This window comes from Jaculus jaculus, chromosome 8 (assembly GCF_020740685.1).
Source record: "Jaculus jaculus isolate mJacJac1 chromosome 8, mJacJac1.mat.Y.cur, whole genome shotgun sequence".
Classification (NCBI taxonomy): Eukaryota; Metazoa; Chordata; class Mammalia; order Rodentia; family Dipodidae; genus Jaculus; species Jaculus jaculus.
The window spans coordinates 129,408,813-129,478,918 of NC_059109.1; the positions used below are offsets into that span (position 1 = coordinate 129,408,813).

The 70,106-nt window shown below is 51.4% G+C and overlaps 2 protein-coding genes across 2 annotated transcripts; one reads left to right on the forward strand and one right to left on the reverse strand.

Moving 5' to 3' along the window:
* Window positions 1-5,439: 5,439 nt before the first annotated feature.
* Peds1 (plasmanylethanolamine desaturase 1) lies at window positions 5,440-33,618 on the reverse strand. The gene is made up of 6 exons (XM_004663867.2): window positions 33,459-33,618; window positions 24,604-24,723; window positions 11,376-11,467; window positions 10,438-10,582; window positions 8,644-8,856; window positions 5,440-6,896 (listed from the first exon to the last, which is right to left on the reverse strand). The coding sequence occupies exons 1-6, from the start codon at window positions 33,580-33,582 to the stop codon at window positions 6,775-6,777; spliced, it is 816 nt and encodes a 271-aa protein (XP_004663924.2). The 5' UTR covers window positions 33,583-33,618; the 3' UTR covers window positions 5,440-6,774.
* Window positions 33,619-63,124: 29,506 nt separating this feature from the next.
* Window positions 63,125-64,775, forward strand: Cebpb (CCAAT enhancer binding protein beta). The gene has a single exon (XM_045157201.1). It carries the CDS (start codon window positions 63,368-63,370, stop codon window positions 64,433-64,435), a length of 1,068 nt encoding a protein of 355 aa, XP_045013136.1. The 5' UTR covers window positions 63,125-63,367; the 3' UTR covers window positions 64,436-64,775.
* The last annotated feature ends 5,331 nt before the right edge of the window (window positions 64,776-70,106 follow it).

Below are 70,106 nucleotides of genomic sequence, written 5' to 3' on the forward strand. Positions count from 1 at the left end.
AAAAAAAAAAAAAAAAATCTGTGGCGGCACACTATCTTGTTCCTGTTGTTCACCTTAGGTGGGCCAGGGGGTGATGTCCACCCTCTGCTCATGCCATCCTGGAGCTTCCCCTCCAGCCTGTAAGCCAAAATAGACCTCTTTTTCCCACAATCGGCTCTGGGTTGGGTGATTTCTACCAGCAATGCGAACCTGACTGCAACAGTAAAGTGGTACTGAGGAGTGGGATTGCTGCTAGACCCCTGTGTGGCTTTGGGCTTTTAGAGCTGATTTTCAAGAGGAATGTGGAAGGATTTGAAACCTTGGCCTAAGAGATGCCTTGCAGTGCTGTAAATACAGATTGACAGACTATTCTGGTCAGAGCTGCAAGACCTGAATGCAGTAAGAACTATGGACTGCGAGAGTTGGCTTATGAGGGTGAGAAAGAGCTTTGCTTGGACTGGGCTAGAAGCAATTCGAGAGGTTTGCTGTTATGCCCGTGTCCTGAGAAGCTGTGCAGGGTTGCATTGTGTAGAAATAGGCTGGTGTGAGCAGAGGGATATGGCACAGGCGGCCTAACCTGCTGTCCATTCACCTGCAAATTGTTTGAGAGATTACAACCATTGAGATTGGGCCAGTTAACCTGCACTGGGGCAGCAGGAAGAATGTAGACTCTTTTGAAGGGGCCTGAGTGCTCAAGGAGTGTTCTGTTCTGCAAAGTCGGCTTTATTCCCCCTGGCTTAACAAATTGGCACCCTACCTTGTACTGTGGAGTAGAAGAAATGCAGAGAGGGTCATTGGGTTTGCAATGTCTTGTCTTGTGTTTTGGATTGCTGAAGCCTGCATGGAGACCCCATGGGGCCATGAGGATGGACCATGGTTTGCAATAGAGACCCAGTGGAGATGTCAGGACCATGAGATGGCTGCCAAGGAGAGCTTCCAGCCCCAGAAGCTTGACGCTACTTAGAATCATTGGATTTGGAGACTTGTCACTGGCTACAGTTGTTGGACTTGGAGCTACAATTTGATGTTTGCCCTGTTTTAAATCTTGTATTGGCTGAATATTTCTTTCTATGCCCAATGCCATCTTTTGCAGTGTGTTTTTCTGTGCCATTATGGTGATTTTTTTTTTTTTTTTTTTTGGTATTATGGCTCAGTTAAAAGATCTTGGACTATGGGGATGTATGAACATCATTGGAATTGATAAAAACTATGGGGACTTAAAAAAATTTATTAGCATTTTCCATGATTATAAAAAAAAACATCCTATGGGGACTTTTAAAGTTGGATGAATGCATTGCATTTTACATCATGTATGGTTACCAATTTATGGGGGCTGGGGCTGGAATGTGGTGGCTTGATTCAGGTGTCCCCCATAAACTTAGGTGTTCTGAATGCTAGGTTCACAGATGATGATTTGGGAATACCTTCTGGATGGAGTGTTTTGTTGGGGGAGGGCTTATGGGTGTTGCAGCCAGTTTCCCTTTGCCAGTGTTTGGCACTCTCTTGTTCCTGTTAACCACCTTATGTGGGCCAGGGAGTGACGTCCACCCTCGGCTCATGCTGTCATTTTACCCTGCCATGATGGAGCTTCCCCTTGAGCCTGTATGCCAAAATAAACCTCTTTTTCCCAAAAAAAAGAAAAAAAAAAAAAGGAAGAAAGAAGGAAGAAGAAGAGAGAAGAAGGGAGGAGAGGAGGAGGAAGGAAGAGGAAGAAGGCGCCCGCTGCCTTCAGGCCTGGTGGTGCACACCTTTAATCCCAGCACTGGGGAGGCAGAGGTAAGAGGATCACCATGAATTTGAGGCCACTCTGAGACTACATAATGAATTCTAGGTCAGCCTGAGCTAGAGTGAAATCCTACCTTGAAAAACCAAAAAAAGAAAAAAAAAATAAGAAAGAAAGAAAATCTGTAGGCTGGAGAGATGGATTAGCAATTAAGACCCTTGCTTACCAAGGCTAAGGACCTGGGCTTGCTTTTCCAGGACCCATGTAAGCCAGATGCACAAGGTGGCACATGCATCTGGAGTTCATTTGCAGTGGCTGGAGGCCCTGGTGTGCCCATTCTTTCTCCTCTATTTGCTTCTTTCTCTCTCTCTCAAATAAATAATATTCTTTTTTTTGAAACAGTGTCTCATTCTAGCCCAGGCTGACCTGGAATTCAGTATGTATCTCAAGCTGGCCTCAAATTCAGCAATCCTCCTACCTCTGCCTCCCAAGTGCTGGCATTAAAGGTACATGCCACTATGCCCAGACTAAAATAAATAAATAAATAAATAAATAAATAAATAAATAAATAAATAAAAAATTCTTTTTTGGCTTTTCGAGGTAGGGTTTCACTCTAGCTCAGGCTGACTTGGAATTGATTATGTAATCTCAGGGTGGCCTCGAATTCATGGTGATCCTCCTATCTCTGCCTCCCAAGTGCTGGGATTAAAGGTGTGCTGGCTCAATTTTTTTTTTTTAATTCTGGATTTTTATGTCTTTTAAAATTTTATTTGAGGGCTGGAGAGATGGCTTAGCGGTTAAGCGCTTGCCTGTGAAGCCTAAGGACTCCGGTTCGAGGCTCGGTTCCCCAGGTCCCACGTTAGCCAGATGCACAAGGGGGAGCACGCATCTGGAGTTCGTTTGCAGAGGCTGGAAGCCCTGGCATGCCCATTCTCTCTCTCTCCCTCTATCTGTCTTTCTCTTTGTGTCTATCGCTCTCAAATAAATAAATAATTTAAAAAAATAAAAATAAAAAAATAAAATTTTATTTGAGAGGAGAGAGAAAGAGACAGAGAATGGGTGCACTAGGGCTGTTGCCACTGCAAACAAAATCCAGACACACGCACCACCTTGTGCATCTGGCTTATGTGGGTACTGGGGAATCAAACCTGGATCCTTAGGCTTCATAGGCAAGCACTTTCACCATTAAGCCATCTCTCCAGCCCCGGATCTCTGGTTGTCTTGTTTTGTTGTGGTGCTGGGTGCAGCACACTAGGCAAGCGTTCCACTAGTGTTCCATGCCCTTAGCCTTCCCAGCTCCACTTTAACCCAGCTAACTAAGTAACAGGGGCTGAAGAGATGGCTTAGCAGTTAGGGTGTTTGCCTGCAAAGCCAAAGGACCTCTGTTCAATTCCCCAGAACCCAAGTAAGCCAGATAGATACACAAGGGGGCGCATATGTATGGAATTCATTTGCAGAGGCTGGAGGCCCTGGCATGCCCATTCTCTCTCCCGCAAATAAATAAATAAAAATAAAAGTTTAAAGTAACAGCTAGACTGTGGTCTGTGCCAGTGGTCTTTCCTCAAGGAGCTCACGCCTGGTCTCCAGCCTTACCTTCCTCCTTCTGCTGGGGTGGCCACGATGGGACATGAACTTAGATCCTGGTTCAGTGACTGCTGACTTATCACATGACTCTGGTGCCTCAGTTTCCCTACCTGCAAATGGTGCTGTGTATATCCATTCTCAAGGCCAGAGGGGATGCTTGATGGGCCCGAGCCAGAACTCTCTGTAGCCTTGTCCATGCGAGGTAGCAGCACCCTCCCCCTATCAGGCCCTCCTACACACTTGCTCTGGAGCCCCTACCTCACAAGTGACCCCAGTGGCCCCGGATCCAGCGCAAATCATACCTTCCTCATACGCTTTTTCCAGCCTGTGCAACTCAGAGGCAATGGGACGGTCTGGCTCTGAGGCTTCCAGCAAATCACCGGCTTCAAACTGCCTCTCCACCCAGGCTGCAGGTAAGGCCTGGGACCAAGCAGCCCAGCTCCTGTCCTGTCTGTAGGCTGCCCCATCTGGCTGAGACTTTTTTGTACTAACAAACACCTTACCTTTTACCTGGGAAGTCCCGCCTTTCCTCCTTGGCTTGGAAGGGTTGACTCCACCCCTGCAAGTCAGTTAAGTCATGACCCAATTCAGGCCCATGACAGCCAAAACCCTGACTTCGCTGGCCACCACCAGAGGCTGACTTTCCAGACACAGAGCTGAGCCAAATCACAAAGCCCAGGTCCTGGGGAGTCACATAAGCCCCTGGTTCTGCAGTCCTAGGGGAAGAACCAACCCTGGCACTTGGTTATTTTACATATTAATTTCTGTTTTTTTTTTCTCTCTCTCTCAAATCCAGGGCCTTGCATGCTAAGTACACAATCTAACCCAGTTTTTGCTTTATTTCTATTACTTTTTTTTTCAAGGTAATGTCTCAGTCTAGCACATGCTGATCTGGAATTCACTATGTAGTCTCAGGGTGGCCTCAAACTTATGGTGATCCTCCTACCTCTGCCTCCAAGTGCTGAGATTAAAGGCATGCGCCACGATGCCCTGCTTTTTGTTGGTTTCAAGATAGGGTCTTGGGAGTGAAACCCTACCTCAAAAAGCCAAAAAAACCAAAACAATAGCCCCTGCAAAAAAAAAAAAAAAAAAAAAAAGATAGGGTCTTACTCTAGTCCAGGCTGACAGAGAACTCATTCTGCAGTTCCAGGCTGGCCTCGAACTCACAGTATGGGTCACCATCCCTGGCTACATTGACACAATTCTAATACCCCTTCCTCTAGTGGCCCTTCAGTGTAGTCACACATCCATCTAACAGTGGACAAACTTAAAAAAAAAAAAATGAAGTTATGGCTCACATGTAAAAATGGCGTATGATCAATTTTCCAGTTTTGTCATTTCTTTGCCCTCAATAGTTCTTTTCCCTTTGTTAATATTGCAGAAACTAGCCTAGATTTCTTCTTTCTTTCTTTTTCAAGGCAGGATCTGGCCTAGGCTGTCCTTCAACTACCTATATAGCCAACAATGAGCTTGGACTTCTGATCCTCTTGCCTTCACTTCCCAGGTGTTGGGAGTGCAGACATGTACCGTTTAAGTAGTGCTGAGGGTTGAGCCCTGTGTATGCCAGGTAAGCCCTCCACCAGCTGAATTCCATCCCCAGCTGACCGGCCACTGGTTGTCACGTAGGCTCTCTACTGAACCACAGTACCTAGAATGAGAAGAGCCTGGAAATGACTTGTCCAGAGAGTAAACAAGTTGCTGCATCTGGACGTTCAGTGGCACTCCCCTACTTCGGTCTGCGAGGCTGACAGCGTTGGTTCTCAAGCGGCACCTTTTACTTCCCCTTTGCTCAGTCCACAGCTCACCCACTGGCTGCCTCAGTGTCTCGTCACTATCATTTGGGGTGTGACATACGTTCACAGATGTGAGTGCAGCTGCATGTACGCCACAGCACCTGTGTGGAGGTCAGAGGACCACTGAGCACCTCCTAGCCCCGGCCTCAACATCTCTTTAACTGCAAACTTGCTCTGGCCTCAGGTCCCTTGGGCCCTGCTGTTCCCTGAATTGGCCCCCTTTCCATTCTCAGCCTGGCTGGCACTGCCTCCGCCTCCAGCTCGCAAAGGGCTTTTCTTCAGAGCCCCCTTCCTCCTGCACCAGTGACCTCCCCCCTGCTTTTCTAAGGTGCGCTCAGCCTATTTCCACAAATCACCACGTGAAATGCCACGTGCCTTTATTTAGGTTTATTGTGCCTTTCCCCAGAGGTCAGCTCCACCCGCCAGATCCTTGCTGGTCTGTTCATGGCTGCACCCGGGATCCAGGCCAGAGCGTAGCACACAGGGGGAACCCCTTCATCTTCTGAAGAAACTCTCCAACAGCCAGCTACCACTGTTCTATCATGATCTGTGCAAAAGACCACAAGGTCACGGCCACTTGATCCAGGTCCCCTGCCCAAGTGTGCACAAGTCATCCTTAGTTCACTGTAGGCTGGCTGTGGCTTGGCAGGTCTGTAACCCCAGCACTTTGGGGATGAAAGCAGGAGGACCAGAAGTTCAAGGCCAGCAGTTTGCTACATATGGAGTTTGTGAGGACAAGCCTGGGCTACGTGAGACCTTGTCTCGAAAGAAATTCACCACCTTGGGGAAACAAAGTCCCAGCCGGAGGCCAGGACTGGGAAGCTGGGAAGGGGTATGGCTCCATCCCAGGCTCTTTCCTCACCCTAGCCAGCCAGGAAACACGAGGCAGCCAGGATTAAGTATATTCTTGCTGCTTTGTTATAAATATATTATGTACATCCAAAACATGACATTAAAATATTACTCCATGTTACAGAAAAGATATTAAGGCTTTCTATTATTTACATTAACAAGCAAGCACCTTTAAAAAAAAAAATCCCCAAAATAAAAAAAAGCCCTACTCTTCCTTCTCTGACACACACTGGCCAGAAGGGACACAGTGACTTTCCCAGATGACCAAGCCCCTTCACAAGGGTATGCCCTGCAAAGTCATCCTTATACTGGAAACATCACATCCAGCTGGGCATGTGGGCAGAAGGAAGTGGAGGTGAGGGGAAGAGGGTGTCCAGATGTGGCCAAGGGATTCTGGTCTCTCCCTGTCGACACCCTTGGACCTTTGCCAAGCTCTGCTGTCCGCCCACCCAGGCCTCTGGGGTCAGTTTGCAGGGCCAAGACTAGGCAACGACTGGGGGGGCACTTGAGTGTCCTGGGGGGGGGATCCCTGGATCGCTGCAGGCCCCCATGCTGGCCGCCGTGAATGGCTGCAGCCGGTGGGGCTGGCCTAGACTGGCTTTTCTGCAGTCAGGCTTGGCATCCGGAGCAGCTCAGGTGGCTGGGAGGAGCAAGGAAGAAAATGAGATTTGAAAACTCAAGTGGCTCAAGTATTCTGTCACAGGGGTAGGCTGGGGGTGCTGGGGCCTGGGCCCGGCCCAGGAGACTCCTCTCTCTCAGGAGGGGCAGCTTGAGGAGCATGAGTTTGGCAGATGGCTTTGCTTCGCTGAGAACGGTTGGCAACCAGACAGCAGGCTGGAGAAGCTACTGGATCTTCTGGGCCCACTTCATGTCATCCGCCCGAGGCTTCTCGCCCGTCAGGCCCTGGATGAGGTCCTCCAGGCGCCGCCAGAAGCCTATCTTCTCCAAGGGGTAGTTGAGCCAGCCTGTGGCAGACATGGCCCAGGGGTGAGTGAGAGAAAAGCTAACTGGCCTGGGGTGGGGGCTACTGGGGAGACAGGCTACAGAAGGCAGGCCATGGGGAAAGACACAGACCGGGGACTCCCTCCCCATTCCTGTCTTCTGATGGAGCACACTTACTATGCTAGGCACAGTGGAGCCTAATCACCCAGCTTCCACGCCTTCTGCTGGGAAGCCCTTCCCTCATCACCTGCTAAAGCGGCACCCCAGACTTGGCACACAGCCCACATTTATGTCTTTACAACCCAAGATAACCTGTAACCATTTTTACACCATTGTTTTCTAGTATTTTTAAAAAAATGCATGCGTGTGCATTTTAAAAATGCGTGTGTGGAGGCCAGAGGATAAACTCAGGTGTTATTCTCAAGACCACCACCGAATTTCTTTTTTTTTTTTTTTTTGAGACAGGGTCTCTCATTGGCCTGGAGCTTGCCAGTCAGGCCACCCCTGGCCAGTAAGCCCACAGACCTGCCTGTCTCCACCTCTCTAGCACTGGGGTTACAGGTGCACACCACCACACCTGACGCTTTCACATGAGTTTTAGGGATCAAACTCAGGTGTTTAAGGCAAGCACTTTAATGAGCTAGCTCCTCAGACTCCCCTTTTTCTTTTCTTGTTTTCCCCTCTCCTCTCCTTCCTTATCTCTCTCTCTCTCTCTCTCTCTCTCTTCTTTTGAGGTAGGGTCTCACTCTAGCCTAGGCTGACCTGGAATTCACTCTGTAGCCTCAGGGTGGCCTCGAACTCATGACGATCCTACCTCTGCCACCCGAGTGCTGGGACTGAAGTTGTGCACCACCATGCCCAACTTATTTATTTGAGAGAGACAGAGAAAGAGAAAGAGAGAGGACGGGCATGCCAGGGCCTTCAGCCACTATGAATGAACTCTAGACACAAGCACCACCTTGTGCATCTGGCTTATGTGGGTCTTTGGGAATGGAACCTGGATTGTTTGGCTTGTCAGGCAAATGCCTTAACTACTAAGCCATTTTTCCAGCCCAGACTCCCCTGTTTTCATCAGACAGGGTTTCATGTATCCCAGGCTGACCTTGATAACCAAGTATAACCTTCTTTTCTTTTTCTTTTTTTCTAAGGTAGGGTCTTGCTCTAGCTCAGACTGACCTGGAGCTCAATCTGTAGTCCTAGGCTGGCCTCAAACTCACAGCCATCCTTCTACATCTGCCTCCTGAGTGCTGACACTAAAAGCGTGCGCCACCACGCCCAGCTTCTTTTTTGTTAAAGTATAGCCTCGAATTCCTGATTCTCTTACCTCTATTCCCCTAGTGCTGAAATTACAGGCGTGTACCACCTGCAGTTTTATGCAGTGCTGGGGACTGAACCCAGGTCCAACTGCATGCTAAGAACCCCCCCCCCCATGCAAGCACACCACCCACCGAAGCCTACCCCATCCCCAGCTCCCCCCACCCCCCACTGTGCATTTTATTCATTCTCTCCTCGACACGTGTGAGGGCCGCGGGGGGGGGGGGGCAGGCAAGGATCGTCTTCCTCATTGCTGGATCCTGAGCCCGGAGCAATACCAAGCACCCAGGAGGTACACAGGCTGCTGGCTGGGTGTTTGGAGTCCCCGCTGTCTGAAGTGGGGGCGGGGCTTTGTGTGTCTTCTCCCCAGCCCTGCTCTACCTGGCGGGGCACCTGCGGGGTGCCAGGTGCACCGGGGCTGCGGGCGAACCTGCGCCCTCCTGGCTGAGGACACACCTGTGGTGATGCAGAAGTAGGTCTCGTGCGGGGCCACGTGGTGGATGCGGTGGTGCTTCCGCGGCAGGATCACGTGCCAGTCCTGCAGCAGCGTGACCCAGCGCGGCAGCCCGAAGTACGTGTGCGACCACTTGTGAATCTGGTTGGTGAAGGTGCCGAAGATGGTGAGGCAGAAGACGAAGCAATCCCAGGGGTACTCCTGCTCCACGGTTTCTGCGAGGGTGGGTGGGGGGTTGCGGTTGTGGGCCCCGACCCCCAGTCACCCTCCCAGGGCGGCTCCTGTGTCACATGGCACCCTGGTCCCCCTCAGGCTCCTCGGGACGTTTTCAGAGGACAGAGGCATGCTGGGCTCTGCAGCCAGACAGGGCTGGGTCGGCGGCACTGACCCCTGCGACACTTCCGGGTTGAATGGGCCCTGGGTCCTGTTTCTCTAAGCAGGGTCTGAGGCAGCTGTTGTGGGGGGACGGGGGTCTCAGTCTAGGAAAGACATCTAGTGAGTCAGGGAGGCAAGGCAAAGCCTGAGATGGGGTTAGGATTTTTTTTCTTTTTTGGGTTTTCAAGGTTGGGTCTTGCTCTGGCTCAGGCTGACCTGGAATTCACTATGTAGTCTCAGGGTGGCCTCGAACTCATGGTGATCTTCCTACCTCTGCCTCCTGAGCGGAGGGATTAAAGGCCTGCACCACATCTGCCTCTTATTTTTTAAATTTAATTTCTATTTATTTGAAAGAGAGAGAGAGAGAGGGAGAGAGAGAGAGAAAATGGGCATGCCAGGTCCTTCGGGCACTGCAAATGAACTCCAGACACATGTTTCACCTTGTGCATCTGGCTTACATGGGCCCTGAGGAACTAAACCTGCTGGATTCTTTGGCTTTTCAGGCAAGTGTCTTAATGGCTAAGCCATCTCTCCAGCCTGGGGTTAAGAGTTTTGTCTCTGCTGGGCCTTGCATATTTCTAGGCTGTTACTGTGCTGTAAGGCAAAGGCAGGGGCTTCTGGTTTCTGTGGGAGAGGTGGGATGCCCCGCAGGTCTCTAGTGGGGCCACTGGTAGCTGGGCCCAGGGGCAGTAGGGGTGTGGGTGGGTGTGTCTGTCTGTGGGCTTCCAGGTGACACTCTAGAAACCTACTTCAGCCAGGCATGGTGGTGCACACCTTTAATACCAACACCCAGGAATCAGAGGTAGGAGGATCGCTGAGTTCCAAGCCACCCTGAGACCACACAGTAAATTCTAGGTCAGCCTGGGCTAGAGTGAAGCCCTACTTAGAAAAAAAAAAAAAAAAAAAGCCGGGCATGGTGGTGCATGGCTTTAATCCCAGCACTCGGGAGGCAGAGGTTGGAGAATCACTGTGAGTTTGAGGCCACTCTGAGACTACCTAGTGAATTCCAGGTCAGCCTGAGCTAGAGCGAGACCCTACCTTGGGAAAAAAAAAAAAAAAAAAAAAGAGAGAGAACAAAGTGACTTCAAGCAGGCAAATAGGCAGCTGACAGTGTACGATGTTCCGTGCTGGGATGAGACCTGGAAGCTGCACAGGGCTTCCCCCACTCCTCCCAAAGCTCTTGGGGCCTGGCACAGGAGGCAAAGAAACAAGGATGTCAGCGATGAAAGGAACCTTGCCCGATTGTAGCAGCCGAGGGGGCGGGAAGTAGGAAGGAAGACGATGGAGCCTGGACCCAGTCTTTACATCAGATGCCCGTTGTCCGTGGACCCCGCCAAGGGACAGGGCTTAAGCAGCACGAGGAACCGACCACACACGCAGGGAGACTCTCCGGGTTCAGTCCCGGGCCGCACCTCGCTCACCTGGGTTCTGCGTGCGGAACTTGTAGGCCATGTTCAGCAGAGGCAGCAGCGTCACCAGGCAGTTGTCACCATTGGTCTCGATGAAGTCATGCCTCGTGATGGCTGTGGGGTCAATGTGATGTTCCCGGAAGGGCCTGATGAAAGCCTGGGCAGGGGTGGGGGGCATCGCCTGCTAGTCAGCCAGCCCACGCCCTGGGGACCCCAAAACCCTGCCACCAGCATAGGTGCCCACCCGAGGCACAGGTCTGGCTGGATTCAAAAGACCTGGCAGGGGACGTTCCCCATTCCCTCTGGGCCTCGGTCTCCTCACCTGGGCTGTGAGGGACTCAGAGACCCCCTCCGGGCTGCTTCCCTGGCATTTTCGGGGCGCTAAGGACCCCTGGCTTTGGGAACAGCCTCCCTCCTTCCTTAAAAACATACAGCACCAATGAAATGGGCCCGCCCACATGAACACGTGACCTAGGCCTGGCCAACCAGAGCGCACACACATCCCTCTGGCCAGTGATTGGCTGCAGGACGAAAGTGGCTCGCAGGTAATTAACAAGTTCTCCAGAATGTTGGAACATCCAGGAGCCCCCATCGAACTCTGCAGGGGAAAACTGGAGTCTGAAGATTTTTTTTCTTTCTCTCTCTGTTCACGGGTGTCTTAACTTGTTGATCCTGAAATGTCAGGCCCATGGGCCAGAACGCTTGTCTAATAAAGCCAGGTTGGATTTGGGTTTCTGCCCGAAGCAAAAGCCTGAGCAACACAGGATCAAATCCCACTCAATCAAGAAGTGGAACCAAACAGGGAGGAATAATCCGGGGGGCACCTGGCGCAAGAGTGGGCACGCGTAAGGCTCCCATTAACCCTCAGAGGGTTCCTGGTGTGAAGATGGGTGCTGGTGATGGTTATGGAGGCTGCAAGAGACCAAGGCCATCCAGTCTGACATACGTACCTTCCCCACGATGGGCAGCTCCACGGAGCCCCATGTGTCTGCACCCCAGTGCACCAGGCCAGACAAGAAGTCAGCAATGAGAGCCCCTGCAACTGTGGGCAAGAAGAGAGTGAGCCTGGGCAGAGGGGGCATCCCTTGTCCCTCTCCTCCATGGGGGGGGGGTGTCACTGGCCCACTCTCAGACACACTCATTCACTCAGTAGTTAGGGGTGGGGTGTACACATCCCTGCCCTGAGGACAGTCTTGATGTGGCACGTGAAGCCCTGGTTTGTTTTGCCCAGGGCGGAGACCAGGACTGGAGAGAGAATGAGCCAGACATGCCCAGGGCAGCGGCCATTCCCTTCTCTTCATACTTCTGCTGTCCACACAGGGAGGTCAGGACAGGAAAAATGTCTTTCTGGATGTGATGTCATGAAGTATCTGAGCCGGGGAGGGGATATGATGGAGAGTGGAGTTTCAAAGGGGAAAATGGGGGGAGGAAGGGAATTACCATGGGATATTGTTTACAATCATGGAAGTTATTATATTAAAAAAAAAAAAGTACCTCAGCTGGGTGTGATAGTTCATGCCTTTAATCCCAGCCCTTGGGAGGCAGAGGTAGAAGGACTGCTGTGAGTTCAAGGCCACCCTGGGTTTACATAGTGAATTCCGGGTCAACCTGGGCTAGAGTGAGACCCTACCTCAAAAAACAAAAAAAAAAAAAGTACTCAGCTGAATGTGACATGGTGGTGCACGCCTTTAATTACAGCACTTGGGAGGCAGAGGTAGGAGGATTGCTGTGAGTTTGAGGCCACCCTGAGACTACATAGTGAATACCAAGTCAGCCTGAACTAGCGTGAGACCCTACCTTGAAAAAAAAAAAAAAAGGCCGTATTATACCACCCCATTAGCAAATATGTCCCCCCTCCTCTCCTGTGAGAGAGAGTGTATGTTGTTAACTTGAAGACCTAGAATCACCTAGAACACTAGTCTCTAGGCATGTGGGAAGACCCACCCCTAACTGTGGGAGCACCACTCCTCGGGCTGGGGTCCTGGACTTATGAAAGTTGGCAGCTGGCTGAGTAGTCACATGGCCCCCTGCTCCTCCCTCACGGGGACTGAATGTGATCAGGCACCTTAAGCTGTAAACTCCTGCCCCCACGCCTTCCCTAAGGATGGATTGTAACCTGAAACCAAACCTTCCCTCCTTAACCGGCCCATTAGCTAGTCTGTCACAGTATGGAGAAACTAACAACTATATCATCTAAGCATTTATCAGTGATAAACATTGTCATTTGGCCTTTTGCTTGTCCACTAGGAGTGGGACTAGGGAAAGACTAACACCATTCACTTTGAGACTCGTTAGCACAGAGGAAAAGCTATTCTATCTGGATTAAATTTTTTTTTTTTTTTTTTTGGAGGTAGGGTCTCACTGTAGCTCAGACTGACCTGGGATTCACCATGTAGTCTCACGGTAGCCTCGGGAAAAAAATATTTTTTTAATTAAAAAATATTTATTTACAGGGGGAGAGTATGGGTGCATCAGGGCCTTTTGGCACTGCAAACAAACTCCATATGCATGCACCACTTTGTGCATCTGGCTTTACATGGGTACTGGGGAATCAAACCTGGGTCGTTTGGTTTTGCAGGCCAGTGTCTTAACTGCTGAGACATCTCTCCAGCCCTCCACACAAATCTTTTTTTAAAAAATTATTTCACAGAGAAAGAGGGAGAGAGGGAGACACCAGATACGTGCACCCCCTTGTGCATCTGTCTAATGTGGGTCCTGGAGAGCCGAACCTGGGTCCTAGGGCTTTGCGGGCAAATGCCTTAACCGCTAAGCCATCCCTCCATTCAAATCTCAACACAGCAGGATGTGTATGCACAGGGAAACCAAGGCAGAGTGGTTATCGGTGCAGCTAATACCTCGGTGTCTCCGCCACTGTTCCCTCATTGGCTGCTCCCTCACCACTTGGGGTCTTCATTTGATGTCCACCCTGACCCCTGTCCTACCTGGGGCCATCCTCCCTCCCAGCTTATTGACTTGTACAATGAGGGCAGCAGGTCTCTGGAAGCCTGCCACCATAGCTGTGACTAAGGCAGCTGTAAACACCACCTTTGTAAGAAGCAGAAGACAGCCTGCATGCACGAGGGGAGGGGCAAGGTGGGAACCCCGCGACCAGGCTTCCTGTTCTGTATACTAGGTGCTGGGGAGCCCTGAGGCAAGTTCCTTCCTTGTCCCAATTGTGGTTCATATTAGGTCCCAATTGTGCCTAACCTGTACATGGCGATGGTACAGGCTGTTTAGCTGAGGCCGTACCTGTGCGACCACACCAGGTTGGTCACGATGTGGGCTCTACATCCGATGTGGGAACTAACGGGCAAGAAACATGCCAGGCTCTGTTGCCGTGACTCAGCCCGCCGTCACTGTGGGGCAATCCGTCAGCACTCGGGGGCGTGGGGGAGAAAGGTGGCAGTAATCCCATGACACTTTTTTGTCTTTTCTTTTTCAGTCTAGCTCAGGTTGACCTGGAATTCACTGTGTGTCATCTCGGGGTGGTGATCCTCCTACCTCTGCCTCCCGGGCGTTGGGATTAAAGGTGTGCGCCACCACCTCCAGCTTTCCCATAACACCTTGTTTACTAGTAGATTTTGGTTTTCAGACCCTAGTGTGTTGACTCTGGATCATCTACAGCTCCCCCAGTAGGCTCCCCTGCGCCTCTCATCTCCTTCCCCGCCCTGTTCTCCATAATCAGACCTCACTCGCCAGTTCTAGAATGTCACAGGGACGGCCCACAGGACGCGTGCTCCCCTGTCGTGCTTCCTTCACTGGCATCGCTCATCTGGGCAGAGGAGAGTGACCTCCGTTTGGCTACTGCTCGATTGCAGCTTTCGTGGACATCTGCGGGCAAGCCCCTCTGGCCAGAGAAGTGAGATGCCCTCCCCTCTCTAGGTAGAGAGGGCAGAAGCAGAAGTCTCTTCAAAGGGGAAAGTGGGGGAGGGGGGGAGGGAATTACCATGGGATATTTTTTTATAATCATGGAAAATGCTAATAAAAAACTTAAAAAGTAACATATGCAAAGAGGAAAAAAAAAAAAAAAGAAGTCTCTTGTCTCTCCTTGAGAGCCAATCATTGAACCAGAAGCTGTTGTTTTCTGGGAAACTGGCTGGTCAGTGAGACTCTCATGTCAGGACTCCCGTCAGGACAGGGGTTACAGGTACATGTGGCCCAACCTAGCTGTTTATGTGGGTGCTGGGGAACTGAACTCACGTTGTGCTTGGATGAGGAGTGTTCCTTTTTTGTTTTGCACTTTTTTTTTTTTTTTTTTTTTGAGGTAGGGTCTCACTCCAGCTCAGGCTGACCTCAAACTCATGGCAATCCTCCTACCTCTGAGGCCTCCCCAGTGGTGGGATTAAAGGCGTATACCACCGGCTTTTAAAATTTTTATTTTTATTTATTTATTTTATTTATTTATTTGAGAGTGACAGAGAGAAAGGGAGAGAAAGAGACAGATAGAGAGAGAACGGGCGCGCCAGGGCCTCCAGCCACTGCAAACGAACTCCAGACGCATGCGCCCCCTTGTGCATCTGGCTAACGTGGGACCTGGGGAACCGAACCTCGAACCAGGGTTCTTAGGCTTCACAGGCAAGCGCTTAACCGCTAAGCCATCCCTCCAGCCCTTTTTTAAAAAAAATGTGAGAGAGAGAAATGGCACGCCAGGGCCCCAGCTACTTCAACTGAACTCTAGACACGTGCGCCCCCCTGTGCGCATGTGCATCCTTGTGCTTGTGTCACCTTGTGTGTCTGGCTTATGTGGGACCTGCAGAGTCAAACATAGTAGGTCTTTAGGCTCTGCAGGCCTTAACCACTAAACCATCTCTCCAGCCCTTGTTTTGTTTATTTGAGGAAGGGTGTCATTTTAGCCCAAGCTTACCAGGAACTCCCTCTGTAGTCCCAGGCTGGCCTCATATTCCCAGTGATCCTTCTGCCTCTACCTCTTGCATGCTGGGACTAAGGATGTGTGGCCACCAGGCCCAGCCTGTGTTCTTACCAGCAGAGCCATCTCCCTAGCCCCTGCCTTTTGTCCCTTTTAATCCCTAACCTTTAGCACTAAGACCAGGACTATGAGTTACCATCTTATCTCCTTGACAGTCCTAAGCAGTTAATCCTCACATAAGCGGATATGGAAGACTGCGTTAGAGAACCAGCAGCGTTAGTGGCTAACTTTTCTCGAGTGTTTGTTTCTTAGCCCCAGCGCTTGGTCAAGGGCACTACGAAGGACGTCGTCGCAGGGACTGACCTCTCACTGCTCACGTGTAGTACGTGGCACTTCACAGGGAGCCGCCCCACAGACACTCCCTGTCTGAAAGCAAAGTGACCTTACGGTGGCAAGCAGCTCTGACACACCCCTGATAGTAGGAAAATGTCTCCGAACCTCCGAGAGCCCCTGACCTCCAGGCCCCTGGGTTAGTCATGGAAGAGTCCTAGTCCAGCCAGCTCTCGTCAAAACTGTCAAAACCAGGCTGGGATGTAGCGACAGTGGTACAGCACTTGCCCAGCACGCGAGAAGCCCTGGGTTCCATGCCCAGTAGGGCATGATAAACAGGGCTTGGTGACAGATACACTTTGTTTGTTTGTTTTTCAAGGCAGGGTCTTGTTCTAGCCCAGGCTGGCCTGGAATTCACTATGTAGTCATCTCACGCTGGCCTTAAATTCACAATGATCTGCCTACCTCTGACTCCCCAAGTGCTGAGATTAAAGGCATGCACCACCACAAGCATCCTTTTTTCTTTTTTTTTTAAATTATTTATTTCTTTGAGAGCGACAGACACAGAGAGAAAGACAGATAGAGGGAGAGAGAGAGAATGGGCGTGCCAGGGCTTCCAGCCTCTGCAAACGAACTCCAGACGCGTGTGCCCCCTTGTGCATCTGGCTAACGTGGGACCTGGGGAACCGAGCCTCGAACCAGGGTCCTTAGGCTTTACAGGCAAGCGCTTAACCGCTAAGCCATCTCTTCAGCCCCCCCTTTTTTATAATGGGGGGAGGATTGGCACTCCAGGACCTCCAGCCACTGCAACTGAACTCCAAACACATGTGCCACTTGTGCACATCTTGTGCGTCTGGCTCACATGGGATCTGGGGAGTCAGACCATAGGTCCTTTGGCTTCGCAGGCAAGTGCCTTAACCACTAAGCCATCTCTCCAGCCCCGAGAGACACCTTTTAATCTCATTACTTGGGAGGTGGAAGCAGAAGGATCAGGAATTCAAGGTCATCCTTAGTTCCTTTGTGAGTTCCAGGCCACCTTGACAAAACAAGATGAGCCAGCTTGGTGGTTAGCCTGGGTGATGCTCACCTGTACTCCTGGCATTCACTGGGGAGCTGAGGTAGGTGGATCTCCATGACTTCAAGGCCAACCTTGCTGTCTCAAGCAAACAAGCCCAAAAAACAAAACCACAAACCAAAAAAATCATGCCAATGTCATTGGAAATTAGCAAAATTGCAAGTCTGAGGGCTAGGGTGGAGTTGTGGGAGTTAGAGCACTTGCTGAGCCCTTCAAGGTGCAGGGTTCCAGCACCTCCTAAAAGGAGAAAGAAAAAGGGAAAGGAAAAGAAAAAACTGAGAAACTCACATCTCAAAGACCCTACATTAAGACCCCGCACAGTTCACAGAACTGTAACTTCGTCTTCTAGCTGGGACACTGGGACAGGAGGTGATGTCAGCAGGGAAGCTAAGGAAGAGGAAGAAAAAGTCTGTGCTTTCACAGTGTGCCCGGGGGCGGCAGGAGTGAAAAGCAGAAAGAAACTCAGAACTTGGGAGTGTGGGTGTGTGGTCATCATGTGAGAACAGTCCTCAGGCCATGCCATTGTCCATAAAAGGCCCTACCACAGAGGGGAAGAATCTCTCAGGTCACCAGGGCCAGGGGCAAGAGGCCACTTACAATGAACACCACCCAGTCTCGCTCCTGGTCTGGGAAATGTGGGTCATACAGGACTTGCTCTCTTAACTAGCAGTAACCAAACCAATGGCCCTGTGGTAGTTTGAATGTATGCCCCCATGGACATGGTTTTGTTGTTGTTTGTTTTTAGGTAGGGTTTCACTGTAGCCCAGGCTGACCTGGAATTCACTATGTAGTCTCAGGGTGGCCTTGAACTCATGGCGATCCTCCTACCTCTGCCTCCCAAATGCTGGGATTAAAGGCGTACGCCAACATGCCCAGCTCAGGCTCAGGCTCAAGGATTTTTTTTTTTTTTTTTTTTGAAGGTAGGGTCTCATTCTGGTCCAGGCTGACCTGGAATTAACTATGTAGTCTCAGGGTGGCCTCGAACTCACCACCTAGACTCAGGTTTTTATTAAAGCTTATAACCCTGGTCTCCAGCTGCCTGGCTGGAGGTGCCACTGGGGTGGATCCTGGAGTCCAGACCTAAGGTGTAAGTAGTCTGAGCTCTGATGAAGTTGCTACTGTTTGCCATCCATTTATGCTCAATACTTTTTTTTTTTTTTTTTAATTATGTGCTGGAAGAACAAAATGTACAGACTTGGTACTTTGGACTGCTGAGGCCGGAGAGAACAGTAAGCCAAAACTTACGGGCTATCTTGGTGACAGCTTGAAAATGCTAAGTGCACAGAGAATTGTATTTGGAGGCTTTGCTTATGAATTTTCAAAGGGGAAAGAAAGACCACAGAGAACTCTGCTGAACCTGGGCTACTGGCATAAAGGCTGGCTGTGCTCTGCTGCCAATGCCCAGAGAGGCTGATCAGGGTTGAATGTGAAAGTAATGGACTGACAGAAGATAAAGAACTCAGAGATACAAGATTTAAAGTTGGAAAATTTTAAGGAAGTTTAAGGTTACTAGCACAGAGACTGGTTCCTAAAATTGCTATTGTTAAAGATGGCCAACTGCAGCCGGGCGTGGTGGCACATGCCTTTAGCCAGCACTAGAGGCAGAGGCAGGTGGATCACTGTGAGTTTGAGGCCACCCTGAGACTACATAGCAAATTCCAGGTCAGCCTGGGCTACAGTGAGACCCGACCTTGAAAACCAAAAACAAATAAATGGCCAACTGTTTTACACTGAAACAACAGATAGGTGCCTAGGTCATTTCGCCCAGGAAAGACTGACTGGTAGAAGTGCAAACTTTTTTTTTTTCTGTAAAGGCATTTTTATTCTTATTCATTTATTTGAGACAGAGAGAGGAAGACATAGTGAGTGAGAATGGGCATGCTAGGTTCTCTAGCCACTGCAAACAAACTCCAGATGCATGCACACCTGGCTTACCTGGGACCTGAGAAATCGCTTCACAGGCAAATGCCTTAAGTGCTAAGCCATCTCTCCAGCCCACAAACTCTTTTTTTTTTTTTTTGCTTCTTTTTCAAGGTAGGATCTCACTCTAGTCCAGGCTGAGCTGGAATTCATTATGTATTCTCAGGGTGGCCTTGAACTCATGGTAATCCTCCTACCTCTGCCTCCCGAGTGCTGGGATTAAAGGCATGCGCCACCATGCCTGGCTCTGCAAACTCTTTTTTAAAAGGAGATGACGGAAAGGAAGGAAGCTGTTCTTCCAGGTCATGGTTTATTTTGTCCTTGGATTAACAATACGGTTGTGTCCTGCACACCTGGTACTGTTTTTGGAAGCATGAAAAATGCATGGAAGGGAGTCATGAAGTGCACATGGTTCCACAAGCCACTGCTGAGACGTGGCAAATGAAATAGGCCGTGATGTCCCTGGTCACTTGCAAGATGGACTCTTATTTATTTATTGGTTTTTCAAGGTAGGGTCTCACTCTAGTTCCGGCTGACCCGGAATTCACTATGTAGTCTCGGCGTGGCCTTCAACTCACGGTGATCCTCCTACCTCTGCCTCCCGATTGCTGGTATTAAAGGCGTGCGCCACCATGCCCGACTGGACTGCGGTTTATAATGGAGACCTGAAGATGTTTTAACTCTACCAGGACTGTGTGGAAGCTAATGTAGAGTGCTGTTGGCTCAGGATAGATGTTTTCCCCAACTGCTCAGCCCAGAGAGGGGACAGAATTGGAAATCTAGACTGCTGTCCCTGGTTATGGATATCAAACTTACGCTGCAGATGTTTTGCCAGGTGTTGGTGGTGCACGTCTTTAATCCCAGCACTCGGGAGGCCGAGGTAAAATGGCTATGAGCTTAACGCTACCCTGACACTACATACCGAACTCCAGGTCAGCCTGGGATAGACAGAGACCCTACCTTAAAGAAGTAAAAAAACATAAAAACAACCACTGCCAATATTTGATGTTTACCTGATGATTATTGACTTTGCATTGGTCCAGTCTCTCCTTCTTATGCCTTATAGCAGTGGAAATGTCTACTCTGTGCCATTATATGTCAGAAATATGTAACTTGTTTTGATTTTACAGAACTCAGTTAAGAGATAGTCTTGGATCTCAAATGAGACTCAGGACTTTGGAACAACCTTAGCATATATCTTCCAATGTGAGATGGTCATGAGTCTATCAGGAGCTGGGGGGGAGGGAGACGACAGAATGTGTTAGATGCACGCACCACCTTATGCATCTGCCTTATGTGGGTCCTGGGGAATCGAACCGAGGTCCTTTGGCTTTGCAGGCAATTGCCTTAACCGCTAAGCCATCTCTCCAGTCCCTCATGTGTGTTATTAAAGCTTGTAATTCTGGTCTCAAGCTGCCTGGCTAGAGGAGGTATCACTGGGGGGGGGGGGGAGGGGTAGATCCTGAAGTCCCACCCTAAGGTGTAAGAGAGTAGTCTGGAGCAGGGCGTGGTGATGCACCCCTATAATCCCAGAACTTGGGAGGCAGAGGTAGGAGGATCGCCGTGAGTTCAAGGCCACCTTGAGACTCCATAGTGAATTCCAGGTCAGCCTGAGCTAGAGTGAGACCCGATCCTACCTCAAAAACAAAACAAAACAAAAGAGTAATCTGAGCTCTGCTGAGGTCCCTGCTGCGGCTGTCCACTCCTGCTTGCTGCTTTTGGTCTTTGCAGCTGTTTGTGGTTTTTTCTCTCTGCGTGGATATATGGAAGCAGCTTCTCCTGCCGTTGATGAAAGTTTCCCTGAATCTGTGGGCTTAAAATAAATCCCTTCCTCCCATAAACTGGGCCTGGTTTGGACACTCACCCCAGCAACGTGGAGCTGACTACAACACACCCTAAAGACACAGTTCCCCAAGTGGCCCAAAAGCCTGAGTCTTACCACCTGTCAAATGGCTGGCACCTGCTCTTCAAGCTGTGAGGGTTGGTGGGGGCTGAGTGGTGTCCAGAGGAGCCTCCATTCTCTCCTAGCAGAAACACATGATTCTGCAATCCTGGTGGCTGTTTCTAGGGCACCAACTCCAGGCCTCCTGCTGCTTGGGAGGCCTCTTAGGGGTGGGGGCATAGGCACACAGAAGCCTCTTTGTCCCCAGCCATGGCAGTGGCTGGTTCACCCTGGGAGCAGCTTGGGCCTGGTCACCATCCTTCTCTGCAGACACCCTCAAGGACGGGCCAGGGAAGGGACTGAGAGGCACAGGTGGTCACAGGACCAGAGCCTCTGCCCTCCTCTCAGCTTAGTCAGATCCCAGCAACCTCCTGTCCTCACGCTGACCTCTGCATTTCCTACGTCCTCTCTCAGCAGGGGAACCAGACACCCATACAGTTCACAGGTTCACCCAGTCACCACACAGTGACCTTTGCCACTCACGGTACTTAGTGACCAGTCCTTTTCATTGTCTCTGGACTGACTTCACCCACCTCCCACTCCACTCCCAGCCAGGGTCTCCTTCAGGGTGCTCTCTCTCTATCCTCTGCTAGTCCCTCCTGCAATCCATGACTGACCCTGGAGTCACCCCAATCCTGTGCCTCAACCCCAGCAGCCTGGCTGTGGGCAAGTGGCTCATCCAGGTCGCCACCACCTCTGTCCTTTGACTCACAGGACCACCACCTCTCTGACCTTCCCCACAGCATCAGAAGTCACTTCCCCATGTCCAGGATAAACCAGCAGTCTGAGCACAGGCACTCAAGGACCTGTACCACCTGTCCCAACCACCTCCATGAGCTGCCAACCCCTTTCCCTTCGACCGATTCTCTGCGGCCACACTGGCCCCATGGGGCCTTTGCATTGCTGTCCTATCGGACAGGCCCCTCCTGAAGCTGCCCGCCTGGCCTCCTCTTCCCTCAGGTTACAGGAAAAAATTTATCTTGATTAGCTGCAGGCACTACCTGGCTTTACCAATCAGACACCTTTCGTGTTTCCGGGCAGCCCAGGGCACCGGGAACTTCTGTGGAGATAGGGACTAGGCTGGGCTGGCATGTTGCCCGCCTGCGTGTTAACACACAAATCAGAGCAGTTATTTAAATCGATTGAAGATTGTGCAAACACCACTATCAGGGATTGTCTGTCCTTATCAGTCCAGAAGTGGGGTGCCATGGGGGAGCTGGCCACAATGGGCTTTGTCTTTGCAGCTCTCAGCTGGGGAAGAGATATAGTGACCTGCCTACAAGTCACACAGCTGGGCCCACTGCAGGGTGCCTGCCCCAGCTGAGGGATGGACTGGGGAGGGCCAGGGGGCAGAGGACGCTGCCTGAACCCTTTGCACTTAGGTTACCACCAAGAATGAGAAAGCCGGGCTTGGCGGCGCGCTCCTGTAATCCCAGCACTTAAGAGGCAGAGGTAGGAGGATCGCCATGAGTTTGAGGCCTGAGACTACATAGTGAGTTCCAGGTCAGCCTGGACGAGAGTGAGACCCTACCTCAAAAAAAAAAAAAAAAAAAAAAAAAGAGTGGAGCCCAATTCAGGCTCATAGGACATTCAGTGCTAAACTGTGCAGGGTCTGAGGAGCCCACCGTGGTTGGCTCAAGCAGTGTTCCCTCCTCACTTCTTCCGGCCACTGCCCCCTCAGGGCTCAGCACACTGGAGCTTGCTCTCACCTTGGATGGGATGTCATGCCACCACAGCCTCCACTGCCAGCATGCACGATGCATGCATGCGAGTAAGGCCCGAATATGTGGGCCACCTGCCAGCTGCTAAAGCCATCCAAGTGTGCGCGTGCCAGGAATCACCTCTGCCTGCACTGAGCCTGTAGGTCTGGTTGAGATGGGGTTCTACAGCAGGAAGGGGGGTCCTCCCACAGACTATCTCAAGGCACCTCAGCACCAGACAAATGCATTAACCACGTGCCAATACCAGCTCTTGCCCCAGCCTGAGTACTACTGGCTACAAAGCCCGATACTTTTCCATCTGGCTTACACAGGTACTGGGGAATCGAACCAGGGTTCTTAGGCTTCGTAGGCAAGTGCCTTAACTGCTAAGCCATCTCTCCAGCCCATGGACAGATACTTTTTAAAGTATTTTATTTGTCATTTATTTAAGAGGCAGAGAAGGAAAGAGGCAGATAGAGAATAAGAATGGATGTGCCAGGGCTTCCAGCCACTGACAATGAAGTTCAGATGCATGAACCACTATGTGCATGTGGCTTATGTGGGTACTGGGGAATCAAACCTGGATCCTTAGGCTTTGCAGACCAGCATCTTAACCACTAAGCCATCTCTCCAGCCCCATGGCCAGATACTTTTAAACAGGTCTGTGGAAACAGAACACCCAAGGGAGGGCCAGACAAGTTCAAGGGCACCACAGCCACTGGGTGTACTGGAAAGCCCAAGTCAGGGAGGCGAGAGCCTGAACCAGATGGTGGAAGCCTGGAGAGGAGGGAAACTGAGTCACCTGGGGCTTGGCATACACTCAGGGTGTTATGGCCCATGTGGTGCACTGGCTGTGGGGACTCTGAACCTGGATGGTGTCAGACTAGGCATCTAGTGGTCAGGCAGTGGTTGATAAGGCCTGGTCAGGGGGAAACACCCAGATTCTGAAACACTGAGTACCTATCATCCCAATGTGTACTTGGGGCTGGGGACAGGGCAACGAAGTGAATAAGAGACAAAAGCCTCTGGCTGGGGAGATGGTTCAGCAGTTAAAGCACTTGCTTGCAAAGTCTGCCAGCCCAGGTTTAAATCCCCAGCACCCATGCGAAGCCAGGTGCACAAAGTAGTACATGTTTCTGGAGTTAGTTTGCAATGGCAAGAGGCCCTGGCACATCTATACTCTCTACATCTCTTCCTCTCTCCTTGCAAATAAAATATTTAAAAGAACAAAAATCTCTACATCTAAGCCGGGGGAAGACAGAGCAGGGTGCAAGGGCAGCATATGACAGGGTCATTTTTGAGGTTCTAACAGAGAAGGCATGCCTGAGCACGTGACGTCTCAGGAGACCTTTGGAGATGAGTCCTGGGGTGCTCTGAAAAGACTTGAGACCCAGGGAACAGCCCGTGCAAAGGCCCTGAGGCAGGAGTGCACCTGACGGAGAACGGCCAGAGGGACAGCCACAAACGGAGGCTGTCAAAGCATGTGTGTGAGGGGGACGGCGCAGAGTGGAGCTGTCGCCGTGTCAGCACATGGGACAGGGTCGTGGCTGGCCTCTAAGAGAGCCTCCAGGGTGAAGATGGGGGGCAGGAACAACAGCTCGGACAGGAGAATGGGGGACGGTGGCAGGATTCTGGAAGCATCTTAAAAATAGAATACTGAGGGCTGGAGAGATGGCTTAGCGGTTAAGTGCTTGCCTGTGAAGCCTAAGGACCCCGGTTCGAGGCTCGGTTCCCCAGGTCCCACGTTAGCCAGATGCACAAGGGGCCGCACGCGTCTGGAGTTGGTTCGCAGAGGCTGGAAGCCCTGGCGCGCCCATTCTCCCTCTCTCCCTCTATCTGTCTTTCTCTCTGTGTCTGTCGCTCTCAAATAAATAAATAAACAAACAAATAAATAAATAAAAATTAAAAAAAAATAGAATACTGAATGGGCTGGAGAGATGGCTTAGTGGTTAAGCGCTTGCCTGTGAAGCCTAAGGACCCCGGTTCGAGGCTCGGTTCCCCAGGTCCCACATTAGCCAGATGCACAAGGGGGCACACGCGTCTGGAGTTCGTTTGCAGAGGCTGGAGACCCTGATGCACCCATTCTCTCTCTCCCTCTCTCTGCCTCATTCTCGCTCTCTGTCTGTCGCTCTCAAATAAATAAAAATTTAAAAAAATAGAATACTGTAGATTTTGGATATAGAATATGACAGAGAAGAACCAGAGATGACATTATAGTGCCGGGCCTGAGTGACAGGGTAGATGGGCCACTAAAAGAGGGGGTGGGGCTCACACACACACACACACACACACACACCATGCATACACAACACACTAACACAGGTCCAGGGGCCCAGGCACTCACCAACACCTAGGACGACGAGGGGCGTGTGCTCCCAACGGGCCAGCAGCAGGAGGTGGACCAGGTTGTGGGCAATGAGGGTGAAGCACAGGGTCACGGAACACCACTCCTGAAGGCGCTTGCCTGCGGAGAGAGGAGTGAGGCTGGGTGCGGGCCCGAGACGTGGGCTCCTCCACTGTGTAGGAGCGTACCCCGCCGAGCACTCCCAAATACCCATCTCATGCAAGCAGACCCAGGCTGCAAGCCTATATGAGGCTGGCTCTGAAAGTATAAACTCCTTGGCAGAAGGGCTCTGACGCTGACTCCCTTGGGACCCTCAAGAGACCGTGAATGACCACTTTCTGTCCTAACTAGAAGGTTTCTGGTCCACCTGTTCCTAGGATAGGTCACTAGTTGGAGGCAGAGGCACCAGCCAGCCTCGGATCTGCTTCCCAAAGCTTGGAGCCTGCCCACCCTCCCCCAGGATTTCAAAGTGACCTAGGACCTTGCAGACAATGAGCCTCCTAGGGTTGTCTATGACCTGGCTGTCTGCAGTCAGGCAGGCAGCAGTGTGGGCCTAAGGGCTGCAGCAGGTGGCTGACCAGGCGCCAGACCTCGGGACCCGGGTGTGTATGTCCCACTTTAAACGTTGCCACAGTTCACAGACACAAGCTTGGGACAAGCCAGTCGCTCCCTGTGGCTTTAACAGAGGTATCAAAACTCTGGAAGCCATCCGAGTGTCCATCGTGAAGACACTGCCTATGGACTCTACAGCCAGGAAAGCGCCTCTGAAAGCATTGGCATGTGGGCACTTGCAGCCTGGGAGACAGCAAGTGCAGAGACAAGGTGCTGCCAGGCAGCCAACGGGCCAGAAATGGGGCTGGGTGCAGTGCGGCTCGGGGGCACAGCCCTCACTTGCGAGCATGTGCGAGGCCCCAGCCAGGGCCAACGGACTTCATTTACTCCCTTTAAACAGACTCTATTGACAGGTTCTTAAAAAATATTCATTTGAAAGGAGAGAGAATGGGTGTAACCGGGGCCTCCAGCCACTGCAAACTCCAGACACATGTATCACCTTGTGCATCTGGCTTTACGTGGGTACTGGGGAAATGAACCCGGGTCCTTTGGCTTTGCCGGCACGCATCATCCCTCTAGCCCATCCACTTTTTTGCTTTGTTTTTCAAGGTAGGGTCTCACTCTAGCCCAGGCTGACCTGGAATTCACTATGTAGTCTCAGGGTGGCCTCGAGCTCCTGGCAATCCTCCTACCTCTGCCTCTTTGAGTGCTGGGATTAAAGGCGTGTGCCACCACGCCCGGTTGACAACTTTTTTTTTTTAAATATTTTTACTCATTTATTTGAAAGCAGAGAGAGAATAGGCACACCTCTGCAAGTGAATGGCAGACATTAGTGCCATTCTGTGCATCTGTGCCACCTCCCCGGCCCTTGTTCATTTATTTATTGTTGGTTTTTCCAAATTCTGGGATTAAAAGCATGCATCACCATGCCAAATCTTAATTCTCTCTCTCTCTCTCTCTTTTTTTTTTCGAGGTAAGGTCTTAACTCTAGCTCAGGCTGACCTGGAATTCACCACGTAGCCTCAAACTCATGGTGATCCTACTACCTCTGCCTCTCGAGTGCTGGGACTAAAGGTGTGCACCACCCCACCCGACTCCAGGTTTAATTGCCCAGTATACACTTAAATCCAGATGCCTAAAGGGGCACACATGTATCAGCAGGGCCTGGTGCACCCATTCTCTTTCTCTTAACCACTAAACCATCTCTCCAGCCTGTCTCAAATAAGTAAAAAAGCTTTTATTTGTTCACTTTTTGAGGTAGAGTCTCATTCATTTTAGTTTTTCGAGGTAAGGTCTCATTCTAACCCAGGCTGACCTGGAATTCACTCTGCAGTTCCAGGCTGACCTTGAGCTCACAGTGATCCTCCTATCTCTGCCTCCCAGGTGCAGGGATTAAAAGCGTAAGCCAACACACACGACAAAAACAAATTAAAAAATAAGTCATTTTATTTTATTTTTTGAAGTAGGGTCTTACTCTAGCCCAGGCTGACTTGGAATTCACTATGTAGTCTCAGGGTGGCCTTGAACTCATGGTAATCCTCCTACCTCTGCCTCCCAAGTGCTGGGACTAAAGGTATGTGCCACCATGCCTGGTGAAAAATAAAATTTTGAGGAAATAAATGCACTACGTGGCTGAGAGAACCTGTGCTAATCTCCTAGAAAGCTGGTCCCAAAAGCTTAAGACCCTTAATGGTACCAATTCCATCACCAGCCACTGTCCCTTTGCCACACTGCCCTTGGCTGATCCAACCCTGGCCCTGTAGATCCCAGCCTGGAAACCACCTCTAGGAAGAGCACACCTCCTCCCTCCTCTGCGCTCCCCAACATGGGGCTCACCCTCCAGGACTGCATGGCGCTCTCACCAGGGGCCTGGCACTTTGTTGGGAACGAGCAACCTTTCCAAAGGATCAAAATCTTTCAGAAAAACCCTATGTCCATCCCCCCTCCCTCAGAGAGGTGGGAGGGTCCTGACCCACCCCAGACCTGAACCAGGCAGCTGTCCCTAAAAAGGCTGAGGCAGGGGGAGGGACACTGTGAGGTCACACACCTCTGACTCTCAGTACAGGGGAGGGCATGGAGGCAGAGAAAGGCAAGACTCCCAGAAGGGTAACAGCAGCAGCAGGCCTGGCCCAGCTCAGGCTACCATTTCTGGCTGTTCCACACGGGTCTCCAGACCTCCTGACCCCAGCCATCTGGGCCGAGGACACTGCCATGAGGCCTGGTTAAAGTCACCACCATTTCCCATTCCTGTTTGTGGGTAGGGTGCCTGGGCTCAGACGCAGGAAACCCTATGGGTGGTAGAGGGAGGAGACACAGGAAGAGATAGGAACAGGTGACCCTCCCTGCCTAGCTGCCTGGCCACCTGCAGGGACTGAAGGTGGACCGAGCCCACAGCCCAGGAGCAGATTAAGGTGACAATGCCAATGGCCAGTGCCCACCACGTGGGTACAAGTGTGGTTGTAAGCATGATCTCTCTGGTGAGGTTTACTTTTGGTTTTTTTCTTTTTCTTTTTTTTAGTTTTTCGAGGTAAGGTCTCATTCTAACCCAGGCTGACCTGGAATTTACTATGCAGTCTCAGACTGGCCTCAAACTCATGGTGATCCTCCTACCTCTGCCTCCCAAGCACTGGGATCAAAGGTGTGTGCCACCACGCCTGGCCCGGCTTGGTTCCTTTAAAAAATGAGCTAAATTTAAAAGCCACACGTTCAGTTTCCTGCTTGCCCTGAGAACACTGACAGCGCAGGAACTGCAGGTTCACCAAGTTCCCTCAACTCCCCGTGCCCTCCTGCTGCCCTCCGCTGTGGCCGGTCTGTTAAGTGTCATTTCTTTCAGGGAAGGAACCGTTTCTTTCAGGGAAGGACCTGCTTTTCCAACAAGGAAACTGAGTTGTGTGTGGGCCCTAGACTCTGCACGGAGGGCTGGGCTTGGCCCTCATGGAGAACATCCCTGAGATCCAAGCATTCCCCGCTCCGAACCCCTCTCCCTTTGCATCTGCGTCCTGCCGCAGACTGATGACCTCGGTTCTGAGTCACAGAAAACATGTGAGCATGTGCTTTGTCACTGAGCACCTAGCACGTGCCTGAAGTGGTTACTGTGAGCCAGGGACTGTTTCCCCACTGCAGAGAAAAAGTGATTTTATTTTATTTTGGTTTTTCGAGGTAGGGTCTCACTCTAGTCCAGGCTGACCTGGAATTTACTATGGAGTCTCAGGGTGGCCTCGAACTCACGGCGATCCTCCTACCTCTACCTCCCGAGTGCTGGGATTAAAGGTGTGTGCCACCATGCATGGCACATTTATTTTTATTTATCTAACAGAGAGAGAGGGAGGGAGGAGAGAGAGAGAGAGAGGGAGAGAGAGGGAGAAAGAGAGAGAGGGAGAGAGGGGGAGAGAGAGAAAATGGGCACGCCAGGGCCTCCAGCCACTGCAAATGAATTCCAGATGTATGGGCATCTGGCTAACGTGGGTCCTGGGGAATTGAACCTGGGTCCTTTGGCTTTGCAGGCAAACACCTTAATCACTAAGCCATCTCTCCAGTCCTTAATGTATATATATTTTTTTAAGGTAGGGTTTCACTCTAGCCCAGGCTAACCTGGAATTCACTATGTAGTCTCAGGGTGGCCTTGAACTCATGGTGATCCTCCTACCTCTGCCTCCTGAGTGTTGGGATTAAAGGCATGTGCTACCATGCCTGGATCTTAATGTATAATTTTTTATTGACAACTTCTATACTTACAGACAATAAACCATGATAATTCCCCCACCCAACTTTCCCCTTCGTAACTCCACTCTCCATCATATCCCCCCCCCCCATTAGTCTTTTATGTTGATGACATTGTCTTTTTCTACTATTATGATTGTCTTGTGAAGGTATTGCTAGGCAGTGGAAGGTCATGGCTATCAAGGCCAATTTCTTTTCCTTTTCTTCCTTCCTTTCTTTTTTTTTTTTTTTTTTTTTTTTAAGTTTTTCGAGGCAAGGTCTCACTATGTAGTCTCAGGTGGCCTAGAACTCAAGGAAATCTCGTGGCCAATTTCTGTTTGGACATTTGAAAACGTGATTTTTGTCCAGAGTCATGAGACCAGATCAGCTGGGACCATCAGCCCAGAAAGCCTGTGAGGTCAGATGGCCCAAATGGAGTCACCGCAGGAGTGGGTGGGCTGAAGCAGGGTGTGGCAGGGGCTTTGCTCAGGACTCAGGTGGGTCGGATGGGCCCTGTTCTCCGGTGGGGAGACATGTGGAAACAAGTTGCTGCAATGACCACTCAATGGCCTGGGTGCCCGCGAGGTGGCTGGACACCAACCTACCTCTTCTCATCCCAAATAACCTAATCCACTGAGTCTCGGGTTATGGGGAGATCCTGGGCTTCACACAGATGGGGGACAGGAGAGACAGGGAGCGTGGGAGGAGGCACAGGGACAAGCAGAGACGAGGGAAAAGGAACCAGAGGTAGAGACAGGTGAGACTCATAGGAACAACACGGACAGAAAGATGAAGGGATAGAAAGAGCTCTGCCCAGAGTGGTGGCTCCAAGCCCTGTGCTCTGCCTTTGGACAGGTTCATTTCAGGGTGAAACCCAGGCCCCACCTCAGGGATAACACCTCCAAGGCAGACAGAGGGTACCCTTAGCTGGCCAGGCTGGTGGACAGCTGGACTCAGAACTGTTCAGGCTCCATCATCTTTTTTAAAAAAATCTTTATTTATTATGTGAGAGAGAGAGAGAAAGAGGCAGATAGAGAGACGGAATGGACATACTAGGGCCTCCAGCCGCTACAAGCAACTCCAGATGCATGCGCCACCTTGTGTATGTGGCTTTATGTGGGTACTGGGAATCAAACTCAGGTCCTTTGACTTTGCAGGAAAGTGCCTTAACCTCTAAGCCATCCCTCCAGCCCTTTTTTCTTTTTTAAAATGTCATTTCAGGCTCCAGCATCTTTACAGTCAGGGAAGTGGCACAGATAGGAGGTTTCCGCTAACGTCTGTGGGAGCTGGTCACATGCCTTGCCTGCTGCCTTGCCCTAGCAGGCAGGAGACCCCAAGTTCACTAGGCTACTCACAGTCCCTGGTATTTGGCCCATGACTCACATGCTGGTAAACTCCAACCCACAGTGAAGCACTGTAGAGGACTCTCTACGGCTCCTGGGTTCCCCGGGCCCAGGACCAATGCCTCAGCCCTCTCCCTCCCCCACGGCCATTCCCTCGGACCAGCCCACTCGGTTCACAGCTGCGCTCACCCATCCCTCTCTGCCTGCCACTGGCCTTGCAACACGTGCAGTGCTTCTGTCCCGGAGCTCCTGTCACTCCCGCACCTTAGGAGCCAAGGTTAAGACTGATAACCGGGCCGGAGAGATGGCTCAGCAGTTAAGGCTTGCAAAGCCTAAAGGCCTGGGCTCAATTCCCCAATACCCAGAGAAAACCTAAATGCAAAATGGTGCATGCATCTGGAGTTCATTTGCAGTGGCTCGAGGCCCTGATGTGTCTATTCCCTTTTTTCTCTCTGCTTGCGAATAAATAATTTTTTAAAAGACTTGAGAACCTAGAACACACCTTCCGTGGTGTGTTGCTAACCCCAATGTGACCAGGGACAGGTCATCACTCTGCTAAGCCTCATGAAATATCTCTAGAGACGGGCTGGGTGCTCTTGAGGTGCCAGGCCTTCCCCTCTGCTGCGGCCACATCAACCTAATCCCAAACAGGATCAGAGTTCAGAGGAACATGTATGTGGGGGTGGGGGGGGATGGGGGACTGCCCAGGGTCTCAGCTCCCTCTGGGGATAATAGAGTCAGTACCAGGTGCACCTCACACAGCTGTAGCAAGGCCAAAACGACACGGGAAGAAAATGTATGCTCAGTCAGCGCCCAATAAATGCTGGCTATGTTAATTTATCACTACCAACTGTCAAATGCCCAACAACCTCTGGCTCCTGGAATCTCAAGAACTCAGTCTCAGAATCCCGGAACTTTCCCCCGACTCTTCCTGCTCACTCGGCCCAGGCCCCAGGCTCCGCGGGGTTCCATAGCGATTCAGGGCACGCTCCTACTTCAGGACCACGGCAACTGCAATTTCTCTTCCTCAAATATTCTCAAAGTTCCTTCTTCCCTCCCTTCAGGTCTGGGTTCAAATGCCACCTGCTCATTAAGACCTGAGCTGCCTGTTCTCTAAATGTCCCCTCACCCTGTTTTCTTGTTTGGGGGCTCACTATCTCCCCACGAAAATGCCAGCTCCAGTCTTCGGTCTTATCTGCTGCTCTGCTCTCAGGGCCTACAACGAAGACTTGAATATAGGTGCTCAATTTATAATGAGCCTATCTCTCTTTTTACAGGTCAGGTCCAGAGAGGTCAAGGGACTTCCCAAAGCCACACAGTTGGGTGGACAGAGCAGACACAGGGAGGCCTAGGGAGAGGAATTTGGAGGAACCAGTTCCACCAGTCTCTCCCTCCGGGTTTGAAGAGAAGGCCTTGGCTATGAACCTGGGGCCCCAGGAGGCTGCCTACAGCCTCAGGTTCCGGTCTATTCTTCAGAGAAGGACGCTTGCAGAAGCCAGGGACAGATAACTGGTACACAGGCAACAGGGATGGAGGCAGCCCTCAGGGAGGTTCAGGATGCCTGGATACAACTGGGGCCAGCTGAAAGCAAGTACGGGGCAAGGAGCAGCCACTGGCTCCTTTGAATCCTTGTCCTCAACTCCCTGGCCCCAGGGCAGGAGTCTGAAGAGCAGTGAGGCAAGGCTGCTGGCTCCTGAGCACACAGCCAAGGGCAGACTGCAGGGTGAACTAGGCGGGTACCTAAGGGGTTAGATAAACTTCACCTGGTATCCCTGTGAGAGCCCAGGAAACGGAAGCTGGGAAGGGGGCGGGGCTTGACCCAAGTGGCTTAGCTTGAATGCCATCCACTCCCCCAAGGGGAGCAAGGAGCAAAAGGTTTTCTATCCTAAAGAGAGACCCGTGGCTAAAGATGCCAGGCACTCAAATTAAGCTGGAAAAAAAAAAAAAATCACACATAGCCTGGAGCTGGAAGGCTGGGATGATATCCAGCGATCTAGTACCCAACAAGGAAAAGCAAATGGCCCAAGGTCATGTGCCACTTAAGGCTGAGCAGGCATCAAACCCAGGCAGGCCAGGGCAGGGAGCCAAAGGGGTAGTGTCTCTAGCCCCACCCAGGACAGGGCTATGCGTGGTGGCTGCCCAGGCCAAAGGGAAGATGGCAGAAAGTTTGACATTAAGACTGAGGGAATAAGACCCCTGGCAGAGGCTCCCAGTCACCCGAAGGCAGGCGTCTGCAAAGGCATTTCCTCAGGAACACTGAGGCAGTGTGAGATCCAGGACGGGACTTGTGCTTGCTGGAGCAAGAACGCGTTAAAAGGGAAAGAAACCAGGGCTGAACCTTGGCCTTGGCGAAATGGGCAGTGCCACAGCAAGGCTCTCGGTAGCGGTGACATGGAGGGGCATACGGGGGCTCCACCCCAGGTCCTAATGGAAAGGTTGATAGGTGTGGGGAAGGGGCAGGGACCGAAGTCGGAGCTGTTGGGGAGGCTCTCACCACCCGGCCCTCGCACAATACAGGGATAAGGAGTGAAGGCTGATCTCCCTACCAGAGGGTGCCGAGGGGGAAGGGAGATCACTGTCTACAGTCACTGAAGCGGTAACTAGGATGGGGCTTGGGAGAAGGGCGGCTGGCACTCTGCCTCCGCGAGCTCCAAGTTAGGGATCGCAGACATGAAGGGGTGGACAGTTCCTAGGTTGGGGGAGGTCACAGTCTGCAGAGCAGGTGCCTGGCTGGGGTAAGGATGAGGTGTCCCAGTTTCGACCTGGGAAACCCAGGATATAGGATGTGACTTTAGGGAGCCAGGGAACAATGCCTGAGCCGGGGGCGGTGGGGTGGGCTTCTTCAGGCTTGACCGCCTTGGACCTGGGTCCAGGGGCGCACAGGGCGGGCAGGCAGGCCAGAGAGTGGCCCTGGCGAAGGTGCAGAGCCCAGGAGCGCTCGCGCAGCCCAAGGTGCCCCGGGGCTATGGAATCCCGGATATACCGATGCCATGGGCGCTGCCGATCGCCCGGGGAGCGCACGGGGCAGTTCTTAGACCCGGGAGTGTCTTTGCACCCCAAAGCTTTGGCTGGGAAAGCGCGCCGGGGTAGGGTGGGGATCCCCAGAATGGGAGCCACTCTTTGCAAGTTGGAAGCCGGGGCCCGAGGTCGCTCCCCGGGGTGGAGGCTGCGCGGGTGGGTGTTGTGGTGGGGGGGAGGCAGGGTCCCGGCCCCGGGAGCGTGGGCTGCTGGCTGCAGGCCCGGAGGGGCCCGAGCTCCTACCTGGCGAATAGAGCGCGGCCAGCTCGCGGGCCCCGGCGTGCTGCGCGCCCCAGCGCCGGCAGTACGCCGCCTCGTCCTCGTCCAGTCCCGGCTGTCGGCCCGGTACGTCCTCTACGCCCGCCATGGCCACCCGCCCGGCCCGTCCGGAGCTCTGCTGGCGGCGGCGGCCGCGGAAATCCGCCGCCCAATGACCGGCCGGCTCCCGGCGCCCAGGCCGCACGGGCGGGGCCTTGGCGGGACCGCGCGTCACAGCCAATCGGAGCACGCGTTCCAGCCGCGCCGCCCAATCAGAGGCCGCCGAGCCGCAGCCAACCGCGGCGCCGAGGGCGGGTCCGCAGCTGGGCGCAGCTGGGCGCGGAAGCGTGGGGCGGCGGCTGGTACCCCCAGCCCCCGCGGGCTACGCGCGGCCTCCGCGTGCCGCCGGCGAGGACACAGGGTCCAGGCCCTGCCCCGCCCCTGCCCGCCCCGGGGCCGGCGTTTCTTCTCTGCATGCACTGTAAAACGCCTACTGTGTGTCCGGAGCGTGTGGTGCGCACTGGGCATGCTTGCTCCAGCCTGCGGCGAGCGGAGGTTTGGTGCGCATCTGCTGCGGACTGAGACCCGGAAACCCCGAGCCTCTCTCGAGTGACGGCACAGTGATGGAGATGACAGCTGGGGTCACCCCAGCGCTCAATAGCTCTCCAGCAACACGCCCAGAGCCAGACAAGTGACGTTTCATTTAATCACCTGAAGTATGGAGCCAGCGTGGTGGTGCACGCCTGTCATCCAAGACTCTGGAGTCTGAAGCAGGCCTGTCACCATGAGTTCAAAGCCAGCCTGGTCAACGTAGTGAGTACAAAATAGCTTGAGCTACAGAATGAGACCAGTCTCCCTCTCTCTCTCTCTACCACCCACCCGCCCACACAGCCACCACTAGGAAGGCTGAAGCCAGAGGATCCAGTGTGAGCTACCAAAACAAAACCTAACCAGTAACGCTGGCTGCTTAGCAAGGCCCCTCATGACGGCCTGCCCCTCCTCCAGTCACTGTGACATCACCCTGTTTTGTCCTCACAGCCCTTGTCATCAATGGGCTTGGTTGGAGTCACTGTTTCCCCACCATAAAACAACTCCTGAGTGCAGGGCATGTTTGTTCTTGGGAACCTCCATGCCTGGGTCAGCAGCGGGCAGGTATTAGAAGCTAAAGAAAGAAAAGGGGGAAAAAATGCTTGCTGAATGATTAAGGCTCAGAGAATGTTTTGAACCCAACATTAAGTACAGTGCAGCCTCTCTTAAAGTCCATACAGTGTGCTTAAATGTGAGCTGCCCTAGAAGAGTCGGGGAGGAGCCCAGAATGAGGTAAGATCCCCTTCTGGATTGAAGTCCGAGGCTCCATCTTTATTCTTCCCTGGGGATTTAAGCCCCGGATTCTTCTGCTGTCAACCGCCCCCTATTTATTTCCTGAGTGTTCCTCAGACAGTGGTCACTGTCCCCAGTCAGGCCCCAGCTTTCTTCCTTGTCTCTTTCCTGCACCTCCTTCCAGGAAGGAAGAGCCACCTTGGATTGGCAGAGATAGGCTGCAGCCCAAGTCTCCAGGAATTCCAGTGCAGCTGGCTACCTCACATCATTGATTAACTGAACAAGTGGATTTTAGCTTCTAATGAGGGCTGGGGCTCATGCCCTCCCAGGCTGCCTGTGCCCCTGAGCCTGTAAGCATGCAGACTGGGACGGCCTGTTCCTGCCAGCTTCAGGAGCCCTCCGTGGCCAGCAGTAAAAGGCTGACAGCAGACAGCATGAGAAAATGGTTCGCTTCACGGCCCTCTCAACTCAAGTGTGTGAAGCATAGCCTGGCTGGTTCTGTAGTTGCAGACATCAGTGAGCTGGGCAGAGACCTGTACTGCACGGGTAGGAATGAGGACAGGGAAGATCTGTTCAAGAGGGTGGCATCTGGGGCTGGGGAGATGGCCCAGCGGGTAAGAACGCTGGCTGCACGAGCAAGGGGACCTGAGCTCCATCCTCAGCACCCAGGGAAAAAGCCAGGCATGGGTGCACACGCCTGTGAGGGAGTGGGGAGTGGACACAAGAGCATTGCTGGTCAGCCGGCCTGCCTGAAAAGTGGCAGCTCCAGGGGTTCAGTGACAGACTATCTCAAGGAAACGAGGTGGGGAGTGGTAGAGGAAGGCAGCTGAGGTCGTCCTCCGGCCGCCACATGTGTGTGCACTGGGTGCACACCTCTACACCCACATGTAGATGTGCCATGCTTACACACACACACACACACACGCACACACACAAACTTACACGTACAAAACAACAACTGAATGACAACAAGATGACATATGAGTCAAGACCAGAAGGAGAAAAATGAGTCACAAATCCCAGAGACAAATTTTCCCTAGCAGAGGGAACCGCTAGACAAGTCTTGAGGTAAGAGCATGTTTGTGTGTTCTGGAAACAGCTCTTGAGACCATAGGGAGGTGACCAAGGGGGAGAGAAAAGGCTGGTGGGGCAGGACCTCCTCAGGGGTAGCAGGGTCTCTGATATTTGCTTAGAATGTCTCTTCCTGTAGAGTGTTGAGTAGAGGAATGACATGATCTTAGTTACATTAAAAACATTTTCAGGGGTTGGAGAGATGGCTTAGTGGTTAAGAGCTTGCCTGTGAAGCCTAAGGACCCCGGTTCGAGGCTTGGTTCCCCAGGTCCCACGTTAGCCAGATGCACAAGGGGGCACACGCGTCTGGAGTTCGTTTGCAGAGGCTGGAAGCCCTGGCGCGCCCATTCTCTCTCTCTCCCTCTATCTGTCTTTCTCTCTGTGTCTGTCGCTCTCAAAAAAAAAAAAAAATTAAAAAAAAAAACATTTTCAGGAAGTGGGGCATGGTGGTGTATTATTTTAACCCCAGCACTCGGGAGTCAGAGGTAAGAAGATCGTGAGTTCAAGGCCATCCTCAGATATATAGTGAATTCCAGGTCATCCTGGGCTAGTGTGAAACCCTACCTTGAAAAAAAAATTCAGGGCTGGAGAGATGGCTTAGTGGTTAAGGTGCTTGCCTGTGAAGCCTAAGGACCCTGATTTGATTCCCCAGGACCCACGTAAGCCAGATGCACAAGCTGGCACATGTATCCGGAGTTTGTTTGCAGTGGCTCGAGGACCTGACGTTTTCATTCTCTCAACTCTTTCTCTGTCTCTTTCTTGTAAATAAATAAATAAATAAGAAAGAAAAATATTTCAAACAAAAAAATTTCGAAAGCCAGGCATGGTGACACATGCCATTAATGCCAGCACTTGGGAGGCAAGAGGTAGGAGGATTGCTGTGAGTTGGAGGTTAGCCTGTGCTACTGAGTGGGGCTGGCTTGGCAGTTAAAGGTGCTTGCTTGCAAAGCCTGCTGAACCAGGTTCAGTTTCCCAGTACCTAGGTATAGCTAAATGCATCTGGAGTTCATTTGCAGTGGCACAAGGCCATGGTGCATCTACATGCATGTGTGCATGCATGTGCACACACACATACACACACTCTCTCTCTCAAATATTTTTTTTAAAAACCTGTAAGCCTGGGCTGGAGAGATGGCTTAGTGGTTAAGGCATTTGCCTGCAAAGCCAAAGGATCCCAGTTCGACTTTCCAGGACCCACATAAGCCAGATGCACAAGGTGGTGCATGCATCTGGAGCTTGTTTGCAGTGGCTGGAGGCCCTGGCATTCCCCTACTGTCTGTTAGTCTCTCTTCATGGTAATCCTCCTACGTCTATCTCCCGAGGGCTGGGATTAAAGGTATTCACCACCACTCCTGGCCATATTCATATCTTAATGCAACTATCACTTTTGGTTATAAAACCCTCATGATAGGAGGAAAAGATGATGACACCAAAATAAAAGAGAAACTAATTGAGGGGGAGGCGATATGATGGAGAATGGAGTTCTGAAGGGGAAAGTGGGGGAGGAGAGGAATTATTATGGTTTATTGTCTATAATGATGGAAGTTACCTGTAAAAAAAGTTTTTAAAAAGTTTAATTAATCTGAGCAAAACCTGTTCCACTTCATGATCAGTGGACTACTTCTGTTAGTTTACAAGTGAACCAATAAATCTGTCTGTATGAAACCTGCTCAATTTAGAAAGAAGAGCCAGTCCTGTCTTTATTCCAATAGTGAGCATGGTCATGCAGAATCCATCATAAAATTTAGACTATTGCAAAAACCTTAAAAATATTGACAGCTTCCTTGAGTATATTTGGGGGGGGGGGGGGTTCAAGGTAGGGTCTCACTTTAGCCCAGGCTGACCTTTAATTCACTATAGTCTCAGGGTGGCCTCAAACTCACAGTGATCCTCCTACCTCAGCCTCCCGAGTGCTGGGATTAAAGGCATGCGCCACCACAACGCTCATCTTAATTGGAAGTTTAGAATCTGAGGAAGACCCAAGTCTCAGGTGCCTCACCAGGGGCAGGAAACTGAACTGGAAGGCCAGGTGGAATCAAAGTGTCTCTCTGTCTTTCTCTTTCTTTTATTTGAGAGAGAGAGAAAGAGAGGCAGATAGATATGGGAGCACCAGGGGCTTTAGCCGCTGCAAACGAACTCCAGACACGTGCTCCACCTTGTGCATCTGGCTTACGTGGGTCCCGGGGAGTAGAACCTAGGTCCTTTGGCTTTGCAGGTGAGTGTCTTAACTGCTGAGCCATCTCTCCAGCCTGCTTTACTTATTTTTTAAAAATATTTTATTTGGGCTGGAGAGGTGGCTTAGTGGCTAAGTGCTTTCCTGTGAAGCTTAAGGACCCACGTTAGCCAGATGCACAAGGGGGTGCACATGCCTGGAGTTTGTTTGCAGTGGTGGGCGGCTCTTGTGTGCCCATTCTCTCTCTCTCTCTCTGCCTCTTTCTCTCTTTGCCGCTCTCAAATAAATTAATAAAAATAAACAAAAAAATTAAAAATATTTTATTATATATTTATTTATTTGAGAGAGAGAGAGAGAGAGAAAGAGGCAGAGAGAGAGAGAGAAAGAATGGGTGTGCCAGGGCCTTCAGCCTCTGCAAACAAACTCCAGATGAATGCACCACCTTGTGCATCCGGTTTATGTGAGTATTGGGGAATTAAACCTGGGTCCTTGGGTTTTGCAGGCAAGCAACTTAACTGCTAAGCTATCTCTCCCATCCCTAAGATGCTTTATTTATACCACATTTTTATGGAGTAAAACATTTTTTCAAAAGAAAAAGTTCACTAAAAACTAAAGATACTTTTTAGCTGGGTGTGGTGGCACATACCTTTAATCCCAGCACTTGGGAGGCAGAGGTAGGAGGATCACTGTGAGTTTGAGGCCACCCTGAGACTACATAGTGAATTCTAGGTCAGCCTGGGCCAGAGTGAGACCCTACCTCAAAAAATAAATAAATAAAAATAAAAAACAAAAAAACAAAAACCCTAATAATACTTTTTAAACAGTTTGAAAAAATATAAATGTTAAAAAAAACACAAAAACAAAATCCAAAGCCATTCATACACACACAAAAAATGGGGGTTGGAGGCCTGGAGGGATGGCTTAGCCATTAAGGCGTTTGCCTGCAAAGCCATAAGACCCTGGTTTGATTCCCCAGGACCCATGTTAGCCAGAAGCACAAGGGGGCACATGTGTCTGGAGTTCATTTGCAGTGGCTGGAGGTCCTGGTGCATCCATATTCTCCCCCTCTCTCCCTCCCCCTTTCTCTCTCTCTCTCTCTCTGCCTCTTTCTCTGTCTGCCACTTTTTTTTGTAGTTGTTGTTTTTTGTTTTTCATGGTAGGGTCTCACTCTAGCTCAGGCTGACCTGGAATTCACTATGCAGTCTCAGAACTCCTGGCGATCCTCCTACCTCTGCCTCCCGAGTGCTGTGATTAAAGGCATGCGCCACCATGCCCAGCTCTGTCTGATACTGTCAAATAAATAATTTAAAATAAACAAAAAAGAAAAAAAGAGAGAAGGCTCTGAGCAGGCCAGCGGCCTCAAATGGCAGCTCTGCAAGGGGGGGGGATATCAGCTCAGTGGCCAGTGTTAAAAATGGACCCACACACATCGGCACTTTTGGATTCCCCAGGACCCATGTTAGCCAGATGCACAAGGGGGCGCACGTGTCTGGAGTTCATTTGCAGTGGCTGGAGGCCCTGGCGCGCCCATTCTCTGTCTGTCTGTCACTCTCAAATACATAAATAAAAATAAACAAACAACAAAAAATTTTTAAAAAAGGTTGGAGTCCCAACTGTCCTCAAAAGGCTCAGACTAGAGTCAGTAGAAGGGCCAGGGGCCTGGACAGTCTTCCCAGGCTTCAAGAGCATATGATGCGGTCATATGAGCAGAATAGCTGGGGTCCCCCAGGAGACTGTGCGTGCCCAGCCTAGGCCACTTGCTCCTCCAGCCATTCACTGGGTCCCCAGCAGTACCTGCACCCAGTCGGAAGTGGCCCAGAGCCAAGCGCTGGAGCGGGTCATCTCCTCACCCTGCACCCGGGTGGGGCGTGGTGTGGGCCAAGGTCCTTGTGTGTGGACAGCCCCAGAGGAGCCTGAGGGACACTGCTTGTCTGACCTATCCTTTCCCTCACAGTGTCCTCTTGAAAATGTCTTCCCAGGGGCTGGAGAGGTAGATGGTGTCATGGGGTTCAATGTCACACAGGTAAGACTACCGAGTCACAGGATGCTGGGAAGGGCTGATGCATTAGGACTACGCCCTAGGGGCTGGGATCTCTGAGTGCGGTGTTGGGCTGCTCCAGGAGTCAGCTTTCACCGTAGAAAATCACAAGATGTTCATTGCGAAAACAAGATGGGAGTTAAATCACAAAGGACAACGTTACACAGGGTTACTGTTAAACAGAAGAAATCACAAGGTCCTCATTATGTGAGTCACGTCGGCAGACAAGGGACATTCCTTATGGTGCAGAATACAGAAAGCACCTGCATTTCACAATGATCCCTGAAACTTCCTTATTTGTCAAGATCAGCTTGGGTAGTGACCAATATGTGTGCCTAGAGGCAAGGGCTACACAGGAGAATTTTTTTTTTTAATTTTTTATTTATTTATTTGAGAGCGACAGACACAGAGAGAAAGACAGATAGAGGAGAGAGAGAGAATGGGCGCGCCAGGGCTTCCAGCCTCTGCAAACGAACTCCAGACATGTGCGCCCCCTTGTGCATCTGGCTAACGTGGGACCTGGGGAACCGAGCCTCGAACCGGGGTCCTTAGGCTTCACAGGCAAGCGCTTAACCGCTAAGCCATCTCTCCAGCCCCACAGGAGAATTTTTAACCTCGTCTCTTGTGTCCCTTTACAATGGCTTAGCGGTTAAGGTATTTGCCTGGAAAACCTGAGGATTCAGGTTCGATTCCCCAGTATCCATGAAAGTCAGGTGCACAAGGTGGCACATGTGTCTGGAGTTCGCTTGAATGGCTAGAGCCCTGGTGTACCCATTCTCTCTCTCTCCCAAATAAAATCTTTTAAACATGCCTTCTCGACCTGGCAGCTGTGGGGATGCTGGCCTGCGTCCCTGGCGGCTGCACCAGTCTTCTCCCCTTGGTGGAAACAAGCCCCTGAACTTCCAGGGAATCTCCCTGCCCTGGCCCCTCTCTGCCTGGGACTGACCCCTTAGTTCCGAAGCCTGGCTCACAGGGATTGGGTCAGAGGTGAGCACGTGGTTATAGATGGTCCAGTCACAGTGGACTTGGACATGAAGGTGCCATCTGGTCTCATGGTAACCTTCTGGGGGAAGAGAGCCTTAGGGGTGGGAGGGAGGCTGGTCCTTAGGGACAGTTCGACATTAAAAGCATGGCAGGCCCTGCGTTCACAGGAAGTAATCCCAAGCGCACTCTACTTCTTGCTGGCCTTCACAGCCACGGGGCGACGGTTCTGTTTGATCTTGCTGTCTTTTAAAAATGCTTAGGCTGGGCGTGGTGGCACACGCCTTTGACCGCAGCACTTGGTTGGCAGCGGGAGGAATGATCCGAACCACTACATGTTTTTGTGCCAACACTCTTGGCCATCTGGCTCTGAAAAAGTCGGGGGGGGGGGGTGTGGGGAGACAGACTCTGGGACCCCTCCCAGGGCAGAATTAGCTGTGCCAGAAGGTGGGGTAGGGCCAGGCTTGGTGGCACATGCCTTTAATCCCAGCACTTGGGAGGCAGAGGTAGGAGGATCGCTGTGAGTTCGAGGCTACCTTGAGACTATATGGTGAGTTCCAGGTCAGCCTGGGATAGAGGGAGACCTTACCTCAAAAAACAAAACAAACAAACCCACCCAAATGTTTCGATCATGGAGACGGAAGTCAAAAAGGGTTCAGGACAGAAAGGGAGGACCATCGTTCTTAGGTGGCCATTAACGATGTGTCAGGTATCTTACATTTGGGTTCCATTTTGCAGGAAGAAAGCCTGAGGCTCGGGAAGTTCACTTGGCAAAAGAGATCACTTGAGGAGAGGAGGGAAGGTGGGGGCAGTGAGCGGGGCATCGGTCACTAGATCCCAAAGTTACAGTGGTGGGAACATGGCAGGTGTGGTTTTCTCATGCAAGGGTAGGTGACAGTGTCTGTCTGTAGCAGTCACCTTCTCATTACTGGGACAAAACAGCCGACGTGAGCAGCTTATGGGAGGAAAGGATTTATTTCTGGAACACACACACACACACACACACACACACACACACACACACACACTTTTTTTGAGGTAGGGTCTCGCTGTAGCCCAGGCTGACCTGGAATTTACTATGTAGTCTCAGGCTGGACTCGAATTCATGGCAATCCTCCTACCTCTGCCTCCCAAGCACTGGGATTAAAGGCGTGCGCCACCATGCGGGAGCTGGTTTACAGTGTTGAGGGACAGTGTCATCGTGGCAAGGACAGGCACACAAGCATTCCATCAGCAGGGAGGAAGTGGCACTAGAAAGCAGGGCTGGGCTCACCCCCAGTGACACATCTCCTCCAGCAAGGTTCTTTCTCCCAAAGGCTCTACAACCTTCCCAAATAGTGGCCCCCAGCTGGGGATTGAGTATTCCCACCCGTAGTGTAGAAGGGTTCCTCTTTTGCCACATCCTTGTTAGCATTTATTGCCATGTATTTTCTTGATGATAGCCACTCTGGCAGGAGTGAGATGGAATCTCAAAGTAGCATTAGGGCTGGAGGGATGGCTTGGAGGTAAAGGCACTTGCCTGCAAAGCCAAAGGACCCAGGTTCGATTCGCCAAGACCCACATAAACCAGATGCACAAGGTGGCACGTGCATCTGGAGTTTGTTTGCAGTGGCTGGTAGCCGTGGCGTGCCCATTCTCCCTGTCTCTCTAATAAAAAAAAAATTAAAAAGCAGGCCAGGCATCAGAGTGCACGCCTTTAATCCCAGCACTGGGGAGGCAGAGGAAGATTGCTGTGAGTTTGAGGCCACCCTGAGACTACACAGTGAATTCCAGGTCAGCCTGAGCTAGAGTGAAACCCTACCTTGAAAAAAACAACAACAAAACTAGTTTTAATTTGCATTTCCCTGATGTGTATGATCTAAAGCTTTTCTTGCTGTTGATTTGGAGCTTGATTTCACTGTGATCAGATGGAGTACAAGGAATTATTTCAGTTTCCCTCTATTAAGGTTTGCTTTGTGTCCTAATATATGGTCTATTTTAGAGAATGTTCCATGTGCTGCTAAAAAGAATGCATTCACTCTAAAATTTGCCTCAAAAAGGTACAAGCTGTTTTCTTAGAAGGAAACTTCAATAAGATAAATAAGAAAACAATGAGAATTTAATTAGATTCACTTGCCATGGTAGTGTATAGTGTATGTCCATTATTGGTAAATTAATTGTAATTCTTGGGATCGCATTATTATAGTTACAAAATAAAATCCAAGTGGAAATGCTGAAATTAAAAAAAAATAAAAAAGAATGTGTATTTTGCAGCATTTGAGAGAAATATTCTGCAGATATGTGAGGTCCATTTGTTCTATGACCTCATTTAACCCGGATGCCTCTCTGTTTATTTTTTTGCCTGGATGACCTTTCAATTGATGGGAGTGGGGTGTTGTAGTCACCCACTACAACTGTATTTGGTGTTATCTGTGGCCTTAATTCTAACAGTGTTTGCTTGATGAACTTGGGAGCCCCCACGTTAGGTGCTTATATGCTTAGTATTGTAATATCCTCCTGGGGAGCGTTCCTTTAATCAATATAAAGTGACCTTCTTTATCTTTCCTAACTAATGTTGGTTTGAAGTCTACCCTGTCGTATATTAGGATAGCAACACCTGCTTGTTTTCTAGGCCCATTTGCTTGAAACACTGTTTTCCAACCTTTCACCCTAAGATAGTGTCCGTCTTTTATGGAAAGGTGGGTTTCTTGGAGGATCCTGCTTTTTAAAAAAATAAGTATTCTTTATTTTTATTTATTTGATGGGGGGGGAGAAAAAGAGTGGGGGGGAGAATGGGCATGTCAGGGCCTCTAGCCACTGCAAACGAACTCCAGATGCATGTGCCCCCTTGTGCATCTGGCTTATGTTGGTCTTGAAGAGTCGAACTGGGATCCTCTGGCTTTGCAGGCAAACACCTTAACTGCTAAGCCATTTCTCCAGCCCTTTTTTTGTTGCTGTTGTTGTTTTTTTGAGGTAGGGTTTCACACTAGCCCAGGCTGACTTGGAACTCACTATGTAGTCTAAGGATGGCCTCAAACTCATGGTGATCCTCCTACCTCTGCCTCCCTAGTGTTGGGATTAAAGGTGTGTGCCACCACGCCTGGCTTTTTAACCCAGTCTGTAAACCTGTGTCTTTTGGTTGGGGCACTGAGGCCATTGATATTAAGAGTTATTATTGAAAGACGTGTGTTTATTCTTGCCATTCTTCTTGTTTTATACTTCTTCCTGTTTTTCCTTTACTCTCTTGTATTAACTAGTATTTGAATATGGTTTCTTTTTTCCTGGTTCCTTATGTGTATGCTTTTATTTCTCTTGTGCATGGAGGATCCTTTTAAGTATTTTCTGTAGAGCTGGTTTGGTGTTCACACATTCCTTTATCTCGCTTTTGTTGTAGAGTGTCCTTATTTCTCAGACTATTTGGATGGTTAGCTTTTTTTAAAAAAAATTTTTGTTCATTTATTTATTTGAGAGCGACAGAGAAAGAGGCAGATGAGAGAGAGACAGAGAGAGAGAGAGAGAATGGGTGCGCCAGGGCCTCCAGCCACTGCAAACGAACTCCAGACACGTGCGCCCCCTTGTGCATCTGGCTAACATGGGTCCTGGGGAATTGAGCCTCGAACCAGGGTCCTTAGGCTTCACAGGCAAGTACATAACCGCTAAGCCATCTCTTCAGCCCTTGATGGATAGCTTTGCAGGATAAATTAACCTTGGTTGATAGTTGTTATCTTTCAGAACTTGGAATACATCATTCCAAGCCCTTCTGGCTTTTACAGTTTGTGTTGAGTCATCTGCTGTGATCCTGATGGGCTTCCCTTTGTATCTGACTTGATTTTTCTCTCTAACTGCTTTCAGTATATTTTCTTTGGCTTGTGTGTTTCCAGATTAATTATAATCTGATGGTGAGAGGTTCTTTCCTGATTTTTGTCTGTTTGGTGTTCTATAGGCTTCCTGTATCTGCATTGGCAACACTTTCCCTGTTTGGGGGAAGTTTTCTTCTATGATTTTGTTGAAAATACCTGCTGTGCCTTTGGAGTGAAATTCTTCTCCTACTATGTCCTGAATTCTCATGTTTGTTCTCTTCATAGTGTCCTAATGTCTTGAAATTCCCAATGCCTTCCTATTAGTTTGTCTTTCTTTGCTGGATTGTATTAGACCTGCCAGCTGGTCTTCTAGTTTAGATATTCTATCTTCTCCTTGATCCATCCTACTGGTGAGACTTTCTACAGAGTTTTCTATTTGACTTACTCTGTTTTTCATTTCTAGTATTTCTGATTGGTATTTTTTTTCATTATTTCTATTTCCTTACTCATGTCTTGTATTGGCCTCTTTATTTCATTAAATTGGTTTCCTGTGTTCTCCTTCAGGAGTTTGTTTTCTTCTGTGAGCATAGATAAAATAACTGTTTGAAATCATTATCAGGCACTTCTAAAACCCTCTCAATGGGGGAGGGGTAATTTCTGATGGATTTAAAATTTTTGGTGGGATTATATTGTCTTGATTTTTTTTTGTGTGTGTGTTTCTTGTATTACAATGTAGATATTTTTGCATCTTGAGTTAATTTGATGCTGGGGTTTTCCAGTTATCGCCATGTAAATCCAACTTTATTTACATGCCTTCAGGGTAGAGTTTATGGTGCCAAATGTAGCTCTTATACCCAGCCCTCCAAATAACCCCGCCAAACAGCAGAAGTGATCCTAGGTGTTTAGTCTGCCTGCTTTTCTAGTATTCTAGTAGACTGGGTGGAAGAATTTACTGACAAATTCTAAAATTTAACTGAGCACTATACACATTCAATCCAACCCAGCACAGACAATTTATGCAAGACTGGGGATTAAAACAAACAGATCATCTAATACAGCCAAAGTCCCTAAGGGTGTGTGTTGCCCCAAATCCTTAATCCTGTCAACTGGGAGGTTGAGATTTCTTGTTAGAATCTGTTCTCAGTAATACAGAAGAAAAAGACAAAAGCCCTATGAATTAGGGAATGCCAAAGGTAACAATAATATCTCCAAAATACCATCTTTTTTTGGTTGTTGTTTTGAGGTAGGGTCTCACTCTAGCTCAGGCTGACCTGGAATCCACTGTGTAGTCTCAGGGTGGCCTCAAACTCACGGTGATCCTCCTACCTCTGCCTCCCGAGTGCTGGGATTAAAGGCATGTGCCAACACACACAGCTCCCCAAATACAACTTATTTGAGAATGGTAAAGCCAACCAAGAATATGTAACTCATAACCTGCCCTGCCATGAAAAGAGAGATTAGCACTTCCAGTGCAGGCCTTGGTGTAAGTGGGACCTGTCACCTTTTGGGATGGCTTCCAATCTCACCAATGCTGAGTGCCCACCTCGATCCCTGTGAGCTGAGCTGTGTTCGGATCGGCTGTCCTTGATGGCCTGCGGTGGGGTGGCGGTGGGGGGGGGGGGGAGGTTCACTGCGGCCCTGGTAGTTGGGGGGTGGGAGGCGGTGTGGGATGCCTGGAGTTGTACCGGAGCTGCTCGGCTGGTCCCATTTTGTCGCCTGCAGCAGCGGTTCAGCTGGTCTCTGCTGTCTTCCCCTTCAGCGTTCTTGGCTTTGGGAGGAGGCTGGTGTGAGAGGAAGATCCCTCCACCAGGTTTCTGAGCCTGCAGCGCTGTACCCGGGGCTGCTGGCACCTTGGTGGGATTCAGGCTGGCTTCCTCCTTTCTGGAAGATCTTGGTCTCTCCTGCTTCTCTGCTGTGATTGATAATAACTTATACGCCTTCACTTTTCGGTAGAAGAGTATATTTCGCTGTTTTTCTGCTTGGTTCCCTCCCAAGGCTGCTTTGGCGTGGCTCCTATGCTGCCATCTTATTCGGAAGTCAGGATTGTGTATTCAAACACGTGAGGCTATGGAGGGGGATATTTTCCATTCAAACCACTACCGGTGCCTTCTATCTGGTCATCCCACCATCCTGGATAGGAAGTTTCCACTTCAAGGTCAACCACGGTTGTGTATGCTCCAGCGATTTTGCTATATGCCGAAGAGGTCCAAAAATATTACACTTCCTGGGCTGGAGAGATGGATCAGTAGTCAAGGCACTTGCCTGCAAAGCCTAAGAACCAGAGTTCAGTTCCCCAGGACCCACGTAAGTCGGATGCACAAGGTAGTGCATGCATCTGGAGTTTGTTTGCAGTGTCTGGAGGCCCTGGTCCACCCATCCCGTCTCTCTATGTATCTGCCTCTTTGTCTTAAATAAATAAAATATGAACAACAACAACAACAAAAAGAATTAACACTTCCTCTCTTCCATTGGTTAGAACTTAGCCCTACAGCACTTGGCTGTACAGAAGCCTGGACATAAAGTGTTTCTCTCAGGAGATGAGCTGGAAAGCTGGAGTTTCATTAATAGTAATTAAAAAAAAAATCAAACTGGGGGCTGGAGGGATGGCTTAGTGGTTAAGGTGTTTGCCTGCAAAGCCAAAGGACCCAGGTTTGATTCCCTAGGACACACGTTAGCCAGATGCATAAGGGGGCACACACATCTGGAGTTCATTTGCAGTGGCTGGAGGCCCTAGCATGCCCATTCTCTCTCTCTTACCCTGTCAAATAAATGAATAAGTAAAAATGTAAAAAAACAAAACAAAACAAGCTGGGCATGGTAGTGCATGCCTTTAATCACAGAGGGAGAGGTAGGAGAATCACTGTGAGTTCGAGGCCAGCCTGAAACTACAGATTGAATTCTAGGTCAGCCTGGGCTACAGTGAGACCCTATCTCATGAAGGTATACAGGCCAGGGATACAGCTATACAACCCACATAGCACAGGCCAAGCGGCCCCAAGACAGATGCCAACAGGGCTGGAGTTCATAAGAAATTGGGGCCAGCCAAGTGGCTGTGATCTTAGTACTTGGGGGGCAGAGAATTGCTAGGAGTTTGAGGACAGCTTGGACTACATAGTGAGATTTTTGTCTCAAAAAAAAAAAAAAAAATGGCTACAGAGATTGCTCAGTGGTTAAGGCACTTGTCTGCAAAGCCTCATGACCAGGATTCAGTTCCCCAGTACCCATATAAAACCAGATGCACAAAGTGGTGCGTGTGTCTGCAGTTCATTTGCAGTGGTTAGGGGCCTTGGCATGCTAATTCATTCTCTCGCTTTCCTTGAAAATAAATAAAAATTAAAAAATTAAATAAAAGAGAAGATAGAAAAGAAGAAGCATTAGAGAGGCCTGGTGGTGTGCGTCTTTAATCCCAGCACTTGGGAGGCAGAGGTAGGAGGATTGCCGTGAATTCAAGGCCACCCTGTAACTACATAGTGAATTCCAGTTTAGCCTGGGCTGCAGTGAGACCCTACCTCAGGATGGGGGGGAAGGGAGCCAGGCGTGGTGGCACACACCTTTAATCCCAGCACTAGGGAGGCAGAGGTAGGAGGATCACTGTGAGTTCAAGGACACCCTGAGACTCCATAGTGAATTCCAGGTCAGCCTGGGCTAGAGTGAAACCCTACCTTGAAAAAAACCAAAAAAAAAAAAAAAAAAAAAAAAAAGGAAGAAAGAAAAAAGTGAGGGCTGGAGATGGTTTAGCAGTTAAGCCATCTGTGAAGCCTAAGGACCCAGGTTCAATTCTCTAGGTCCTATGTTTGCCAGATGCACATGGTGGTGCATGCATCTGGAGTGTTTGCAGTGGCTAGAGGCCCTGGTGTGCCCATTTTCCATCTCTCTCTCCCTATCTTTGTCTCTAATAAATAAACAAAAGCAAATTTTTTTTTTGTTTTTAACCAAAGACCATGCTTTTATTATAGTTCTAGTTAACTGTATAAAGTTAATTTTTAGAACAGCTTCTTAGCTTAAAGAGCCCATTCCTCCAAGTACATTGCCAAACAATTTTGTGAAGAGTTCATTATTAAAAAGGTATAAAAAAAAGCTTCTGGTAGGCAGATTGATGAATGATACCCAGTGTGCCTGTGGTAGTTGTCAAGCGTCTTAAAAATAAATCTTAAAAAAAAAAGAAAAGAAAAGAAAGAAAGAAGCCGGGCATGGTGGTGCATACCTTTAATCCCAGCACTCAGGAGGCAGAGGTAGGAGGATCGCCGTGAGTTTGAGGCCACCCCGAGACTACATAGTGAATTCCAGGTCAGCCTGAGCTAGAGTGAGACCCTACCTCGAAAAATAAAACAAACAAACAAACAAAAAAGGTTGAAAGAAAGGCAGCAGCAAACTCAAAATGAGAAAAGGGAGGAAGAATAAAAGTGGGGGCGACACCTCTCTGTCCCACCGGAGCCCCCGGGGATATATAATCACCCCAGCAGCTCCATTTCTCCCAGGGCAAACAACCAAACAACCATAGAATAACCAGCTGAGGAACTGGAGCCACAGCTCAGTGGTAGAGTGCTGGTCTAGCATGCATGAGGCCCTGGGTTCAATCCCCAGCACCACATAAACTGGGTATAGTGGCACATGCCTTTAATCCCAGCACTGAGGATGTGGACACAGGAACATTGGGGGTTCATGGGTATCCTCGGCTACATAGTGAGTTTGTGGCCAGCCTGGGCTACAAGAAAGCAGGATCTTCAAACTAAACAACAGCAGAGGCAGAGGTAGGAGGAGCACCGTGAGTTCGAGGCCACCCTGAGACTACATAGTGAATTCCAGGTCAGCCTGGGCTAGAGTGAGACCCTACCTCAGAAAACCAAATAAACAAGTATGTTCACAACAGCTGCCCCCACTGCCCCTGGGAGCCCAGGAAGGCTTGCACTGTTTCCAGGTACCCAAAACTGAAATGACCCCCCCAACCCATGAAGCAGGGCCATCATGCCCTCAGTGGGGCTGGACAGCAGGAAGGGGAGGGTCCCGGCATCCTGGGTTGGCTGTGACTGATCCCCGGCAGTGCTGTGACCCCAGGCTGGGGGCAGCTAGACATCAGCTTTTTAATGTGGAAGGGTTCCTGGCCCATGGTGGAGGATGGGGCCTCTGCTGAGTCACTGCTGGCCTCTGGGAGCTGTGGCAGCGCTGGCCCTTTCAAAATAGCTGCCACCTCCTGCCCGTTTCAGTTTTTGGTTTATTACTATTATTTCTTTTTTTTTAGGTAGGGTCTCACGCTAATCCAGGCTGACCTGGAACTTTCTCTATAGTCCCAGGCTGGCCTTGAAGTCACTGTGAAGCTCCTACCTCTGCCTCCTCAGTGCTGGGATTAAAGGTGTGTGCCACCATGCCTGGGTCACCCCATTTTTAAAATTGTGGTAAAATGCACATAAAATTTATCATCTTGCCATTTAGAGGCATTAATACCCCAGAACGTGTAGCCATCACCGCCAGCCCAGAATTAACTGTTACTATTTATTATTTCATTCATTCATGTTTTATTTGAGATAAATTAGCCCCGAGCTGTCCTGGAACTCATGATCCTCCCCTTGCCAAGTGCCACCAAGCTTGATTTCCAGAACTCCTTAAATCTTGCCAAACAGAAACTACCGTCCTAAGCATTGATGTCCCGTCTGCCCTCCGCCCTGTACGTTCTCCATTTCACAAAGAAGGAAGCTGAGGGCCAGAGTGGATGGTGACCCTCACCCCAAACTCCTGCCCGTGCTCTCCCCAGCCTCCTGCACCCCATGGCTTGACAGCATGCCAGCGATAGGAACTGGTGATGGAACCCACTACAGCGTGACTGCTTGGCTATCTTTTTATTTTGCTAGATATTTTATTTTTACTTATTTATTTGAGGAAGGGAGGGAGAGAGAGAGAGAATGGGCACACCAGGGCCTCCAGCCACTGCAAACAAATTTCATATGCATGCGCTACTTTGGCTAATGTGGGTCCTGGGGAGTCAAACTTGGGTCCTTTGGCTTTGCAGGTAAGGGCCTTAACCGCTGAGCAATCTCTCCAGCCCTGCTTGGCTACCTTAACCAATGACCATCACAGCCAGATTGTCTTATTCCTTCTGTTAGCTATGGGATCTGAATTCCAGCCCACAGGTGTGCAGAAGGTTTTGAGCTCTGGCAGGTTTGGGTGTGGTGCTAGTGTTTTGCTTGCTACCGTTTTTTGTTTTTTTTTTTAATTGTTTTGATTTTTCGAGGTAGGGTCTTGCTCTAGCCCAGGCTGACTTGGGATTTGCTGTGTCGTCTCAGGGTGGCCTCGAACTCACGGCGATCCTCCTGCCTCTGCCTCCCGAGTGCTGGGATTAAAGGCGTGCGCCACCACACCCGGCTGCTACCGTTTTGTTCTCTCTGTGTGGATGTATGAAAGCAAACAGCTGCTTCCACCACTAATGGAACTTCCCTTGGATCCGTGAGCTGTAATCAATCCCTTCCTCCATAAACACTGTGTGGTTGGATATCCGTTCCAGCATTGTAGAGCTGCATATGGCAGTGTGTGTGATGAGGGTGTGTGTGTGAGTCCAGGTGTGTGTGTGTGTATGATGTGTTTGTGTGTGAGTCCAGGTGCACGTGTGTATGTTTGTGTGTGAAGATGTGTTTCTGGGTGTCTGAGTCCAGGCACATGTGTGAAGGCCTGAGGACGACTTTGGGGGTCAGTCCTTGCCTTCCACCTTGTCTGAGGCAGAGTCTCTGGTTCTTTATGGGGTGCCGTCTGCCAGGCTGGCTGGCCTGTGAGCTTCCAGTTGGTTTTCCTGTTTTCACCTGGGGTGACAGCATTGGCGTCACATCACCCAGCTTTAAGTCGGTACCGGGGATCCGAACTCAGTTCCTGATGCTTGCAGGGAAGGGCATTGCCCACAGAGCCATCTCCCCAGCCCTCACATGGTCTGACACAGGTTAACTTTAATTTCTTTTCCTCTACTTCCCACTGACAGGGATGTGCATGTAATGGTAGGTGCTAGAGCAACCATTTGGGACCAAAGGGTAGAAACTGCCAATTGTAGACAGAAGAGCCAGAAGGTAGAAAGAACCTGGATCCCTGAAACCAAAAAGCCGCCACTCTTCTCTAGAGCACTTTCCTTTATGAGACAGGAAAATACACCCTTGCTTGCAAAGCCCACTGGCTAGAGTTCAGTTCCCCAGTACCCACATAAAGCCCTATTCATAGAATGGCACACTCCTTTGGAGTTCATCTGCAGTAGCAAGAGGCTCCATATGATCCCTTGCCCTAAAATAAATCAATAAAAACACTTTAAAAAGAAAGGAAATGTTCTGGAGAGATGGCTTAGCAGTTAAGGCCAAAGGAAGGGTAGGACTCATTACAACGTGCTCCTCCCAGACACAAAATGGCCTGGATATCCATGACCTCACAGTGCCTGACACTACCTACACAAGACCATCATAATAGGAAAAGATCATGACATCAAAATAAGAGACTGATTGAGATAGGGAGGAGATATGATGGAGAGTGGAGTTTCAAAGGGGAAAGTGGGGGAGGGAGGGCATTACCATGGGAAATTTTTATAATCATGGAAGTTGTTAATAAAAATTTGAAAAAAAACTGGGTTGGAGAGATGGTTCAGTGGCTAAGGCTTGCCTGCAAAGCCTAACAACCCAGGTTCAAACCTAGGTTCAATTCCCCAGTACCCACATAAAGCCAGATGCAGAGAGGCGTTTGCGTCTGGAGTTCATTTGCAGCAGCTAGAGGCCCTGGTGCACACAATCTGTCTCTCTTTGTTCCTCTTCTCTCTAGCTCTCTCTGCTTGCAAATAAATAAATAGAATTTTTTTTTTAAGAAAGAAAATAAACTTCTTGACAAGGAGACATTTACTTGAACCTGTCTACAACATTGAGCCTGAATCTTCCCAATTCATTTTGTGGAATGAATGAATGAATGAAAAAATAACAAAAAGAGGGGCCGGAGAGATGGATTAGTAGTGGTTAAAGGAGATTACTTGGAAAGCCCGACTGCCAGGGTTCAATACCCCAGCACCCATGTAAAGCCAGATGCACAAAGTAGTGCATGCATCTGGAGTACGTTTGCAGTAGCAGGAGGTCTTGGTGCGCCCATACATACTCTGCTTCTTTCTACCCAGCCCCCTTGCTCATATGTACATACATAAAATATTTAAATAGCAAAAGGAGCAATGTCTTAGTGCAGCAGAAATTCCCGGCCAGAGTAAGTAGTTCTAACCTAGCTCTCCTTGCTTTGTGTCTCTGCTGATTTATGTGGCTTCTCTGGGACCTACTTTCTTTATTTTTATCTTTATTTTTTTTACATTATTTATTTGAGAGAGGGGGAGGGGATAGAGGCAGAGTAAGATAGAATGGGCACGCCAGCCGCTGCAAACGAACTCCAGACGCATGCGCAATCTTGTGCATCTGGCTTACGTGGGTCCTGGGCAATCGAAATGCCTTAACGCTAAGCCATTTTCCCAGCCCTGGGACCTACTTTCTTTATTTGTAAAGCAGGCTTAGCAAGTTAGTACATTAGTTAGTACCTCGCATTTTTTTTTTTTTTCTGTTTGCAATTCTATTTCTAGCCTGCGCACAAAGGTACAAAAATGCGGCTGCAGCTTCCTTTGTAGCGCAAACACCCCACGAACAGCCTCCAGGGCGATGAAGAAGCGTGGCACTAGTTTGGCTCACTGGGTGGCTGGCTGTGGGCATCGTGAGTCCACTGTGACACCTGCTGGTATGAAACGGTTCTGCAGCCCAGCCTGGCTACGTATGTAAGTGGAACTTCAGCATAGAAAGGCCAGGCCTGGAGGTGACCTGGGATCGGAGGTTAGGGGAGCAGACTTGGGACCAAATCCTAGCGTCACCAGCCCTGAGTTAGGGGCCTGTGGGCAGATCTGGGACTTCCTCAGCGCCCTGGCGCCCTCTGAAGCTCCCGATGAGTGCCTAGGCTTGGACGCCATGGCCTGGAGGAGCGAAGGGTGCAGCGGGGACAGGCCGGCTTCCTGTCCTCTGGGGGCTTATATAGGTGGGGGACAGCATGCCAATAAAGTGCCCTGAAGGCACTGTGGGGATGGCGACAACACGCAGGACAGAACGGCAGCGGCAGGGAGGGGGCGATTGTGTCCCTGAGGAGGGGTCACCCTTCATGCTCATGACGGACGCCCACAAAATGCAAGTGGAGCCCAGCATGGTGTTGCAGACCTGGAACCCTCGTCTCTTAGGTGGCTGAGGCAGGAGGATTGGGAGTTTGAGGTCAGCCTGGGCTACACCGTGAGACTGGGTCTCAATAAACAAAAACAGGGAACAGGGGAATAGCTCACGACTGAGTGTCTGCCTAGCCTGCACTAGACCTTGGGTTCAAGCCCTATCTCTTAAAAAAAAAAAAAAGTTCAGGGCTGGAGGGATGGCTTAGCCGTTCAAGAGCTTGCCTGCAAAGCCAAAGGACCCAGGTTCGATTCCCCAGGACCCATGTAAGCCAGGTGCACAAGGAGGCACATGAATCTGGAGTTAGTTTGCAGTGGCTGAAGGCCCTAGCATGCCCATTCTCTCTTTCTCTCTCTACCTGCTTCTTCCTCTCTCAAATAAATAAAAATATTAAAAATTTAAAAAAACATTAAAAAAAATTAAAAATATTTAATCATTGTCTGCTGTGAAACTGGGTGTCAGAACCATCTTCGTGGCAAGGGGACACAGCGACCTGCTGTGGCTTCTGACATTGAGCACTGTGGACGGTGTCACTTCTGTGGGTCCCAAACAAGGTGCAGAGCCTGAGTCTAACCACTGAAAACCTCAAAAACTCAGAGACATGGTAAAAAATGGCTGGCATATCCTTTCCAAAACTCTCAAGGTCACGAATGACAAAGGAAGAAGTACTGCTTTAGCCATGACAGGGCAGGAAACGCAGGGGGCTTTCACTGGGACCTTCGAGGACACTGCTGGGCCAGCGGTGACAGCTGAATGGACAGGAGCTGTTGTACTCACCTTTGTGCTGCTGGGACAAAATACTGACCAGAAGGGCTGGAGAGATGGCTCAGCGGTTAAGGCACTAGCCTGCAAAGTCTAAGGACCCAGGTTTGATTCTCCAGTTCCCATGTAAGCCAGATAGATGCACAACGTGTCACATGCACCTGGAGTTCGTTTGCAGTGGCTGGAGGCCCTAGCGTGCCCATTCTCTCTATACCTGTCTCTATCTCTCTAATAAATAAAATATAAAAAGAAATACTGACTAGAAGCCGCCAGTGGGAGAAATGGGTTTATTTCTGCTTACAGTCTCAAAGGGAAGCTTTACGATGGTAAGGGAAGGGTGGCAGAGCAGGGGCCGGACATCACCTCTGCTGAGCTCTGGCAAGGGGACACTGGCTATAAGACCCCAAGCCCTCCCCCAACAACACACCTCATCCAGCAAGGTGCCACCTCCTCAACTACCAGTAGCTGGGGCCAAGCATTCAGAACACATGAGTTTATGGGGGGACAATCGATTCATGCCACCAGAGGAACCAAGAGGTAGGTCACAACATTTGATCATCTCTAGCTCCAGACATTGTGGGGAACAGAATCTTTTTTTTTTTTTTTTTTGGTTTCGTTTTTTGAGGTAGGATCTCATTCTAGCTCAGGCTGACCTGGAATTCATTATGTAGTCTCAGGGTGGCCTCGAACTCACAGAGATCCTATTATCTGCTTCCCCAGTGCTGGGATTAAAGGCGTGCGTCACCACGGCTGCAGGGAAGAGAATCTCTTAGTTCTTAGGAGGTCTACTGGAGGTGTTTAGGGGGGACAGACTCATGGCATTGGCCACTTATCCTTTAAAGGTCAGAAAAAATACTAAGAGGTGGAAATGATATGTAATTGTTAACATTTGGGAACTCTGGAAAATATTTTACACTTTCCTCTAAGTCTGAATTGTTTTAAAATTAATACATTTAAAGGTGGATTGTAGGGGCTGAGGTGTCTCATACCTGTAATCCCAGCACCCGGGAGGCGGAGACAGGAGGATCAAGAGTTTGGGGCGGGTGGCAGGTGCAGGGAGAGCTCAGGGGACGGGTGGTCAGCACGTGGAGGCCCCTCTGGGCCAGCGCTGGAGCCGGTCAGCACCAGCCAACGTCGCTCTGTCCGAGGGCACCAACGTGGGATGTCCCCGCACACATGCCAGCCTAGGTCGCAGGTGGCGCTCCCCCTGGCGGTACTTCTGCGCACTGCACCTGCAGGTACCCAAAAGGAGCCCAGGTAGCCGGCTGCTCCGGGAGGTGGCCCAGGAGACAAGTGTGTTTTCCTAAGGTGGGACCACAAATATCTGAGCACCTTCCTGACCCCCTTGCCTGTGTTTGGGGAGGTGCAGATCCTCGGGGATCCCACAGAGTCACTGGGGTGTGTCTTTAAGAGAATATCTTGTCCCTAGATCCTCTCTCTCGGCTTCCTCAGTGCTATAGGGAGACATTTGTTCTGCTACTCCCGCCACCATGATGCCTCAGCCCCGCCTCGGGCCCCAGCAGCCAAGTCAAAAGACCTCTGAAATGGTGAGCTAACTTAAGTTCTCTCACCCTTTAATTAATTTAAAAAATTCTTGACTTTTATTTATTTATTGAGAGAGAGGGAAAGCAGATAAAGAATGGGCACACCAGGGCCTTCAAGCCACTGCAAGTGAACTCCAGACGCATGCGTCACTTTGTGCATCTGGCTTAAGTGGGTATTGGGGAGTTCAACCTGGGTTCTTTGGCTTTGCCGGCAAACACCATCCCTAATTAATTTTTTTTTTTTTTTTTTTTGGTAGGGTCTCCCTCTAGCCCAGGCTGACCTGGAATTCACTTTGTAGTTTCAGGCTGGCCTCCAACTCACAGAGATCCTCCTACCTCTGCCTCACGAACGCTGAGATGAAAAGTATGTGCCACCATGCCCAGCTGTTTTTCCTTCCTTCCCTCTTCCATTTACCCAAGACCTTAGAGATCATTCTAGATGTGTGCTCTTCGGCACAGTGATCACTAGCCACAGGCGATGACTTCAATATTAAGATTCAGGTTGGGGAGATGACTCAGTAGACCATGCTGGCCAGGGTCCTATTCCCCGGCACCCACGTAAAGCCAGATGTTCATGCATCTGGAGCTAGTTTGCAGTGGAACGAGGCCTTGGCACGCCCATATTTCCTCCCTCCCTCTCTTGGCTTGCAAATAAATAAATAAATACTAAAATTTAAGCCAGGTGTGGTGGTGCACACTACTAATCCTGCTCTCAGGAGGTGGAGGAAGGAGAGACTGTGAGTTCATTGTTACCACAAGGAGTTTGAGGCCAGCCTGGGCTACAAAACCCAGTCTCAAAACAAATAAATGAACTCACCCGTCCCATAGCCTTAGCCAAGTTTCAGGTGCTTGTTTAACCCCAGTGGCTGACGTGGCGCAGGGAGAGAGTATTCCCAACATGCCAGAAAGTTCTGTCAGACAGCACTGTCCAGTTCCTCTCTCACAGGGCCACCTCATTCCTTTTGCATTCTCTGTAGGGACAGCCACCCATGTCATGTCACAAGTGCTGGCGGGAGTCCATTTGTCTGCAAGCATGTGTGTCCTTGCAAATAAACTGGTGTTCTGGTGTTTCAAGGCCAGAAGTGTTTCCCATTTTTTGGCCAAATCACAGCCGGAGGTTGTCATGGCGGTGACAAACCCACTCCGTAGCCCGTGATAGCCTGGGACTCAGCCATGAGCCATGACATTCAGCTACTGCCTGTCTTCTGACAGCAGCCAATGGGATGGCCGAGTGGTGGTGAGGGGGCGTGGCTTGGGGGTGGGCGCACCCTGGCTCTGTGGGTAAAGATGCTCCCCACAGAATTTTGTCATCCATCACTACCCATCCCAGTTCATGGCTCGGCTTCCCCGGCTCCTGGTGTCCTCTGAGGTCATGATGACCTCTCCCCCAAGACTGCACACTTCTGCTTACCCACCAAAGACCACGCTGGGTGACATGGGAAACAAACAGCTTCTCACTCCCACGGTGTTCTCTGGTAGCTGTGGCCGGTTTGGGCAGAATTCCCACTGTAAAGCAAACGTTTCCCACCTCAAGGGAGAAGCAAGGATAGATCCTTGTGGATTCGAGGAACCGAGAGGGTCACTGTGTCACTTCTGTGGGATTCCTTCCTGCCAGATCGGAGGTCTGACCCAGCCCCAAGGACAGCACGCAGAGGGGGAGGAGGGCATCCTGAAGGCCCGGAATCTTCACCAGTGTCAAGGTTGCTAAAATCAAGCTCATCAGCTTGACTGGTGACCAGTCAGTCACAAGATGCCCCAGCCCAGCTGTATTTCTAGAATTTTATTCATTAATTCACTTATTTGTTTATCTGCACCTATGTGTGTGTGTGGGCACACTATGGCCTCTTGCCACTGCAATCGAACACCAGACCCTTGCCCTACTTTTTGGGCCTGGCTTACATTGATGATTTGGGAACTGAATGTGGGTCAGTAGGCTTTGCAAGCACCTTTTATCACTGAGCCATCTCCTCCCTAGCCTGGATTTTTTCAACATCTGTGGTTTTGGAGACAGAGTCTCATGGAACCCCCAGGCTGGCTTTGAACTCACTACATAACCCAGGGTGATTTTGAACTTCTGATCCTTCTGCCTCCACACCTGAGTGCTGGGGTGACGGCTTCCTCGTGAAGACTTACGTTTGGACGTGGCCCAGTTCACTTTCACCTGTGTGGTGCCATCCACACATCTTCCAGCTTCATCAGCAAAAGTTTTTTTTTTTTTTTTTGAGATAGGGTCTCACTCCAGCCCAGGCTGGCCTTGAACTCATCATGGTCCTCCTACCTCAGTCCCCCAAGTTCTGGGATTATAGGAGTGAACCACCATGCCTGGCTAACAACTAAACTTTTTAACAAATTTTATTTATTAAAAAGAAGTAGATATAGCCAGCAGTAGTGGCACACACTTTAATCCCAACACATGGGAGGCAGAGGTAGGAGGATTGCTGTGAGTTCGTGACCACCCTGAGATGACATAGTGAATTCCAGGTCAGCCTGAGCTACAGCGAGACCCTACCTCAAAAAACAAACAAACAGAGCCGGGCGTGGTGGTGCACGTCTTTAATCCCAGCACTCAGGAGGCAGAGGTAGGAGGATCGCTGTGAGTTCGAGGCCACCCTGAGACTACATAGTGAATTCCAGGTCAGCCTGAGCCAGGGTGAGACCCTACCTTGAAAAACCAAAACAAACAAACAAAAAAACCAAACAAACAAAAAGAAAGAGGTAAATACAGGAAGAAATAGATAGATAGAAACAATGGGCATGCCAGGGCCTCTAGCCACTGCAAATGAACTCCAGATGCATGCTCCACCTTGTGCACATCTGGCTTACATGGGTCCTGGGGAAATTGAACCTGGGTCCTTTGGCTTTGCAGGCAAGTGCCGTAACTGCTAAGGCATCTCTTCAGCCCATTTAAAAAGTTATTTATTTTTAATTTTTTTATTATTGACAATTTCCATAATTATAGACAATAAACCATAATTCCCTCCCCTCTCGCTTTCCCGTTTACAACTCCACTCCCCGTCATGTTCCCTCTCTCTCTCAATCAGTCTCTCTTTTATTTTAACCATGGCTGGCAGTTGATGTCATCATCTTTCCCTCCTTAAATTATACCGGTCTTGTGTAGTAAGCAGTGTGCCAACTCCAGGCTACCTCAAAGTCTCCCCTGCAGTTCCAGTCCTTGCCACGAGGGGGCAGCACAAACACGCGCAAGTTTCCCCGGGCAGTTTCAGCAGGGACAAGCATTCTCATCTCCAGCAACCTTACGTGACAGGTGGGGAAACTGAGGTGTCATAGAGAAGGCGTGGCAATTTACTTCTGCCCTTCTTTGTTGGTGCTAGGAATCAAACCCAGAACCTTACATGTGCGAGGTGGGCGCTCTACCACTGAGCTACACCCTAGCCAGGCTTTAGTGTGGAAACGGGATCTGGCCTTGAAGGTTGGCCCGTCCTTCCTCAGTTTTGCTGTGATGTTGGGGGAAGTCTTGGGCCACTGTGGCCTGTTTCCCCATTGGTCTACACCCAGGGTTTTAGGTTTTAAAAGTGAAGCCAGGAATTTGATTGGGATGTGGTCTCCCAGTTTCTACATGTTAGTCATGAATTCACTTGAAGAGTTACTCCAGAGTGCTGAGGCAGGAGGATCACTGGTTTGCAGCCAGCCTGGGCTACAGAAGGAGTTCCAAGCCAGGCTGGATAACTTAGTGAGACCCTATCTCAAAATACAAAGTAAAAAGAAGGTTGGAGATGTAGCTCAGTGGTACGGTGGTGGCCTAGAATGTGTAAGGACCTTGGCTCACCCCCAACACTGCAAACAATAAATTAAAAATAAAATAAAACATAGCCACCCGAACCCTCCATAAACCACAACGGAGTCAAACTGGACCATCCGTGTGCTGGTCTGGCTGTAGGCTGCGGAGCTCAGATCTTCCCTGTCTGGTCTGGGTTCCTCTAACGCCCCACGAGGGCAGAAGCTGGGAGAGGGGAGGTGCCAGCCCTGGATGGGTGGCGGAGGCTGGCTTCCACAGCCACTCAGTCCTGCTGGGGTCTCAGGGTTCCCTGGGGAAGGGCTGGGCGGTGTTGGCGAGGTTAGGCAGGGCCTGCTGCGTAAGGAGGCTGGGAAGAAGCAGAGCCCAGGCCTCTGTAGGACCCCTGGGTGGCTCAGCCGGAGGGGGGTCCGGGGAAGCAGGGACAGCAAACCTACCAGGGAGACAGCCCAGCCCCCTGCTGGGCTGAATCCGGTCCGTGTGTGACCCCGGGACAGTCTGAGCTTTTCTATGCAGACCTGTCCCTTGTCATCTTTTATAGTGACCTTGGGCTGACAAACTTAACTTTGCTGAGCCTCAGTTTCCTTATGTGTAAAGTGCAGGTAACAGCCCCCCCTACAAATGATGACGGCGATTAGACGTGATGATACACAGAGAGCCTAGAGTGGGGACAGGGGACCCCATCTTCTTTTCAGCCTTTTGCCCATTCGTTGGGTACCTTCTGTGTGCCAGGTTCTGACCCAGGCACCAGGAGAACAAAAGAAGTGAACAGTGGACAAAAGAAAGAGAAACTGGGGCTGGAGAGATAGCTTAGCAGTTAAGGTGCTTGCCTCCAAAGCCAGATGCGCAAACTGGTGCATGCATCTGGAGCTCGTTTGTCACGACTGGAGGCCCTGGCACACCCATTTTCACTGTATGTCTCTCTTCCATCTCTCTCTCTCTGCTTGCAAACAAACAAATAAATAAAAGTAAAAAGGAAAGAAAGAGACAGGAAGAGAAGTGCCTCCCTGACAGGGCTGGAGTAGAGGGGACAGCAGGGACAGCCAGCCAGATGCAGCGTCACGGGAGCAATGTTAATGGAGGCTTGGGTGTGAAAGGAGTGATGGGGGGAGGGGGACCCATGATGGGAGTCCAGGAGGGCTTCTTGGAGGAGGCCAGCTGGGCTGAGACCCAAGGAGCTGCCTGGGGGCAGGGCTGGAGGACCGCGTTGTGTTCCAGTTCCTAAGGGATCAGGAAGTGTGCTCAGTCACTGGCCGGACCTGGGGAATTCTGCTCCTCCAGGGTCAGCCTCTCATGGAGCCTGCAATGTGGGGTAAACTGAGGGTGTTGAGAAAACTGGGCTACTGGTGGCTGAGAGGCTAGGAAGTGGGTGGGAGAGGGGAGGGCTTTTCAGCTGGGCCCTGAGTGTCCCACTTTGCAGAATAGCTGCCACGCCTCTCTGGGCCTCTATCCCTTCCCGGCCCAGAGGCTGCTGGGAAGGCCAGAAAGCCTCGGGCAGGGCCAGCGTCTTATCCAGTCTCTTCCCTGCCCCCCACCCCCAAGGGCACAGAGAGATGTCATTTCTCTGGCTCTTGGGGGCGGAGGTCACCCCAGCTCAGCAGATAACGTAGAAGGTTGAGTAATGCCCGCCAGCCTGCTGGGGCCAGGGCTGGGGTCAGTGGGTCGGGGGTCAGCCCCAGGCAGCCTGGGAGCTTCTGCCCGCATGGCCTGGCTAGGAGCGGCAGAAGCGTGGCTCTGGGGAGCTGCCCCTCTCCCATCCAGCAGGCAGGTGGTCCAGGCTGGGGCCAGTTCAAGTCCAACACTGGCTACAGTCGGTCTCCCCAGATTGCAGGGGTGAGAAAGGGACCTGGGGAGTCAGGCCTAGCCTACTCCCTAAAAGAGAGTGCCCCTTCTTTCTCGGATGGACCCCCATGGTGCTGGGCTTGACCTCACCCAAATGGCAGGATAAACAGACAATCTCTTGGCATGAGAATTTAGGGAGCTGGAGGCCATGCCACTCTGGGTACGCAGTAGTGGTTAATTGGTGGGGGTCAGTTTGTATCCAACATGCTGCTTGGCCCACAGGGTTTGAAGTTTTTGTACTGGGTGCGTATAGCGGGGACGTTCCCACTACCAACGGCAACGACAGCCTTCACGAGAAGCGCAGTGAGTCACCCACAGTCACAGCGTGGCAGAGCCTGGCACCCCCCACCCTATCTTCCCACCACCCCTAGGTCTGGGCGGGAGTGGGGTGTGGTCCTGGCTGCGAGACAGGTGCGGTGGGTGGGTCTGGGGAGGGAACATGGACCCCGATAAAGGTCCCCCCAATAGAGCGCATCCCCGCCCTGCTCTCCCACCCTGGGGTCCCCCTATGGCTCAATGTGACATTCTCCCCCCCACCCCCCAGGCGTGGGGTCCTCCTCTCTTCCCAAGAGTTGAGGACATTGTTGTTGTTTTTGGTGGTGAGAGTGGGGACAGGTCACACGAGGGAGCGGGAGATGGGGGGGGCGGGTGTCTCCAGGGTCCGGCCCCAGGGATAAGCGCCCTTCTTGGCTCGTGTCCCCCCCACGCGGGAAGCCACCCAGTCTTCCAGCAGGGGGCGGACTGCGGCCGTTCTCGGGTCGCCTGGGGCCCTGAGAGGCGGACCGGGGGGCGGGCTCGCGTCTCCCCGCGTCCTTCCCGGTCTCCCCCCCCACCCCAGGGCGGGGGTTGGGTGTGTGTGTGTGTGTGTGTGTGTGTGTGTGTGTGTGTGTGCGCGCGCGTGTGTGTCGGGAGGGGGGAGGAAGAAGAGGACAGCCGAGGTGGGGAGTGGGGAATCGAGACCCCCCCCGGGGGGGCGGAGAGGAGGAGGAGGGCCACCCCGCAGGCCTCGCCCCCCACCCCCAAGCCGCGCGTCCAGCCGCAGGGTCCCTCCCGGGGCAGCGGGGCGGACGCGCTCCGGCGGTGGCGGTGGCGGCGGCGGGAGGAGCCGGCGCGAGTGACGCAGCCGTTGCCAGGGGGGCCGCCTTATAAATAAGCAGGCTCGGGAGGAACTTGAGCGAGTGAGAGCCGCGCACGGGACCGGGCAGGGGGGTCTCCCGGCCGAGCAGCAGCGGAGCCCACCACCCTTCCCAAACGCGCGCGCGCGCACGCACACCCACCACCACCGACACCGCCACCACCACCCGGCCGAGGCCACCCGGGACGGCGACGGGCCACCATCACCATCATCATCATCATCACCACCACCACCACCACCACCATCCCCCCGGAGGTCGCGCCACCCCAGCGGGCCCGGTCCTTCCCCCGGGCTTCCCGCGTTCATGCAACGCCTGGTGGCCTGGGACCCAGCATGTCTCCCTCTGCCGCCGCCGCCACCGCCCGCTTTTAAATCCATGGAAGTGGCCAACTTCTACTACGAGGCGGACTGCTTGGCTGCTGCGTACGGCGGCAAGGCGGCCCCCGCGGTCCGCGCCGCGCCGCGCGCCCCGGCCGCCGAGCTGGGCAGCATCGGTGAGCACGAGCGCGCCATCGACTTCAGTCCTTACCTGGAGCCGCTGGGCGCCCCGGCCCCGGCCCCGGCCACCGCCGCCGCCGCCGCCGCCGCCGCCACGGACGCCTTCGACGCGGCTCCGCCCGCGCCCGCCCCCGCGCCCGCCTCCTCCGGCCACCACGACTTCCTCTCCGACCTCTTCTCCGACGACTACGGCGCCAAGAACTGCAAGAAAGCGGCCGACTACGGCTACGTGAGCCTGGGCCGCCTGGGCGCCGCCAAGGGCGCGGCCATCCCGCCCGGGTGCTTTGCGCCTCTGCCGCCGCCGCCGCCGCCTCCTCCTCCTCCGCCGCCGCCGCCGTCGTCGTCGTCGTCTTCTTCTTCCGAGCTGAAAGCCGAGCCGGGATTCGAACCCGCGGACTGCAAGCGTAAAGACGAGGCCGCGCCGGGCATGGCTGCCGGCTTCCCGTTTGCACTGCGCGCTTACCTGGGTTACCAGGCCGTGCCGAGCGGCTCGAGCGGCAGTCTGTCCACGTCGTCGTCGTCCAGCCCGCCGGGGACGCCGAGTCCCGCGGACGTCAAGGCCCCCGCGAACGCCTGTTACCCCGGGGCGGCGCCGGCGCCCGCGCCCGCGCCCAAGAGCAAGGCCAAGAAGGCCGTGGACAAGCACAGCGACGAGTACAAGATCCGGCGCGAGCGCAACAACATCGCCGTGCGCAAGAGCCGCGACAAGGCCAAGATGCGCAACCTGGAGACGCAGCACAAGGTGCTGGAGCTCACGGCCGAGAACGAGCGGCTGCAGAAGAAGGTGGAGCAGCTGTCCCGGGAGCTCAGCACCCTGCGGAACTTGTTCAAGCAGCTGCCCGAGCCGCTGCTCGCCTCGTCGGGACACTGCTAGCGCGCGGGGACCCGGGCGCCCGCCCGCTCGCCTCCCCTCCGGCCCCTCCGAGCAGAGCGCCTGGGAGGGTGGACTCGAACTCGGCTCCCCGGCCTCCCTCCCGTGCCTCCCTCCCTCCCTCCCTCCTTCCCTCCTGTCCTTCCCTCCTTCCCGCGCCGGGCCGGGCCGGGCCGGCGGGGCGGGCCGCTTTCAAAGTTGATGCAATCGGTTAAACGTGGCTGAGCGCGTGTGGACACGGGACTGACGCAACCCACGTGTAACTGTCAGCCGGGGCCCTGAGTAATCGCTTAAAGATGTTCCTACGGGGTTCTCGCTGTTGATGTTGTTTTTGTTGTTGTTGTTGTTGGTTTTTTTTTTTTTTGGTCTTTTTTTGTATTATAAAAAAAATCTATTTCTATGAGAAAAGAGGCGTATGTATATTTTGGGAATCTTTTCCGTTTCAAGCATTAAAGTAAGGACACTTTTAATAAACTTTTTTTTTTTTTTTTTTTCCAGAACGGTGACAAGCCTTTTGGGGGCAGTAGTTGGCTTTTGGGTTTTGTTTTGCCCTTTTATTTACTTATTTTTTTTTTTTCCTCCCCACCTCCTGGCTTCGGATTTATGGGAGGTTTTTTGTGTTTCTGGTGTGTAGGGAGCTTGAGGGCTATTTTTGGGTTTGTGTGGAGGGTGAATGGGGGTGTCACAGCTGGGGTTCCTCCTTCCCTGTTCCTCCCCTGGCAGATGGGGTGCCGTTCCCTCTCTCCCCTTCCACCCCCAGTAAAGGCAGCAAGAGTGCTGGGTCAGGCTTTCAGGGTGACTCAGCACCTTTGGGTGCTGGGGACTGGGCTGGAGAACTTTGCTTGGGAGGGAGCCTAGCTTCTGGGGTTGTGGTCCATAGTGTCCTGCTTCTGTTCAGTGGAGTTGGGAAGTTTGTGGCCCTTGTCCTGTGTTTGGGGACCAGGCAGTGACAGACTGTAAGACAGACGGCTTGTAGGTCTTGGTCTTGGGCAGCGCACCGATTCTTTTGCTGAGTGTGATGTAGGAGGGGGCTTGGTGTGTGTGCAAACAGAGGTGAGTGTGCATGGGTGTGTGGGAGAATCAGCTGGGGTGTCTGGTTGATCTGTGTGACTCCGCAGCTGGAGAGAGATGGGGCCAGGTGGAGGGTGGTCGCCGACCTCTCCTCCCACCGCCTCACCTGCTGGCTGAGGGTGGCTGAGCTGGGTTTGGAGCCTGGACCGCCCCTCCTTTTTATTCCCGTTCAGATGCTCTCCGTAGCCCACTACAGCAGGGCAGCGTTCCTGAGAGCCGAGGAGACTTAGTGGATCCTCCATGTCCCATGGCGCCTGGCACACCAGAGGGGTTATATAAGCGCCTGCTCTTCTTACTTTTGTTGTGAGGTGCCTGGCGTTTGGCACCCGGGTCCCCCTGCTGGGTGAGCTTGTCGGGTGCGTGCTTGGGGGCTGGTGTCTGGCGAACCCTGGGCTGCCCGCTTCTCTTTTAACCCTCATGGGAGGTGGGCACCCTGTGACCTCCGCATTAGAGCCGGGAGGGCTGCCTCAGGTCCTGGGAATGGCTGCCACCGAGGCTTGAGAATGGAGGCCGCTGTTCCTTCCCTTTCCTTGTGGGAGCCTCCAGGATGGGCACGAATGGTGACTTGTGGTACCCCGTGCCACAGAGCTAATGCTAAGGTTGTTGGAGGCCTGTGGAGACCCTAAAGCCCAGATCAGTCTAAACCCATGGCCCAGCATCTTGGTGGCGTCTTTCAGGGCCTTTGAGGGCGTATCAGCTCTGCTGCTAGGAGTGGAGCTGGGGAGAGGAAGGCCACATCTTCTAGGGATGGAATCCCTTGAATCTACATAGATAGCCAGGCAAAGCCTTGTACCCATTTTCCAGCAGAGGAAACTTGAGGCCACAGAAGTGAGATTTCTGCTCAAGGTGGAATGAAGGTTTCATTGACTTCCCGAGTCTGTAGGGAGTCTGGGGCTCTGAGGTAGATTTGTCGGCCTTGCCCCCATCCCAAATCGTGGGCCCCTCCTGGAGGACTCCTTGCCCAGCCCCACAGTCAGACACCCAAGTTCGAGTGAAGGACCCTGGTTCAAAACCAGCTAAGGGGTTCTGAGGTCTCCAGAGAAGCAGTGGGAGGGCCAAGGGCTCTGACAGGTCAGTATAGGATTGATGGGGGCCATGCCAACGGACATGAGAGGTGTCCTGGATGAGGTGACATCCACCCCATGGACCACACCACCGAGCTTAAGGGCTTGGGGGTGGGGCTCCTGGATGGGGGGCATGGCAGTGTGAGGTCAGCTTATGGGGCCTGGGCCTGGTTAGCCTGCTGTCTCCTGCCTGCCAGGGACAGCCATGTCCCCTACACCCCCTTCCAGTGGGTTTTGGCCACGTAGGCCCGCTGGGAGCCCAGACTCTCACTCTCGCCCTGTCTGCTCAGGACCGGAGGGTTGACTTGATTTCTCACCGTATTGTTATGCAACCAGCCCACAGCCCGGTGACTTTACCCGGGAGGAAAGTGCGTGTCAGAAGGGAAAGCTGGGGCCCTGTCCTGACTCCAGCTCTTCTGTTATTGGCATTTTATTTTTTCTGCCACGCAAAGAGGCTCAGAGAGGGGAAGTGACTCGTCCAAGTTTGCACAGCGAAGGGCAGAAGTTGGCACAGGAGCAGGAGGGGGAATTGTTTCTTCTAGCAGGAATGCCACCCTCCCCCCGTCCTGTTCAGACTCGCCGGGGTTGTTTAGGCTTCACCTCTGAGATTTACGTATTTATTTTTTTGGCTTATCATGGTGAAGTCTTGCTCTAGCCCAGGCTGGCCTGGAATTCACTAAGTAGTCTCAAGCTGGCCTCAGACTCAACAGCGATCTTCCTACTTTTGCCTCCCGAGTGTTGGTCTTAAAGGCCTGTGCATCACACCCAGCCTTATTAGTTTATTTGTTTTACAAGATTTATTTTTATTTATTTATTAGAGAGAGAGGAAGAGAGAGTGTGTGTGAGAATGGGCATGGCGGGGCCTCTAGTCACTGCAAACAGACTCCAGACGCATGCGCCACCATGTGCATCTGGCTTATGTGGGACCTGGAGAATCGAACCTGAGTCCTTAGGCTGCGCAGGCATGCGCCTTAACCGCTAAGCCGTCTTTCTAGTCCCCTTATTTAGTTTTTAAAAATATTTTATTTATTTGAGAGGGAGAGAGAGGATGGGCACACCAGGGCCTCCAGCTGCTGCAAACCAACTTCAGACGCTACCTTGTGCATCTGGCTTGCATGGGTCCTGTGGAATCGAATGTTGGTCCTTTGGCTTTGCAGGCGAGTGCCTTAACCACTGAGCCATCCTCCCAGCCCTGAGATCTCTTCTCCCAGTTATGTTTCATGTACTCAGCAAACGTTTATTGAGCCCCTGCTGTGTGCCAACTCCTTTGCCAGAGTCGGAGTTGAGTGGCGACTGAGGTGGAAGTGACAGCTTATGAGGACAGACAGACACTGGAACAAGATAATGACAGGTGGGGGCAAGGACTCTGAAGGAGGAAAAGTGGGCAGGGAGGTGAGGGGTGGTCCCTGAGGGCTTCTGAGAAGAGATGACCTGCCTGGGCCACTTGAAGCCGACGGAGTCGTAGGGTACTGAGTGTCTCCGCTCTGGTCACCAGCCTGCGTACTTAGGTGTTTTATTTCAAATTTTTTTATTAACAACTTCCACGATTATAAAAAATACCCCATGGTAATAACCTCCCTCCCCTCCCCCGCTTTCCCCTTTGAAACTCCACTCTCCATCATATCCCTGCCCCATCTCAGTCTCTCTTTTATTTTGATGTCATCATCTTTTCCTCCTCTTATGATGGTCTTGTGTAGGTAGTGTCAGGCACTGTGAGGCCATGGATATCCAGGCCATTTTGTGTCTGGGGGGAGCACATTGTAACCCCCAGTGATCTACTGCTATTTTCCCTTCCCCTTCCCTGATGAGGAAACTGAGGCATAGAGGCAAGGTCAGTGCCTCAAGAGCAGCAGAGTAAATTGATTTCTTGGGCTCTACCTACTCCCTGTGTCCCCAAACCAATCCTTGGTGGGTGTCCTACCCCCTCCCAACACCCCCACCCCAAGTTCTGCCTGGCCCTAATGGACCTGCAGGAACGCCAGACATGTTATGTCCTGACGGCCACCTGCTGCTGCCCCTCTTGTGGGGATTCTGATGAGGCCATTGGCCTTGGCCACATGCGGGGCAGTGCAGGCTCCTGGATAAATTGAGGGCAGGCCAGGATGGCTGGGGTGCTGGGATCCAGGCCTTTGGGTGGTCAGACTCCCCCTGTATCCTCTGAGGCAATTGACAGGAGTCCCTTTTGATGGTGTGTGGGGACCTGAGGCTCAGCATGGGGACATCCTTTGCTGAGGAGAACAAAATACTTACTTTAAAAAATATTTATGGGCTGAGGAGATGGTTTAGTGGTTGAGGTGCTTGCCTGCAAAGCCAAAGCACCTAGGTTTGATTCTCTAGGACCCACATAAGCCAGATGTGCAAGGTAGTACATGTGTCTGGAGTTTGTTTGCAGTGGCTAGAGACCCTGGCACACTCATTCTCTCTCTCTCTCAAATAAGCAAATAAAATTAAATAAAATATTTATTATTTACTTATAGGAGAGAAAATGGGCACGCCAGGGCCTCTAGTTGTTGCAAATGAACTCCAGACCCATGTGCCACCTTGTGCATCCCGCTTCACGTGGGTACTGGGGAATCAAACCTGGGCCCTCAAGCTTTTCAGGCGACTGCCTTAACTGATGAACCATCTCTCCTGCCTTCAAAAGACTTACTTTTGAAATGGAAGAGAGGTAGTTCAGCGGTGCCTTCAGGGACGGAAACCACAGGGCGCACTGTCTGCAAGAGTAAGCAGAGGCGCCGTCACGTTGGGTGAAAAAGTGAAGGGTGTGCATGCTTGCAGATGCCCAGAAGGCTCTATTCCAGAGCGCAAGCATGACTGAGCTGGATTTGAACCCAGGCCATGTGTGCCTCAGGCCTAGGCCTCTCCCTGCTGGTATGGCCTCACCATGGGGCAGACGAACAGGTGCCCACAGCTCTAGCCCCTTTGAGGGGTCGATGCAGCGACTGGCACAGATCTGAGCTTGGTCCCTTGCCGGCTGGAGACCGCAGGCGGGGTGGTCGGCCTTTCTGGGCCTGGCCTCCTTCACCCGTGGATGAAGAGACGTCTGGTCAGCCGTTGAGGGCCCAAGATAGGCAGCTGATGGAGGATCTGCAGTGCCCCACACCCGTCATCCCAACACTTGGGAGGTGGAGGCAGGAGGATCAGGACTTCAAGGTTATTCTCTGCTATACAGGGGGTTCTAAGTCAGCCTGGGCTATATGAACTCTGTCTCAAAAACAAAACAAAACAAAGCAAGAAATCAATAAGAGTAAGCTGACATATTCATTGAGATGGCGATAAAGACCTTGAGGAAAAAAAAAAAAAACGGGAGGGGGGAGAGTGGATGCAGATGCCCGGGGAGGGGAGGTCAGGAGACACCCTTGGCAGAAGAGGCAGCAAGTGCAAAGGCCCTGAGGTGGACACGAGCCGAGGCAGCAGAGGCTGGAGGTGGCAGGGGAGGACAGGGGGTGACAGGACGTTCCCGCGGTGCCTCCAAGCCAGGATGAGGCCAACGGAGGTTGTTCTGAGGATGAACAAGTGGGTGTCCCTGCCAGCGCCTG

Coding starts and splice junctions, on each gene's coding strand:
- Cebpb (XM_045157201.1), top strand. CDS start 63,368: ATGCAACGCCTGGTGGCCTGGGACCCAGCATGTCTCCCTCTGCCGCCG.
- Peds1 (XM_004663867.2), bottom strand. CDS start 33,582: ATGGCGGGCGTAGAGGACGTACCGGGCCGACAGCCGGGACTGGACGAG. Junction 10,583..11,375: donor AGCTGCCCATCGTGGGGAAG/GTACGTATGTCA, acceptor ACCCCTGCCCAG/GCTTTCATCAGGCCCTTCCG. Junction 8,857..10,437: donor GTTCCGCACGCAGAACCCAG/GTGAGCGAGGTG, acceptor CCACCCTCGCAG/AAACCGTGGAGCAGGAGTAC.